The sequence below is a fragment of the Mixophyes fleayi genome, chromosome 7 (genome assembly GCF_038048845.1).
Source record: "Mixophyes fleayi isolate aMixFle1 chromosome 7, aMixFle1.hap1, whole genome shotgun sequence".
In the NCBI taxonomy this organism is placed as follows: Eukaryota; Metazoa; Chordata; class Amphibia; order Anura; family Limnodynastidae; genus Mixophyes; species Mixophyes fleayi.
In genome coordinates, this window is record NC_134408.1 from 113,037,605 (window position 1) to 113,109,693 (window position 72,089).

Here is a 72,089-nt window from a genome sequence, read left to right on the forward strand (position 1 = left end):
ATCCTTTGTACCATGTGCTCTCTCCTTTAATCTTTAGTTCTCTCTCCTGTTCTGTCTTTTCTCCAGCACTCTATTCTCTTACAGCTCTATAGTAATAGATAATTCTTTCCCCATGTTTCCCCCTCATTGTTCTTTCTCCTTCCCCCACCAATTTTCTCTTTTTTTCTGTCATTCCTCTTCTTTGTTTTTTTCTTTCCCTATATCTTTGACTGCGAGTGATTGGCCACACTTGTGTATTAGCAGGGTGGTACAGAGAGGAGCAAGCGTTACTGCTCAGGTCAATCTCAGCATTTACAGCTACATGATGGGAAACCAATCATTAGTTCCTGTAGATGCGCATCAGCCAATAAGATCAGGTACACAATGAAACCCTGATTTCATTGGCCACTGCCAGTTTGTTAATGATTGCATCTATCACTGTTTTGGTCTAACCGCAGCTGCTGTTATTGGACTAAGTAGTTGCAGCTAGTTCCTGTGCAAGGGTGTGATTAAGGCCAGCCGCTCAGCCCAACCCTCCCCAAGACTGGTGGAAAATAAGTATTTTTTAGGAATCAGGGGAATAAAGACATTAGGTAGTCCACTGAAGCCACTGGCCTACCAGGAAACGTCCCGGTAGGTTCTATGGCCAATCCGCCTCTGGACCGGATTTCAGAAATGTAAACCTCCATATAGGGAAAGGATCCCGAAACAACTCCTTTATCAGAACAGTTTTTAAACATCTCTTGTGACTGCAATTCCTCAGGTAGCCAGTCTCCCTAATTATTATTTGCCAATTGGAGACTAAGGGGTAGATTTACTAAAACTTCTAAAATTGAAAAGTGGAGGTGTTCCCAATAGCAACCAATCAAATTCTAGCTATCATTTTCTAGCATGAACTATATGATTTTTAGTAACTTTACCATTAAAAGTCAATGAAGGGAAAATAAGTCAGGCTACTTAAAAGTGATGGGTCTTTATAGATCAATTACAGATTGTCATACTTGGATGGACAAGTACATACTTTTATGGAACAACTTGTCAGAGGTGAGAGGAAGTTGTGAGATCACAAATGGAAACCATTCTGAAGAGTAGAAAAACCCTACTAAATCTGTATTATTTGTGTCAGTCCTCTGATGAAACCACTTGTAGGCATTGTGGAGAATCGCATAACTTGAATTTTATTCAAGACTATAGACTACATATGATTTTTCAAAGTGCTCTGTATTGTATATAAGTTTTGGTAACTATAAGACCCAGGTCTGTTTACAATTAGGAGTTGTGGGAGAAGGATGATGTTATAGTCACTGTGACTTTGCTCATTTCTGTCTCACGAATATATAGTTTCCTTCCATTGGGAAGTTTGATTTGAAGGTGGATAATGATATAATGCTTTCACAGATTAGCATGCTGATGCAATTTACTGACTGATGCTCCATAATTACTATGTAGAGCTCTAAGTTGTCTGCTGAGGGTTCTGCATAGCTTGGATCATTATACCATCTGGGACTACTTTTTGCCAAGCAAGAGGGATCTTTTTCCTGAACTCACTATTCCTTTTCTTTATCTCATGTATCTTACATGTGAAATTGTTATGGTTCTGTGTAATAGTGTCTGATTCTTTATTACACCTATAGTATAAAACAGCAAGTCAATATTTCTTGGAATCTTAATGAGTTTTATCATTTGTTCAGCATATGATCCTTTGTGTATTGCTTTAATGCAGATTTGTATAATAAAGTGTTTACAGAGATATTTGTGGTTGATCTGTTTAGGTCACACTCCTAGCACTCCTTTGTTTTCTCTCTTGCGCTATTTTGGATGTTTTGTATTAGCTTGCTATTCTTGTCACTACTTTTGGACCATACAGAGAAGAACCTTATGGACTGAGGTGGATTTTGTGGAAATGTCCTGTTATAGCAAAGATAGCACAGTTTTTCTGAAGGTCTTCTAGCTAATAATAAGTCAACACCTCAGGATGTAACAGTAGCTTAAAAGCCCAGTTAGAGGACACAATCATATATGTGTTTTTAAACAACAAAACCTAAGGTCATAAATCTAGGAAACTCAAAACAGAAACCGTAGGGTCAGTGCACCAAGAATAGTAACTCAAACTTGAACTTAAAAAAATTACTCAAACCAGAACATTGCACTTAGTGATTTTAAAAGAAGTAAGAGAAAAGTTGGCACTGAAACACTGACTTCTATAAAGAATGAATTGAACCATATTTGTCAAGAGGTGGTTAATTAAGCACTCTGGAATACAGCGAAGGTCCTATTCATATCAGTGGAAGATGAAAATAAAAAAAATATTTGTGGCTCTGGAATTTAGCAACAGCCCACCAACACAGAGGTCCACAGCTCAACACCCTCTGGGTCCTTACAGAGTGCTCTCCTGCCTGGCATTATGATGCAGTGGGCAGCAGGCCTAACACTACACACTGGCCATCTCCCCCCCAGCTTTTCTCACATAGACAGTAGAAGAGCTGGAGTTTTTGCACCGGATCATGCGATGTGGCGGTTCCCAGTCACTGATAGGCACTGATAAGGTCTCTGCAGTCTATCAGTGATTGGGATCTGCCACATTACATGATCCGCTGCAAGAAAGAGGCATAAAGTGGCGACAGGGGCACCCCATGGGTGTCAAGCGGGCCCATAAGTCATGGTGACAGGCAGGGCTACTCTGAATTATGGGGCCAGTGTGCACAGTCCACCCTGCACCCATGGTAGATATGCAACAGCTTGCTCTCTATCTTTAATTATGAAACAGGGCTGTGGTACATAAAGGGGATTAGGCCTGAGCAAAATTTTTATTCTTATTTTTTAATGACCAACATAAGACATAACTATGGTCTAAAGCATGGTCTGCAGGACAGAGGGCTCAGCTGCTACTACTGGATTTGTGTGCTCTGGTGTCAGTTTCTGACACTTGTCAGGAACAGGCAATATTGATTCCAGTCAACTGGACTTTAATTATGAGAATTATATTCTACATACAAGGCATAAGAGTGATCCCCAGGGGCAGGCTGAGCTGGGGGGCAGGAGGCATCTGCCCCGGGCCGGTCCCATAGTGGGCTACCATGGGCTGGGTCACTGGGCCACCTGCATTTCTTTTTCCGTTACAATATTCTTAATAGGCTGCTGAGTCGAGTCTTGCCCCCCAGGCTAAAAATTGTCAGCACTCCCCTGGTGATCCCAACATTATTATTTCTATTTTACAGCTGCATTATCTAAACATTTATGCGTGAATAAGCAGTAAGTCTGGCTTTAACACTCTTACAAAAAAATCTCATAATCTTCTGATTTCTAAACACTTTTTAGTCATAGGATCGCCCAAATTTGGAGTCTTGCTGATAGTTTCTTCCCAGGATCCTCTCTGGTTTATTGGTTATTTCATTTGTACTGTATAGCAACAACAAGAGGCTTGAATGAAAGTCAAGGTTATACTTTTAATCATCAAGAAAACACTCTCTCTCCTCACAATAAAATCTGAAAAGAACAGACAATTTACAAAGGAATATTCATTGTTTCCTGTTTTGTAAATGGAAGATTGACAATGCAAAATACAGTTTTTATGATTTCACACTTTTAAAGCAACATCCTGATTGCAGGAGGCAAAACACTGTGAATAATACGCTATATGTGGGTTAATATTTGCAGCTGGTTTGTACTGTAATTCCTGGACAAGAATTAATCTGTATTTCCTGGTGAATGGAAATAATTAAGACCAATAGGATCCATTGGGATATATTAATGCAGATGTTTCCAACAGTGAAACACATAGCACCTGCATGGGCCCAGGATCTAGAGGGACAAGCGTCTCACATATTACACTAAGGAGAGGGTGGAGATCAGTGTTATTTTGGATCTGAGAAGCTGCACATAGAACAATGCAGAACATAACACTTCCTTGCTTAAAACAAACATTACTATAACAAAATCTCAATGGAAATGAAAAAAGACAGAAACAGTTTTGTGTGTTTCATAACATTCCTCAAGACTCAAAGTTAGTATTTAAAGAAAATAATGGCTAGGGTAAAGCTGCACCAGTTTAACCACTCATGCTATCTTAAATAAATATGAATACCAACATACAAATATGTATACCGAGTTATGCAGCAGCACAATTCCGAAACCAACACCTATTTGCAGTGCTAAAATCAATTTATAAAAGGTATACATTTATTGTATGCTCACCTATTACATTTGTGAGCAAGGACAAGATTTTGCCATTTGCTTTCTAGTAACGATTTCTGAGAAAACTTTTGCACTGTTACTGCGTTGAGGGAGATCAGTACTTTATCTCTGGCTTCTGGTGGGAACTTTGACATATAGTATTGTAATAACTGTTTTTTCCATCCACAATATGGCTGCCTGGTGATTGTTGGACTGTTTTATTTCACATAAATCCATGCTATGTACATTTTGGATATGTGTGAAAGAAAATCTGAATCATACTTTATTAGTATGACTAGTGCTACAGTGTTGTTTCCTAATATAAAGTGTAACCAGGACCTGGGTAATAATTTTGATGTGGCAGGATCATTCCATACTGAGTTCTAGATGACACATTTCATATTATAGAAGATATTTAATCTACAGGATGAGCATTGGCGCCACACTGTGGTTACTAACCAAACTCGCCCACACTCACGAGCCTTTCCCATACACATTTTCAAAATCATTCACCCACATCAGTACTGTAAGAAGGCAACAGGCCAAAAAAAAACTGTATCCTATAAAATGATTCATCAGCTCCTCACAAAGAAATTATTGCTTCAGGGAAACGATCTCCTTAACCCTTAATAAAGCCTACTACTAAATTACCCCACAAAATGTTCACTTTCCAATCCTATCATCAATTTATGTGTATATATATATATATATATATATATATATATATATATATATATATATATATATATATATTTATAAGAGATGTTCATTGACCCCTGTGGTTTTGGTTTTGTTTGGATCTGGATTAATTTCGTGTTTTGGTTTTGGATCTGGATTTTTTTACAAAAATAGCTAAATCACATAATTTTTCTTGTTTCTTGTTTATTATTAACCACAATAACACTGATTTCAAGTCATTTGCAGTCAATTTTGACCACCTCACAGGTCACAATATTATTTTCATACACTTCCAAACAAAGACTGCAGCAGTTCTTGCCAGTGATAAGAAGAAGGCCATTGTCATGCCTGGGCATAAGACAAAAAAATCCACCTCTTATGTGTGGAACTATTTTTACCCAAATTCTGACAACAATTGTCTAGCCATTTGTAGCATTGCAAAGTCACAGTCAGTAGAGGTAGGGACCTTAATCATCTAGGATCCTCATCCATGTTACATCATTTGAAGCGAGTTCATGGAAAGCTCCATGGAAAATCAGAAACTTATGCTAAAAAAATAACAACAAGCAGCCCAGCATTGGCTACCTCCCTTCTCTCATCTAGATACCAGCATCTGCATTCTACACCCCCATCACCTTCATCATCAATATCCTCACGAGTGATCAGAATTAGTCCTGCATCTAAGTTGCTAATGCGAGACGACTCCTCCCCTAACCAGGACTCCTCAGAAGAATCCTTGAGCATTAGACCTACTGCTGCTGCTCCTGTTGCTGGGGTGGATATTCAACCCAGAAGCAGACCAAGAAGAAGACTACTAGTAGTTTACAACAATTGACTGTTAAACAATCCTTTGCAAGTATGAAAGCTGTCACCCAGTCGCAAAGTGGATCATTGATGCCATGGTGACTATGCTAGTATTAGATCTGCATCCAAAATTAACTATTAATGCAGCTGGTGTTAGACAATTACTCGAGGTCTTGTGTCCCCGTTACCAAATTCCATCACGACACCATTTTACTAGAAAAGCTATTCCTCACCTCTACCAGAAGGATCGTAAAAATGTAATTATTGGGCTACAAAATGCCATTCTACCCACTGTACACTTAACCACAGATATGGGGACAAGTGGAACTGGGCAAACTAAAGATTATATGACTGACAGCCCACTGGGTTGGTGATTCGCCTTCACCAGCAGGAACAGCAGCAGCATGTACCCAAGTACGTCACATTTTTCAGATGCAGGCTACTCTGTGTATCACCGGCTTCACTAAGAGGCACCACAGTGCTCCACAGTGCCGTACAGTAGGGAAGACAAGGACATACATAAAACAGGATCAGACAAGGCAGACAAAATGAATGGAGACATGAAAACAAAGGGTATGGAGGACCCTGCTCATTAGAGAGCTTACATTCTAAAGGAAATAGGGCACAGCTGAAACAAGAGGAGCGAGTGTGGCTAAGAGTGGAGATTGGGATGGTTGTGAGGGTGCGTTAGTGTGAATAGTGTTATTGAGGATAAGGTCACCTCTAAAAAAGAGATGGGTTTTCAAAGAGCATCTAAAGATTTGAAGGCTGTGGGAAAGTCTGATTGAGCGTGATAGGGAATTCCATAAGTGGGGAGCAGCATGGGAGAAGTCTTGAAGGTGGGAGTGAGAGGTGGTTTTCAGAGACGAGACAAGGCCCAGGTCAGAGCTAATACTGCTGACAACCTGTTTGAAAAACTAAGGTATGTCATTGCAAAATGGCTTATCCTGCTTGGACTCTCCTAAGGATATGTGATTTCTGATAATGCCACCAATATTGTTAGAGCATTACAGCGGGGGGGAATTCCATCACATTTCCAGTTTTGTTCACACAATCAACTTGGTGGTACAGAACTTTTAAAAAAATGACAATGACATGCAGGAGATGCTGTATGTGTTCCAAAATATTTAGGGTCATTTTCGTGATTCTGAAAGCATGTAGGAGAATACAGCAGCTGCAAGAAGAATATAATTTGAGGGGAATGTACTTTAGTCCAGCAAAGTAGTCACCTGTGAAGAGAGTGCAGACACTGTTAGCTTGAGTCAAGTGATTCCCCTAATTAGACTTTTTGAGAAGCAGCTAGATAAATTGAAGGAGGAAATGAAACAAAGCAAATCTGCTATCTATATTAGAATTGTAGATTAAGAACTGAATTTGCTTCGCTAGGATCCAAGAGTTATCAATATCTTGAAATCGGATCACTACATTTTGCCAACTGTGCTTGATCCTAGGTTTAAGAGCTATGTCTTCTCTTTCTTTCCAACTGAACTAGATCTCAAGAGATGCAATTTGCTCCAGGTCAGCAGGCCAACAGCTCAAGTGGTACATGACACAATGACGTCTACTCCTTCAGTTTCTCTGGCAACTGCTTCTAGGACAAAACTGAGCTTTCCCAAGACACCCAGTGGTGATGCAGATGAGTCAACACAACATTTTGACATTTGGTCTGGTCTAAAAGAATTGCCCAAAAATCGTGACAGCTCTGCCATAAAAAGAACTACAAATTCCATGAGTAAGGCCAATACTCTCAATTACATCATATGTCAAGTACACAGACTTCTGTGATGGTGGATTCCAGCGGTGGTGAATTAGTATTGTTTGAGGATGATGTACACACTTATGAGGGTGAATATGATGACAGTGCAGATTGCAGGTGCTGAAATGTAGCTGAGAGAAGGGAGCTACCTGATGCTCGTATGCTTGATAATATTTTGGGTAGAATTGCATCTTGGCAATTTTATGTTTTTCTACAGTAAACTTTCACCTTTATTAGAGAGGTTTTTTTTTCTTTAAAAAGGTACAAGCTTTTTATTTACATTTTTGTTTCCCTGACTTAAAACCACTATGCACTTGAACATAGGCTTTAGCACATGAGGTAGTGGGATTAGTATAATCATGACTGAGACTGAAGAGTGACAAGAACAATGCCACCCCTCCTGTTTCTGAGTGAGCTATGGTACAGTAAAATGTAACTGCAGATTTAGACCAAGCCTGCCAGCCATTTTATTTCTATTTCAGCAATGACAATTAGCAATGGAGAAATTTTACTGCAAATTCAGAAGACCAAGCCTGCCAGCCTTAGTATTTGTATTTCAGCAATGACAATTAGCAATGGAGCTCTTCTGAATGTCACTGTAGAGTTTGAAGAACACTCCTACCCCTCCTCTTTCTATTATACCTATGATGCTGCCCAACTGCTCTACAGACTACCAAGAACTGTGGTACTCCTTCTGTGTCCCTCTGTGAAATGGCGCTCAATCCCCATGGAGGGCAGTACTTATAGAATCCAAAAATCACGAGATCCGATGACGTAACAATGACATTTTGCCTCGTTTTCAATTCAAGGCGCGCAAAAGTACCAAGCTGGCTTGGCTCGGTACTCGGATCTGCTAAGTTTGGGTGTGTTCGGTTCTCGGGGACCGAGCCTGACCATCTCGAATATATATATATATATATATATATATATATATATATATATATATATATACACACATATACATATATATATATATATATATATATATATATATATATATACCAAAATACACCCAAAACGGTAGCGGTAGTCAAGGGAGCCCACGATATCGGCTAATAACTGAATAACTTTTTACTTAACCTCACAGTACAACTGAGAAATTAAATTGAGATGGAATTTGATATTGTGTACACCTGACCTCCACTAATTGTCTAAAACCTGATGCATTGATGGGGGATATTGTATGCACATCCAATGCTAACATATCTGTCATGGCATTAGTGATCTGCTGTGCAACAGGATGCTGACTGTCGTACTTGTTTCCTCTTCCAAACACTTGCTTCACAGACAATTGTGTAAAATATTTAGCCCCCCCCCCTCAGCAGCACCAGCTGTAGTGTGCAGGGATGTGTCTTGGAATCATGGATTGTATTAGGGGATTCATTTGGATTTTAATAATTGGATGCTGGACTACGTACTAATAATGAGAAAGCTCATGATGAAGGTGTTGAAACCGGTGAGGATTGCAACTGTCTATCCATTCAGCTGGTAGCTGATGCTGGGCTGCTTGCTACTGTACACAATTTGCCACACGACTTGAATGAACTCACTGCAAATGACGTGACAGGACAGAGGTACATAGATGATCAACGTCCCTACCTCTACTTATTTTGGCCTGACAAAGGCTACAGATGCCTTCACAAATGGGTTTGGATAAAAATATTTCCATGCAGAAGAGGTGCTTTTTTTCATCTTATTCCCTGGCATGATAATGCGCTTATCATGGGCATCTGCTGGTATTAACACTAGTGGGTGCTTTACTTCAACACAATCATCATCCTTCTCCTCATTATCTCATCCATTTCCAACACATTCATTTTCAGATCCACAATTATCTCCCTCATCCTCTTGCACATTTGCAACTTCCAAAGTAGCAACCTCAATTTATGTGTGTAAATCATCATCATCAATATAAATACTACTGCTTCACATCCTCACATTTCCAAATGGTTGAGGACATTTCAAAGGAGCTCTATAATGACAATGTCGGAATCTGAAACCCGAGATTCACATATGACACTCATGGATACCCTTAGACTTTCCTCATGATTCTGTGAGTTCCCAAGTTGTTCTTCTGCCTCTGTTAAGATTAACCTGTGGTTAATCTGCAGGCACTGATTTGGCTGTTTTGGAGGTGAGAGTGACTGACCTACACTCTGAGTGACAAGGTGGTGTATGGGAAGTTACAGCAGATGCATCACCGTGTTGGGCACTCTGTTTTGCAATAAGCATTCTACTATATCTACCAGTACCACCAGTAGTAGGACTCCTACTAGAAAGAAGTGGGCATAGTCTGAACCTTGTCTTGCCACTGCGGGTGGTATATAGAATGTTAGCTATTTTTCTTTATGTGGACAAAACACTACATTCATCAGAAACTTCACTCTTAATACTGCTCCTTACATCAAGATCTGATGTTTTATTTGAGAATGTGTTTGCATTTGGAGGAAGATTTCTCCAACCTTCTTCCAACATTGCCTTTTTTACCAGTAGAGGTAGTAAGGGTAAAAATACTACTACTGCCAGTACTGGTACTGGGATGCTCCTGATCTGTATGGTGATCCATGGTTGTCAAGAGGAGTAATGCTACTTGAACAGATTGGAGCTACTTGTAGCTGTCTACCACCACACCAGGGAACACACAATGAGATAACGAAAGGAGGGTATGTTAGTAAAATAAATCTTACAATTCGTATGAGTCTGAAACTGCTCCACAAAATACTTCTAATTTTGAAAATTTGTTCTTTCTTAAACAAACAAATTTTATATATATATTTTGGGGGGTGGGAGTTTTGCTGCTAATAGACAAAGAAAAGTAGTAATAACTAGAGAAATGGCGGGCTCGGTTCCCCGAGAACCGAACCCGCCCGAACGTCACCTATCTGAGCACCGAGCCGAGCAGACTCGGTACTCTGCCGCCAATTCGGAATCGAAATCGAGGCAAAACGTCATTGTGACGTCGTCAGAGCTCGGTTCTCGTGATATTTGAAATCCATAAATACCCGCCTCCACAGCAATCCATCGCCATTTGACAGAGGGAGAGAGAAGGGTTAGGTTGCAGGCAGCATTAAAGCAGGGAAAGAGCATTTATTCTATACATTATTCTTGCAATTATTCTTGAAATTCTTCTAGCAATTCTTCTAGCAATTGTTATAGCAGGAAGAGAGGAGGATAGAGGAGGCATTTTTGCAAACATTACTGTTTGGGGTGTCATATTCCCTCCTACAGAAACTATTTTCTGGCTGCAGAAAGTCTTATCTAGCAGCACTATCTATTTAATATTTTGCACTACAAGTGCTTTGGGGTGTCTCATAATCCCCAGTGTGAAACAACAATTTTTCTGGTGCTGAAAGTATTATCTAGCAGCACTATCTATTTAATATTTTACACTACAAGTGCTTTTGACTCATTAAAATGGATTAAAAGCAGTCCACATATGAGCAGGATCAGCAAGCAGGTGCTGGCACCAGTCCGAATGGTAGTCTTCCCAGTATGTCATCTGGTAAAGCCTATGTAAAAGTACATAGTCTTTGTAAATCAGGGAAAAAAACACACCCCAAAAGAGGTGTAACTGATGAAAAGTTAACTGGCGATAAAAAAAAAATTGCCAACATGCCATTCTACACACGCAGTGGCAAAGAAGAATGAGGCCTTCGCCTCTCTGAGTTAGCCCGGCATCCCACTTATTAAGGCTGGATGACTCCTGCACTATTATTGATTCCTCTGAAGAAAGCGTTAGTCCCACTGCTGCTGCTGTTGCTGCTGCTGGGGGGTCATCCCAGAGGCAGGTTAAGAAAATGAGCAGTCCTACATTTCAGCAATTAACTGTGAAACAATCATTTGCGAGGGGAAGCAAATATGACAGCAGTCACCCAGTCGCCAAGCGAATCACAGACGCCATGGCTGCAATGTTAGTGTTAGATCTGCATCCAATCTCCACAATAAACGCAGCTGGTTTTTCACAGTTAATTGAGGTTTTGTGTCCGCGTTACAGAATTCCATCGCGTCACCATTTCTCCCGTAAAGCAATTCCACAACTATACCAAAAAGTGTGTAAAAATGTAGAGATTGCGCTAAAAAATGCCATTCTGCCCACTGTCCACTTAACCACAGATATGTGGACAAGTGGAAGTGGCCAAACCAAAGACAATATGACTGTGACAACCCACTGGGTTGGTCATTCACCTTCACCAGCAGGAACAGCAGCAACATGTACACCACTACGTAACATTTGTCACAGGCAGGCCACTCTTTGTATCACCGGCTTCACTAGCAGGCATACAACTGACAATTTGTTACGCAAACTAAGAGATGTGATTGATACATGGCTTATACCACTTGGACTCTCTCCAGGATATGTCATTTCTGATAACGCCAACAATATAGTGCGAGCATTACAGCTGGGTGATTTCCAACACATTCCCTGCTTTGCTCACACCATCAACTTGGTGGTGCAGAGCTTCCTATGAAATAACCATGAGGTGCAGGAGATGCTTTCGGTGGCACGTAAAATTTCAGGCCATTTCAGGCATTCTGCCACAGCATGTAGGAGTTTGCAGCAGCTCCAAGAGCAGTTTAACTTGCCCTGCCACCAACTTAAGCAAGAGGTGGTAACTAGGTGGAATTCCACCATTTACATGCTTTAGAGCCGGCCTGTCCAACCTGCGGCCCTCCAGGTGTTGTGAAACTACAAGCCCCAGCATGCTTTGCCGGTAGACAACCAGTTGATAGCTGGAAGGGCATGCTGGGACTTGTAGTTTCACAACACCTGGAGGGCCGCAGGTTGGACAGGCCTGCTTTAGAGGATGGAGGAACAGCGCAAAGCCATCCAAGCATATTGCACGAGCCATGACATTGGGAAAGGAGGGGGAATGTATTTCACTCTTGCACAGTGGGGAATCCTTTCAGTGCTGTGCAAGGTGCTGAACCATTTGAAGTTGTGACGTGTGAGGTGAGTGCAGACTCTTCTAGTTTGAGCCAAGTCATTCCTTTAATTAGACTATTGGAAAAGCAGCTTGAGAAACTGAAGGAGGAGCTGAAAGCAAGCAATTCAGCAAAGTATGTTGGCCTTGTCGATCAAGTACTTAATTTGCTTCACAGTGATCTTCGAGTTCTTAAGATCTTGAACTCGGATTAGTACGTTTTGGCCACAGTGCTTGATTCAAGGTTTAAGACCTACATTGAGTCTTTGCTTCAAAATGAACGAGATGTGAACTTTTGCAAGGAGCTATTGCTCAGCAAGTTGTCGGCTGAACTGGGCCTTGGCTTGCCGACGTGTCCTCCTTCAGTTTCTCAAGCAGCTGCTGCTTGTAAAAAATTACATTTTCAAAAAAGAAGCAGGGAAGACGCAGAGGGCAGACCAGAACAGTTTAACATCAGGGCTGGTTTGAAGGATTTTTCTAAAAAAGGTGTGACCTTGCCCATAACTCCATCCAATATGAGTATTAACATGCAAAGGATGGTGGAGGATTATTTTCAAGAGGTAATTTATATGGAAATGTCAGACAGTCCCTTTCCTTACTGGGAAGAAAAGCAAGCAATTTGTAAACCCATGTACAAACTTGCTTTGCAATACTTAAGCTGCCCACCCTCCAGTGTGTACTCTGAACGAGTGTTCAGCACAGCAGGGAACTTAGTCAGTGATCACCGTAGAAGGTTACTTCCCAAAAATGTAGAGAAAATTATGTTTATAAAAATGAACTACATCTTCCACGAGGAAGGCCTTCACCATCCAAGACATCCTAGCGCTGACTGTTCTCTAATGGCGGATTCAAGTGGCGATGAATTGATAGTCTGTGATGATGACGTACACACTGATGAGGGTGAGGATGAAGCTAATTTCTCCTTAAGGGTAGGGTGTCATACACAGAGTGACCCCAAACTGTCTTTGTCCATTTCTCTTAATATTGTACAGTCTATAACGGCTGAATTTTTTGGCATTTTATACAAGTGGAGGGGGGCCTAGAGAGACAGAAACCAAACTGTCTTTGTCCATTTCAATTAATATTGTAGAGTCTATAACGGCTGAATTTTTTGGTATTTTATAGAAGTGGAGGGGGGCCTAGAGAGACAGAAACCAAACTGGCTTTCTCCATTTCAATTAATATCATACTTGCCAACTCCTAGTGAAGTGGGCAGAATTAGGTCACAAACACCGCGATTCCTGGTGAATCGCGGCATTTGGCCCCGCCCCCCACTGTCAAATGACGCGGTTTGCGTCATGCCGTCACGGGGGCGGGTCCAAAATGATGCGGATTTTGGAAGCCCTCCCCCGCAGCCTCCCGGATACCAACATTGTAAAGTTGGTAAGTATGATTAATATTGTACAGTCTATAAAGGCTGAATTTTTTGGTATTTTATACAACTGGAGGGGGGCCTAGAGAGACAGAAACCAAACTGCCTTTGTCCATTTCTTTACATATTTAAGTATAACTGTAGGGTGTAATATACATCCAAAGACGATGGCTGTATTGCCAATATTGATAGATAGAGAGGAAGACAATCTGGTTTGTGTGTCGAATTAATGAAGGCCTACCAGGAATTAAACTGTTTTTTGGATAATTTATTAGCTTTACAATTACATTACTTATCCAAGAAACAGGTGGAGCACTAAATTTGGTTATTTTATGCCCAAAAACATTGATTTTCCAACAAAATAGCAAAACAAAACCAAACAAAACCAAAACCAAAGCCAAAACACGCAATGACGGTTTGGCAAAACCAAAACACGACGGTAATCCAGATCCAAAACCAAAACCAAAACACAGGGATCAGTGAGCATCTCTAGATTTTATACACATCTGGCAACGGGTCTGATTGAAACACTTCAATTCAATAATAAACAGGTGTGTCCAAATACTTTTGTCTATATAGTGTATATATTACTGTGATACCACAAAACCTGAGTACCCAGAGGTATATCTATATGTAAATATATATGTGTACTCATGGCTATGTTCATGTACCTTCCTCTTTAGATGTGGTTACATGTGTTACTTGTTATAAGTGTTTATAAAGATTTAAAAAAAAAAAAAAAGATTTCTGAGGGAGAAGTGACAATTGGGAGTGGTTGGTGGTTGCCGGGGGTGACAGTGGGGAGTGGTTGGTGGTTGCCGGGGGTGACAGAGTGAGAGGAGTGTGATACTCAGGACCGCTGAGAGAGATCCCTGTGTCTGGATAGACTGAGAGATAAAAATAGGGACAGATATATAAGCAGATTAAAAGTGAAGAAAGTATAAGAGGAGAAGAAGTGAGCAAAAGAGAGGCGTGAGTAAAAGGAAAGTGCTGAAAATAAATAAGCAGTATAGAGATCTGTGAATACACAACAGAGACTGAGCTATGTACTGAGGACAGAGTGAGAGGAGAGAGACAAGTTGTAGTTGTACAATAACAGTTATACAGACACAGATCAGTAGAACTCCCACTGTTACATCACTGACACTGACAACATCAGCAGTTACTTAGACATATGTTACTGATCCCCATATACCTGAACTGCTTACTATAAAGAATCAGTTTTTCAGACAAAATACAGAAATAGTGTTTTTCCAAAATCTTCTTAATAAAGTGACTATTTATAAAGTACAACGGGATAAAAAAAGAAATTTATGGGCCCCAAACTGTTATTGAAATATTTGATGTAGGTCCTAAAGCTGTATTGAGAAATTAAGTTATGTATTAATGTTAGGTATATATGTGTGTGAAGATTAATAATTTAATTCCAATAAGATATCAGTGTTATTAGTATGGCAAATTTCAAGGTTTCTCAATTGTAAATAGTTTTAAAGTGATAAGATATTGTTTAAACATAATTGTGTACTTCTAAAATAAATATCAGAAAAATTCTTAATAAGCAAAGGAAATTAGTTCAGAATTCACTTGTGTCATTTTAAATCTATGTGGATAAATCTCCTTACCTCTCTGGTGAATAGATAATCTGAAGTGTTGAAACCAGAAAGAGAACTATCTAATACTGGTAAGGTGCAATTTTAATGGTTATTTTTTTCTGAGGAGAGCGCTGCAGCTTCCTTGCGCACTGTCTGTTCTAAAATGGCAGATGAGAACAGGGGGGGAGAGCCAGGGCCGCTGAGAGGGGGGGGGGAGCGGGTACTAATTACCTGGGCCTGGGCATGTAAGGGGGCCCGGCCCAGGCCCTAGCGCCGACGATTTTTTTATTTTATTTTTTAAACTACATTTTTTATTTTTTTATTTTTTTGCGGCGGGGGGGGGGGGGGGGGGCGCTCGGCCGTTGGTGGGGGGAGCAGGGTAGTTAAAAAAAAACAACATACTCACGTGATCGCGGCGCCGGCGTCCCTCCTCTCTGCTGCTCTGTGCTCCATTGCTCCGGACTGTTTGAATGCTGCGTGTGACATCATCATGTCACGCCCAGCATTTAGTCAGTCTGGAGCAATGGAGCACAGAGCAGCAGAGATGACCATGAAAGAAGAGAAAAGAAAAGGTAAGTGAAGGGAGGAAAGCGGAAGGGGGGGCAGCTTGACACAGAGGGGTTAAAAAAATGGGGGGGCAGCTTGACACAGAGGGGTTAAAGAAAAGAGGGACAAAAGCAGCATGGCACAGAGGGGTTAAAGAGAAGAGGGACAAGAGCAGCATGGCACAGGGGGTTAAAGAAGGGAAGGAGAAACGCAGAGGCACAGGGGGTTAAAGAAAGGAGGGACAGAGGCAGCATGGCACAGGGGGTTAAAGAAAGGGGGACAGAGGCAGCATGGCACGGGGGGTTAAAGAAAGGAGGGACAAAAGCATCATGGCACAGGGGGTTAAAGAAAGGGGGACAAAGGCAGCATGGCACAGGGGATTAAAGAAAGGGGGACAGAGGCAGCATGGCACAGGGGGTTAAATAAAGGAGGGACAAGAGCAGCATGGCACAGGGGGTTAAAAAAAGGAGGGACAAGCAGCATGGCACGAGGGTTAAAGAAAGGGGGACAAAGGCAGCATGGCACAGGGGGTTAAAGAAAGGGGGACAAAGGCAGCATGGCACAGGGGGTTAAAGAAAAGAGGGACAAAAGCAGCATGGCACAGGGTTAAAGAAAGGGGGACAGAGTCAGCATGGCACAGGGGGTTAAAGAAAAGAGGGACAAAAGCAGCATGGCACAGGGGTTTAAAGAAAAGAGGGACAAAGACAGCATGGCACAGGGGGATAAAGAAAGGGGCAAAGGCAGCATGCAGGGCGCAGTGTGATCAGAAGGGGGCATAGCGTGGTGATGATAAAGGGGCACAGTAATGTGAGTGTGATGGCAATGTAGTGTGTGTGAGGTAGATGGTGGCTAATTAATGGTTGCTATTTTGTTTGCGGGATAATGGGAATACTATTTTAATGTTGGGGCTGGAGGAAGGCCTAATTATTAATTATGGATGCTATTGATTTAACGGTGGGGCTGGCTGTAAATTTCTAAACGTAGCCATTTTTTTTTCCAAATAGGTTCTCCAACATTCCAGGATCCGGACAAGCCGCAACTAAAGAAACCAGCAGCCACATGTGGTAAAAGTGAGAAGAACAGGTAGGACAGAGCAGCATAGTGTGTGAAAGGTTGTGATTCTAGTAGGGACAATGGCAATGTTTGGTGAGTGTTTGGTGAGCCCAGTAGGCGCAGGCCAAGACTGAACTCTATCTGTACACACTGCATTCTTCCTATACTACACAAGGGTGCTAGATGTCCTGAAAGTCAGGAGTGCTTGTACAAATGTCACGGTCCAGTGAATTCAGGACCTAGTGATTTTGATGTGCTAGCCACGCCCCAATGGCGCATAGCCACGCCCCAAATCGTGTGACCACACCCCTGAAAAATTTTGTGCCACCAACTATAAGGGGGGGCCCCATGAATTTGTTGTACTGGGGCCCCGAATTCCTCTTGGCAGCATTGGGAAGAGCTATGGGAGTGCTAAATCACAAATTCTGCAACGACTCGTTTTGAGATACGAATTTAGCACAAAGTTTTGAGCCATGTTCCGAGTCTACTCGGATCCCAAAAACTTAGGTCCCTCCGATTTCTCCAAATCCAAACCACTCATTCTAATGATTATATCGATTTATTCATACACTAATATATGAGGTTACTGACATAGAGCCCAGTTATAATCCAGTTCAATGATATCAAGAGCAGCAGGTAAAGAGTATGATAATGGTTTCAAAACTGTAACAATGATATTGATCTCGGCTTATTTATCAGTGACAGTGTAAGTTTTACATTTATAGTGCATACAGCAACTGGAGAACTTAATGTTGCCTCTTATACATAGCATCATATTTGTCTTGGTTTATATACTGTGGTTTAAACCCTTATCTCCATGCATGCACAGACTAGCACTTATACCATCCCAGTATAAATCATTGTGTGCATGTGCTGACTGTGTAATAAAGGGATGTTGTCATAATTACCTGAGCTGCATATCTCCAACTAACAGGACAATACCTGGCAGTACCACAGAGGTGTTTAACATGGGAGGTGGAGTTTGGTCTAAAAGAAAGACTTATCAGAATCTGGATGAGACTCTCGATATTGATCAGGATCATTGTGATCGGGATTCTGCACAGCTCGATATTGGGAGGTACGGAGATGTGATGGTTCTAAATTGTCGCTGTTGAGTAATTATTCTATCCTAATTTTGTCAGTTCATAACATTTAAGTGTGAATGTTGCTGCTTTACCTTCACGGTTTTGTTTTCTGCTAAACTTTCTTTTCATTTTCTAAATAGCACTACAGTAATAGCTGTCAAAATCAAATTGGTTCCTTTTTCCTGTTGCCTTTTTTCCTTTCCAGGTAAAATATTTTTCGGTGGCAGGTAGCTGGCACCAACTGGCCCTTAAGTTAAAAGAATCTCTATTGTGCCCCTATAACATGTTTCAAACAAATGAAGTGACAGAAAAGTTTCTTCCTTGCCTGACTATCCAATACGCTGTCTACACTACAGCCTCAATTTTTTTGTGCAAAAGTGTGACAAGGAGAGGCAAAATCTGAAAAGTTGTTCCCCAAAGTTAAAAGAAAACATGGAAGAAAAATGTAGGAAGATTTTAACCCTGATCTATTCCCATGGTAAAGGCTGAAGACATTGAGTCATCCTTGGGAGGGTGTTTGAGGATAAGCGAGTAGGAGAGACAAGAACAAATAGCGATCGTTCATGGCCCTTTTCTGCTATACAGTTCTGATTATAATGAAAATTAAATGAAGGACCAAGATTACCTTGACCTATCCAAGTGGAGATGAGTTTCGAAAACATTAGAGATGGTCACTGACCCCTGTGTTTTGGTTTTGGTAAAACCGCCCTTGCTTGTTTTGGTTTTGTTTGGTTTTGTTTTGCAATTTGTTAAAAAATACAATTTTTTTTAGTCTAAAATAACCTAATTTAGTGCTCCACCTGTTTCTTGGATAAGTGAGTTAATTCTACAGCTAATAAATGCCAATGAGCGCTGACCCCCCCCCCCCCCCTCCCCGGGATGTGTGCTTTTATCAGACACACACCAATCCAGGGTGCCAGACAATGCACTAAAAAGATCGATCGAAATTCCTAGCAAAACAGGCAGTTTGGTGTCTATCTGTATATTACACCCTACACTTATAGTTAAATCGAAAAAAAAGCAGCCTGCAAACACTGTACGATCAATAGAAATGCCCAAAGCATCTTTTCTGTTTGGCTGTAGTGTACACCCAAACCTCCTTAGTGCAAATTATGAAAAATACAGTTTAATCCCTGGTAGGCCGTCCTTAATTCTAACACTTGCCTGCAAATTATACAGACAAGCCTGCTTGTCTTCCTCTCCATCTTTGACTATTGACAATGTAGCCATCGTCTTTGGGTGTATCTGACACCCTCCACTTATAGTTAAATAGAAAAAAAGCCAGCCTGCATAGACTGTACAATAAAATAGAAATGGACAAAGGCAGTTTGGTGTCTGTCTGTGTATGATACCCTACACTTATAGTGAAATTGACAAAACAGCAGCCTTTAAAGACTGTACGTTAAATAGAAATGCCCCAAGTCCCTTTTCTCTTTGGGGGTGGATTACACTCTACACTTATAGTGAAAGTTTTAAAAAGATGTTGTCGTCATCATCTTCAGCATCATCCTCACCCTTATGAGTGTGTACATCATCATCACAGACTATTAATTCATCTCTGCTTGAATCCACCATTAGAGAACTGCCAGAACTTGGATGTCTTTGATGGTAAAGGCCTTCCTCGTGGAAGATGTAGTTTATTTTGATGGACATCATCATTTCCACATTTTTTGGAAGTAACCTCCTACGTCGATCACTTTCAGGGTACACACTGGAGGGTGGGCAGCTTAGGTATTGCAAAGCAAGTTTGTACATGGGTTTCCAAATGGCTTGTTTTTCTTCCCAGTAAGGAAAGGGACTGTCTGACATTCCCATATCAATTACCTCTTGAAAATAATCCTCCACCATCCTTTGCATGTTAATAGTCGGATTGGTGGAGTTATGGGCAAGGTCACACATTTTTTTGTAAAATCTTTCAAACCAGCCCAGATGTCAAACTGTTGTGGTCTGCCACCTCCGCCATCCCAGCTTTGCTTTGGAAAGTTTAATTTTTTCCGAGCAGCAGCTGCCTGAGAAACTGAAGGGGGAGACGTCGTCAAGCCAAGGCCCAGTTCAGCGGACAACTTGCTGACCAATAGCTCCTTGCAAAGGTTCACATTTCGCTCATTTTGAAGCAAAGAATTACTGTAAACCTTGGATCAAACACAGTCGCCAAAACGTAGTGATCTGAGTTCAAGATTTTAATTACTCTTGGATCATTGTGAAGCGAATTAAGTACTTGATCTACAAGGCCAACATACTTTGCAGAATTGCTTTCTTTCATCCCCTCCTTCAGTTTCTCAAGCTGCTTTTTTCAATAGTTGAATTAAAGGAATCAAGTTAGCAGAGTCTGAACTCACTTCACACGTCACAACTTCAAATGGTTTCAGCACCTTGCACAGCACAGAAAGGATTCCCCACTGTGCAAGAGTGAAATACATTCCCCCTCCTTTCCCAATGTCATGGCTTGTGCAATACGCTTGGATGGCTTTGCGCTGTTCCTCCATCCTCTGAAGCATGTACAGGGTGGAATTCCACCTTGTTAACACCTCTTGCTTAAGTTGGTGGCAGTGCAAGTTAAATTTTTCTTGAAGCTGCTGCAATCTCCTACATGCTGTGGCAGATTTCTTGGCCTTCTTATGGGAGGAATATTCACCCCCAGCAGCAGCAGCAGTGGGACTAACGCTTAAACATTCTTCAGAGGAATCAATTATAGTGCAAGAGTCATCCAGCCTTACTAACTGGGATGCAGGGCTAACTCCGATCGCTACTGAGGATATTGATGAGGACGGTGTTGTTGGTGTAGATTGCAGTCGTGGGTTGTAGGTGACAGAAGGGACCTAGCTGATGATGGAGTGCTTGTTACTTTTTTGCCATAACTTTCAGCTTTTCCCAAAACCTTGCCATGATATCTCGTTAAATATAGTAACACGGATGAGGTTCCAAGATGGTTGAGGTCCCTACCTCGACTGACTGTGGCTTGACATACACTACAAATGGCTATACAACTTTTGTCAGGATATGGGTAGAAATAATTCCACACATAAAAAGTGGCTTTTTTGGCCGTATGCCCAGGCATGACAATGGCCTTTTTCTTGTCACATGCCAGAACTGCTGCCACTGGTGCAGGACTTACACAAACAACCTCATCAACATCCTCATTAGCGCCCTCGTCGCTTACACAAATCTCCACCTCCATCCTCTTCTAATGCAAAAGTGGCATCCTCAATTGGTGTATCACCGGCTACACTCGGGCTGTTCATGCACACATCAGCAGTAATGTAGAAAAGGGCACTTATTTATGGGTACACTATCAGAATGGTCACGATTACACATACCACTCGTGGATGGACTCTCCTCAGGGAATGGTATAATTTCTGATTCTGAGCATACATTTTCCTCTAATGCCTTACTGTTTTCTTGCAGCTCGGCTTTCACATGTAACAGTAGTTGTGCTCAACTTTTGGTCTCCAAATTACTTTGTCTTGCTTGGTCACGAGTGACCTTACAAGAAGAAGGCTCAGTAACATTTTTAGATCTCGCACTAATAGAGAAAGGCGAAGGCCTCATTCTTTCTTTGCCACTGTGTGTGTAGAATGGCATGTTGGCAAAAAATTTTTTATCGGCAGTTAACTTTTCATCAGTTACACCTCTTTCTCTTCAACACAGTAAAAGGTTTTTTACTGTGTGTTTTTTTTCCCTGACTTAAAAAGTCTATGTACTTTTACATAGGCTTTATCAGGTGACGTACAGGGAAGACTACCATCAGGACTGGTGCCAGCAGCTGCTTGCTGATCCTGCTCATATGTGGACTGCTGTGAATCATTTTAATGAGACCCAAAGCACTTGTGATGCAAATTAAGAAATATATACTGCTGGTATAAAGTAATTTCAACACCTGAAAATGGATTTTTTAGAACTGGGGAGTATCTGACACCCCAAACACTTGTAGTGCAAATTCAGAAATATATACTCCTGGTATATAGTAATATCGACACCAGAAAATGGATTTTATAGAACTGGGGAATATCTGACACCCCAAGCACTTGTAGTGCAAATTCAGAAAGATATACTGCTGGTATATAGTAATTTCAGCACCAAAAAAATAGTTTTTTTCAAAGAGGGGAATATCTGACACCCCCAAGCACTTGTAGTGCAAATTCAGAAATATACACTGTTGGTATATAGTAATTTCAACACTAGAAAATGGATTTTATAGAACTGGGGAAAATCTGACACCCCAAACACTTGTAGTGCAAATTCAGAAAGATATACTGCTGGTATATAGTACTTTCAACACTAGGAAATGGATTTTATAGAACTGGGAAATATCTGACACCCCAAACATTTCTGGTGCAATTTTAGAAATATATACTGCTGGTATATAGTAATTTCAACACCAGAAATGGATTTTATAGAACTGGGGAATATCTGACACCCCAAATACTTGTAGAGCAAATTCAGAAAGATATACTGCTGGTATATAGTAATTTCAGCACCAGAAAAAATGTTTTTTTCAAAGAGAGGAATATCTAACACCCCAAGCAGTTTGTCACGGTTGGCTACAGGAAATTGATCCCTAGGCTCTGCTGAACATGGCTAAGCCCACCCATGGGCGCGGAGTCTAACAGACAGGTGGTTTTCACCAGGAAACCCCGCAAGGAGGTATGGTCTCAGCTGCACCAAGTCTGCAGGTCGCGGTCCTGTGAGTGAGTGTACAGCAGAACAATGTGGGGGAGCCAGGTGAAGTGGATGAAGACGATGGAGTCCACAGATGAGTGGTATAAATACAGGCACAACAATAATATAGGCTGAAGGTCAGCAGCCAATGAGTCACTAGGAGAATAGGTGCTCTGTGGTATACAACGAGAGGACAGAGGCTGTCACTATGAAGTACTCTGGAGATGGTAATGGAAGTACTGGAGCAGCAATAGTTCAACACAGCCAGAGGCTGAAGGCTGACTGGAGTGGTGGAGGTAACTCGTAGTAACAGCTGATGAGTCCCAGATGAAATAGCAGCTCTGAACGGTAGTGATGAGAGAACTGGAGCTTTCACAATAGAGTACACTGGAGATGGTAATAGAGGTACTGGAACAGCGATAGTTCAACACGGCTGCAGACTGAGAGCAAACTGGAGTTATGGAGGTAACTCGTAGTAACAGCTGATGAGTCACAGATGTAATAGCGACTCTGAGTGATAGTGATGTGAGAACTGAAGCTGTCACGATGAAGTACACTGGAGATGGTAATAGAGGTACTGGAGCAGCGATAGTTCAACATGGCCAGAGACTGATAGCAGACTGGAGTAGCTGAGGTAACCCGTGGTAACAGCTGATGAGTCACAGATGTAGTAGCGGCTCTAAATGCTTGTGATGAGAGAACTGAAGCTTTCACGATGATGTACACTGAAGATGGTAATAAAGGTACTGGAGCAGCGATAGTTCAACACGGCCAGAGACTGAGAGAAGACTGGAGTAACAGAGGTAACCCAGGGTAACAGCTGATGAGTCACAGATGTTATAGCGGCTCTGAGTGGTAGCGATGTGAGAACTGAAGCTGTTGCGATGAAGGAGATGGTAGTAGCAGTGCTGGAGCAGCAATAGTTCAACACAGCAGGAGACTAAGAGCAGACTGCAACACAGGCAAACTACAAGGAGAACAGGAACCAGAACCACATACTGCAGGAATTGAGCTTGAAGAACAGGCATCAGACAGGTGAATCCAGGAGGTTTAAATAGTGATCCAGAAGTGCTTAGCCAATGAAAAAGAGGGAGGAGGTCCTGAAGTGCAATAGGCATGCACCTGCACAGATCTGAATAAAGCTGAATGAATGAACTGGAGAATGTCTGATGCTGGAACATGGCAGTTTCTAGATGAATGGACTGCAGGTAACGAGACAGGTACTATCTGTGGAAATAGAGCGTTACAGTAGCCCCCCCCCTTTAAAAGTGGCCACTGGACGCTTAGATGAAGTCTTCCGTGGAAACTGAGCATGGAATCTTCGGAGCAAAGCTGGAGCATGGATGTCAGAAGCATTGACCCAAGAGCGTTCTTCTGGACTAAAGCCCTTCCAATCTATCAGATACTTGGTGGTTCCCCTGGAGATCTTGGAATCCAGGATCTGTGTGATCTCAAACTCCTGTTGCTGAGAAAATTTGGGTACTGTGGAGGTGGATACTGGAACGGAGAACCTGTTGATAAAGAGGGGTTTCAGAAGAGAAATATGGAAGGAGTTGGAAATATGAAGGGAATCGGGCAGCTGAAGCTTGTAGGACACTGGATTGATGACCCAAAGTATTTTATAGGGTCCAATGAAGCGAGGAGCAAACTCGAATATTCCGAGTTGATAGCCAGACCTTGTCTCCCACCTTGAGTGCTGGAACCGCTCGTCCACAAATGTCTTAAAACGAGAGGAAGACTTTTTAAGATTTGCAACCACCTTAGTCCATATGATGGAAAAGTCACGAATGGTATCCTCAACAGCCGAAGCATGGGTGGGTGGGAGAGAAGAAAATTTGGGAAACAGAGGATGAAGCCCAGTAACCGTAAAGAATGGTGAAGAAGCAGAAGACTCATGGAAGAGATTGTTATGTGCAAACTCAGCCCATGGCAGGAGGTCAACCCAATTGTCCTGGGAGGCGTAAGAGAATAACCTGATGAATGTTTCCAGATCCTGATTCACCCTTTCAGTTTGGCCATTGGATTGTGGGTGATAGGCCAAGGAAAAGTTGAGTTGTATACCGAGGGATTTACAGAGGGCATGCCAGAACTTAGAGGTGAATTGAACCCCTCTGTCAGATACAATTTCCATGGGACAACCGTGCAGACGAAAGATTTCTTTTATGAAGTGTTGAGCGAGGACTGATGAAGATGGCAGACCTGTGAGAGGAACAAAGTGGGCCATCTTAGAGAAGCTGTCCACAATGACCCAGATGGTATTGCATCCTTTACTGTGTGGAAGGTCAGTAACGAATTCCATACTGATATGAGTCCAGGGCTTGGTGGGTATGGACAAGGGTTGTAATGGACCCATAGGACTCGCACAAGGACTTTTGTGTTGGACACATACGTTACAAGCAGCTACAAAAACTTTGACGTCTGATCGAATAGTAGGCTACCAATAGGAGCGGGATATCAACTCATAGGTCTTGAGAAACCCAGCGTGTCCTGAGAATTTGGAGGCATGACACCAGCGGAGTAATTTTTTCCGAAGAGAAGCAGGAACAAATGTTTTCTCAGGAGGACGAGAATTGGTCGTAGTGAGTCCTACAAAACATTTAGTATCCAAGATGGGACGACTGAGAGGTAGATCAGAATTCAGGTGAGAGTTGAAGGCCCTGGAAAGTGCATCTGCTCTCTTGTTAATATGACCTGGCTTGAAGGTCACACATAGGTTAAAACGAGAGAAGAACAGTGACCAACGGGCCTGGCGAGGGTTGAGGCACTGAGCCGACTGTAGGTATAAGAAATTTTTATGGTCAGAAAATATGGTAACCACATGCTGAGTCCCTTCCAAAAGATAACACCACTCTGACAGAGCCAACTTCATGGCCAACAGCTCCCTGTCTCCAATCGTGTAATTCCGTTCTGCGGGTAGAAACTTGCGAGAGCAAAAATGCACAAGGAAGAAGTTTGTTAGGAGGATACTTCTGGGCGAGTACTGCTCCTACTCCAATAGCAGAGGTGTCCACTTCTAGAAAAAATGGTTGCGAGAGATTGGGTTTTCTAAGGATGGATGCAGAAGAGAAGGTCCGTTTCAGAAATGTGAACGCCTCCAAGGCTTCCTCCGTCCAATCCTTGGTATTGGCCCCTTTTTTCGTGAGGGCTGTGATGGGGGCAACAATGGTGGAATACCCCTGGATGAATTGTCTGTAGTAGTTTGAGAACCCTAAGAAGCGTTGCACCGCTTTGAGGGTGTTGGGACGTGGCCAAACCAAGATTGCATGAACTTTCTCAGGGTCCATCTGTAGCCCAGAACCGGAGATGATATACCCTAGAAATGGCATGGAGGAAGCTTCAAAGGAGCACTTCTCTAACTTACAATACAGTTGGTTCTTCCGGAGCCTAGACAGAACCTCAATGACATTTTGGTGATGTGAATGAACATCCTGGGAGAAGATGAGGATGTTGTCCAGGTAGACGACCACAGATGAATAGAGCAGGTCTCTGAAGATCTCCTTAATGAAACTTTGGAAGACAGCTGGAGCATTATAAAGTCCGAAGGGCATAACAAAGTACTCGTAATGACCATCACGGGTATTAAATGCTGTCTTCCATTCATCTCTGGAGCGTATGCGGATCAGGTTGTAGGCCCCTCGTAGGTCTAGTATCGAGAAGACTTTGGCCCCCTTGATGTGGTTAAACAACTCGGTGATGGATATAGGATATCGTTTTTTTTACCTTGACCGCATTGAAATCTCGGTAATCAATACAGGGGCGGAGAGACCTGTCCTTTTTTTTGACAAAAAAGAAGCCCCGCTCCGGCTGGAGAGACTGATGGCCTGATGAAGCCAATCTGTAGATTTTCTTTGACATATACTGACATGGCCGAGGTTTCAGGCTGGGAAAGTGGAAAGACTCTTCCTTTGGGAGGATCCTTCCCCAGAAGCAATTCTATTGGACAATCCCAAGGGCGATGGGGGGCAAAAGCTCAGCTTGGACCTTATTGAATACATCCGCAAAGTTTTGATACTGAGGAGGTAATCCTGGGAGAAACATTTTGGTAGCGGAAGATAGAATCTTAACTGGCTTGACTTGAGCTAGGCAGTTGGACCGACAATGAGATCCCCAGGCCAGAATTTCAGAGGTATTCCAATCCAAACTAGGAGAATGTATACGAAGCCAGGGCACACCTAAGATAATGGGAGTGGTAGAGTGCGGCAAAACAAAGAATTCGAAATGCAGAACCCCAATACGGAGAGTAAGTGGTTTAGTTTGGTAGCGAACCATACTTCCCAGGAGTTGAGACCCATCAATGGCAGTGATGGTAACAGGTACCTCTAAGGGTAACACAGGAATAGAACACTGAGATACTAGAGACCAGGAAATAAAATTCCCTGCAGCACCCGAATCCACTTTATTACAAAGAGAGATTATCGCATCCAGAGTGGTAGGAAGTTCTTGGGGTGCCAGTACGTCCTTAATTTTGTCCGATAGCCCTTGCCAGAATACTGCTACCAAGGCGTTATTATTCCAGGACAGTTCTGAGGAAAGGGTACGAAATTCAATGACATACTGGGCAACTGTGTTAGCACCTTGATGAAGCCTGAGAATGCTGGCAGATTCTGAAGAAACTCGCCCGGGCTCGTCAAAGATCCGCCGGAAAGTAGCTAAGAAGACTAAGTAGTTGCTGAGTAAAGGATCCTCTCGCTCCCATAGGGGAGAGACCCATGCCAAGGCCTGACCGGACAACAAGGAGATAATGTAAGCTATTATAGACCTATCGGAAGGAAAATTTTGGGGCTGTAGTTCAAACTGTATGGAGCATTGGTTAATGAAACCACGACAGAGTTTGGGGTCCCCATCAAATTTTGCCGGTGTAGGTAGTCTTAGAAAAGAGGATGGACTCTGCAGAGTAGAGCGCTGGTCTTGAGGAGAGACAGCAACAGATAGCTGAGCAGCCTGTAGAATGTCCAGGCAACCGGTCAGAGTCTGGAAACATTGTAACAGTTGCCGTTGGATGTTATTCTGTTGCTCGATGCGTGAAACTAGATGCTGTAGCAAGTCTCTTGCTGAAGGCTCCACCGGGGGATCAAACATTTGGCCTGTTCTTATTGTCACGGTTGGCAACAGGAAATTAATCCCTAGGCTCTGCTGAACATGGCTAAGCCCACCCACGGGCGCGGAGTCTAACAGACAGGTGGATTTCACCAGGAACCCCCGCAAGGAGGTATGGTCTTAGCTGCACCAAGTCTGCAGGTCGCGGTCCCGTGAGTGAGTGTACAGCAGAACGATGTGGGGGAGCCAGGTGAAGTGGATGAAGACGATGGAGTCCACAGATGAGTGGTATAAATACAGGCACAACAATAATATAATCTGAAGGTCAGCAGCCAATGAGTCACTAGGAGAATAGGTGCTCTGTGGTATGATGAAATAGCAGCTCTGAACGGTAGTGATGAGAGAACTGGAGCTGTCACAATAGAGTACACTGGAGATGGTAATAGAGGTACTGGAACAGCGATAGTTCAACACGGCTGCAGACTGAGAGCAAACTGGAGTTATGGAGGTAACTCGTAGTAACAGCTGATGAGTCACAGATGTAATAGCGGCTCTGAGTGGTAGTGATGTGAGAACTGAAGCTGTCACGATGAAGTACACTGGAGATGGTAATAGAGGTACTGGAGCAGCGTGTCACGGGCACTAGAAGTTCTGCCCAGGATTCACCAGTTGATGATGCTTACCAGAGGGGCGGGGTTTACACAGCGGTCCTCTGGGCAGTAGGGTGAATAGTAGGAACGTATATAACAGCAGATGGAGAGAGAATGCCAATGGAATAGGTGATAGTCAGTGACTTGCAGCTATACTGGTAGGAGAGTCAGCGACTTGCAGCTATGCTGGTAGGAGAGTCAGCGACTTGCAGCTATAGTGGAAAGGCAGGTTTCAACCAAGGAGAGCAGAGTGGACGTGAACAGGTGAAGGAAGGTAACGGGAGAGTCAGTGGTCTGCGGATAGCAAGTTGTACCACTGCTGTGATGGGAAGACTTGTTCAGGTGCAGGTAGGTAGCGGGAGAGTCAGTGGTCTGCGTATAGCAAGTTGTACCACTGCTGTGAAGTAAAGACTTGTCCAGGTGCAGGTAGGTAGCGGTAGAGTCAGAAGTCTGCGTATAGCAAGTTGTACCACTGCTGTGAAGGAAATACTTGTCCAGGTGCAGGTAGGTAGCGGGAGAGTCAGTGGTCTGCGTATAGCAAGTTGTACCACTGCTGTGATGAAAAGACTTGTGCAGGTAGGTAGCGGGAGAGTCAGTGGTCTGCGTATAGCAAGTTGTACCACTGCTAGGAGGTGAGGACTTGTCCAGGTGCGGATAAGTGGAGGAATGATAAGAGTCTATAACTGTATGAATACAATGGGAGCGCAGAGGAGCTTGTTCCAAACAGATATGCAGCGTCACAGCTAATAGTCTATAGCGGGTATGGATACCGCTGCTGAGTAGAGAAGCTTGTCCAAAGCGGATATGCAGGATAACAGCTGATAGTCAATAACAAGTATGCATGCCGCTGCTGAGTAGAGAAGCTTGTCCAACGAGGATATACAGGCACAGCAGGAGAGCTGGGAGGCTGTAGCGGGTATGGGAACCGCAGGTGAACAGAGCAGGTAATCCAGCAGGAAGCTGAAGACACAAGCAGGACACAGGAGTCAGTAGCGGGTATGGGAACCGCAGGTGAACAGAGCAGGTAATCCAGCAGGAAGCTGAAGACACAAGCAGGACACAGGAGTCAGTAGCGGGTATGGGAACCGCCGATGAGCAGAGCAGGTAATCCAGCAGGAAGCTGAAGACACAAGCAGGACACAGGAGTCAGTAGCGGGTATGGGAATCGCTGATGAGCAGAGCAGGTAATCCAGCAGGAAACTGAAGATACGAGCAGGACACAGGAGACACCTTCAGAGACTCACAGGGAATGAGACTCAAGATCAGGCAACGATACAATGGCCACAGGTGCCGTAAATAGGGAGAGGTGATTGATCCACCAATTAGATTAAAAGCAAGGTCATAAGAGTTCATGGATCCTGCGCATGCGCAGTCCATCAAGATGACGGACGGCCGCGGCTCAGGACAGGCGCCGGCAGGAAGGATAGAGAACCACGCACCAGCGCAGAGGCACTAACGGTCCGGTGAGTGACACAGCGATAGTTCAACATGGCCAGAGACTGAGAGCAGGCTGGAGTAGCGGAGGTAACCCGTGGTAACAGCTGATGAGTCACACATGTAGTAGCAGCTCTGAGTGGTAGTGATGAGAGAACTGAAGCTGTCACGATGAAATATACTGGAGATGGTAGTAGCAGTGCTGCAGCAGCAATAGTTCAACACAGCAGGAGACTGAGAGCAGACTGGAACACTGGCAAACCACAAGGAGAACAGGAACCAGAACCACAGGCTGCAGGAATTGAGCTTGAAGAACAGGCATCAGACAGGTGAATCCGGGAGGTTTTAATAGTGATCCAGAAGTGCTTAGCCAATGAAAAAGAGGGAGGAGGTCCTGAAGTGCAATAGGCATGCACCTGCACAGATCTGAATAAAGCTGAATGAATGAACTGGAGAATGTCTGATGCTGGAACATGGCAGTTTCTAGATGAATGGACTGCAGGTAATGAGACAAGTACTATCTGTGGAATTGGAGCGTTACAGTAGCCCCCCCCCTTTAAAAGTGGCCACTGGATGCTTAGACAAAGTCTTCCATGGAAACTGAGCATGGAATCTTCGGAGCAAAGCTGGAGCATGGATGTCAGAAGCATTGACCCAAGAGCATTCTTCTGGACTAAAGCCCTTCCAATCTATCAGATACTTGGTGGTTCCCCTGGAGATCTTGGAATCCAGGATCTGTGTGATCTCAAACTCCTGTTGTTGAGAAAATTTGGGTACTGTGGAGGTGGATACTGGAACGGAGAACCTGTTGATAAAGAGAGGTTTCAGAAGAGAAATATGGAAGGAGTTGGAAATATGAAGGGAATCGGGCAGCTGAAGCTTGTAGGACACTGGGTTGATGACCCAAAGTATTTTATAGGGTCCAATGAAGCGAGGAGCAAACTCGAATATTCCGAGTTGATAGCCAGACCTTGTCTCCCACCTTGAGTGCTGGAACCGCTCGGTGCCTCTTGTCCACAAATGTCTTATAATGAGAGGAAGACTTTTTAAGATTTGCAACCACCTTAGTCCATATGATGGAAAAGTCACGAATGGTATCCTCAACAGCCGAAGCATGGGTGGATGGGAGAGAAGAAAATTTGGGAAACAGAGGATGAAGCCCAGTAACCGTAAAGAATGGTGAAAAAGCAGAAGACTCATGGAAGAGATTGTTATGTGCAAACTCAGCCCATGGCAGGAGGTCAACCCAATTGTCCTGGGAGGCGTAAGAGAATAACCTGATGAATGTTTCCAGATCCTGATTCACCCTTTCAGTTTGGCCATTGGATTGTGGGTGATAGGCCAAGGAAAAGTTGAGTTGTATACCGAGGGATTTACAGAGGGCATGCCAGAACTTAGAGGTGAATTGAACCCCTCTGTCAGATACAATTTCCATGGGACAACCGTGCAGACGAAAGATTTCTTTTATGAAGTGTTGAGCGAGGACTGATGAAGATGGCAGACCTGTGAGAGGAACAAAGTGGGCCATCTTAGAGAAGCTGTCCACAATGACCCAGATGGTATTGCATCCTTTACTGTGTGGAAGGTCAGTAACGAATTCCATACTGATATGAGTCCAGGGCTTGGTGGGTATGGACAAGGGTTGTAATGGACCCATAGGACTCGCACGAGGTGTTGGGCACATACGTTACAAGCAGCTACAAAATCTTTGACGTCTGATCGAATAGTAGGCCACCATTAGGGACGGGATATTAACTCATAGGTCTTGAGAAACCCAGCGTGTCCGGAGAATTTGGAGGCATGACACCAGCGGAGTAATTTTTTCCGAAGAGAAGCAGGAACAAATGTTTTCTCAGGTGGACGAAAATTGGTCGTAGTGAGTCCTACAAAACATTTAGTATCCAAGATAGGATGACTGAGAGGTAGATCAGAATTCAGGTGAGAGTTGAAGGCCCTGGAAAGTGCATCTGCTCTCTTGTTAATATGACCTGGCTTGAAGGTCACACAGAGGTTAAAACGAAAGAAGAACAGGGACCAACGGGCCTGGCGAGGGTTGAGGCACTGAGCCGACTGTAGGTATAAGAAATTTTTATGGTCAGAAAATATGGTAACCACATGCTGAGTCCCTTCCAAAAGATAACGCCACTCTGACAGAGCCAACTTCATGGCCAACAGCTCCCTGTCTCCAATCGTGTAATTCCGTTCTGAATAGAGCAGGTGTCTGAAGATCTCGTTAATGAAACTTTGGAAGACAGCTGGAGCATTATAAAGTCCGAAGGGCATAACTAAGTACTCGTAATGACCATCACGGTGTCACGGGCACTATGAGTCTTGCCTAGGAATTCACCAGATGACTGGGCTTACCAGAGTGGTGAAGTTAACACAACGGTCCCCTGGTAGCAGGGTGACTAGCGGAACATTTATCACAGCAGATGGAGAGAGGATGCCAATAAAGAATAGGAAAGTCAGTGACTTGCAGCAATCTTGGTCAATGAGTCAGCGACTAGCTGATATAATGGAAAGGAAGATTTGCACACGGAGATCAGGATGGACGTGAGCAGATGCGGGGAGGTAGTAGGGAAGTCAGTGGTCTGCGTACAGCAAGTTGTACCACTGCTATGGTGAGAAGACTTGTCCAGGTGCAGGTAGGTAGCGGGGAAGTCAGTGGTCTGCGTACAGCAAGTTGTACCACTGCTTATGGTGAGAAGACTTGTCCAGGTGCAAGTAGGCAGCGGGGAAGTCAGTGGTCTGCGTACAGCAAGTTGTACCACTGCTTATGGTGAGAAGACTTGTCCAGGTGCAGGTAGATAACGGGGAAGTCAGTGGTCTGCGTACAGCAAGTTGTACCACTGCTTAATAAGTGAGGATGTGTACAGGTGTCGATGAGTGGAGGCATACAAAGGATAATAGGATGCAGACACTGGGAGCACAGAGGAACTTGATCCCAATAGATATGCAGCGTATCCAGCAAAGTCTATAACGGTATGTGGTGCTGCTTGGTAGAGACTTGCTCAGCACAGATATGCAGGCCAATAAAGGATAGTCAATCACAATTATGCAAATAACGACTGAGTAGTACGGTTAATTCCAAACAGATATGCAGCGTAACAATAACAGTCTATAGCAGGTATGGATACTGCTGCTGAGAGTGGAAACTTGTCCTAGCGGATATGCAGAGTAAACGTAGAAAGTCAATAACAGATAGGCATACCGCTATCCAGAAGAACAGTCTGTCCACAGGAAGATGCAGGGACTGCAGAGACGCTGAACGGCAGAGACGGGTGTAGGAACCACAGGTGAGTAGATCCGGTAATCAGAGTCCAGCTTAGGACACAGGCAGGAAACAGGAGATTGCAGCAGGTATGGAAACCAGCGATGAGTAGCACAGGGAATCCACAGGAACGGAAGACACTAGTAGTACACAGGAGGCAGTAGCGGGTATGGAGACCAGCGATGAGTAGAACAGGAATCAGCAGGAAACTGAAGACACTAGTAGAACACAGGAGACACCTTCAGAGACTCACAGGGAATAAGACTCAAGATCAGGCAATGAGGTAATGAGCACAGGTACCTTAAATAGGGAGAGTTGCCTGATCAACCAATTAGATTAAAAGCAACAGTCACAAGAGTTCTTGGGTGCTGCGCATGCGCAGTCCATTAGGATGGCGGACGGCCGCGGTTCAAGATAGGTGCCGGCAGGAAAGCTAGGGAGCCACGCACCAGCGTAGAGGCACTCACGGTCCGGTGAGTGACACACGGGTATTAAATGCTGTCTTCCATTCATCTCTGGAGCATATGTGGATCAGGTTGTAGGCCCCTCGTAGGTCTAGTTTCGAGAAGACTTTGGCCCCCTTGATGTGGTCAAACAACTCGGTGATGAGAGGTATAGGATACCGATTTTCTTTTACCTTGACTGCATTGAGACCTCGGTAATCAATACAAGGGCGGAGAGACCTGTCCTTTTCTTTGACAAAAAAGAAGCCCCGCTCCGGCTGGAGAGACTGATGGCCTGATGAAGCCAATCTGTAGATTTTCTTTGACATATACTGACATGGCCGAGGTTTCAGGCTGGGAAAGTGGAAAGACTCTTCCTTTGGGAGGATCCTTCCCCAGAAGAAATTCTATTGGACAATCCCAAGGGCGGTGGGGGGCAAAAGCTCATCTTGGACCTTATCGAATACATCCGCGAAGTCTTGATACTGAGGAGGTAATCCTGGGAGAAACGTTTTGGTAGCGGAAGAAAGAATCTTAACTGGCTTGACTTGAGCTAGGCAGTTGGACCGACAATGAGATCCCCAGGCCAGAATTTCAGAGGTATTCCAATCCAAACTAGGAGAATGTATACGAAGCCAGGGCAGACCTAAGATAATGGGAGTGGTAGAGTGTGGCAAAACAAAGAATTCGAAATGCAGAACCCCAATACGGAGAGTAAGTGGTTTAGTTTGGTAGCGAACCATACTTCCCGGGAGTTGAGACCCATCAATGGCAGTGATGGTAACAGGTACCTCTAAGTGTAACACAGGAATAGAACACTGAGATACTAGAGACCAGGAAATAAAATTCCCTGCAGCACCCAAATCCACTTTATTACAAAGAGAGATTATCGCATCCAGAGTGGTAGGAAGGTCTTGGGGTGCCAGTACGTCCTTAATTTTGTCCGATAGCCCTTGCCAGAATACTGCTACCAAGGCGTTATTATTCCAGGACAGTTCTGAGGAAAGGGTACGAAATTCAATGACATACTGGGCAACTGTGTTAGCACCTTGATGAAGCCTGAGAATGCTGGCAGAGGCTGAAGAAACTTTCCCGGGCTCATCGAAGATCTGCCGGAAAGTAGCTAAGAAGACTAAGTAGTTGCTGAGTAAAGGATCCTCTCACTCCCATAGGGAAGAGACCCATGCCAAGGCCTGACCGGACAACAAGGAGATAATGTAAGCTATTATAGACCTATCGGAAGGAAAATTTTGGGGCTGTAGTTCAAACTGTATGGAGCATTGGTTAATGAAACCACGACAGAGTTTGGGGTCCCCATCAAATTTTGCCGATGTAGGTAGTCTCAGAGAAGAGGATGGACTCTGCAGAGTAGAGCGCTGGTCTTGAGGGGAGACAGCAACAGATGGCTGAGCAGCCTGTAGAATGTCCAGGCGACCGGTCAGAGTCTGGAAACATTGTAACAGTTGTCATTGGATGCTATCCTGTTGCTCGATGCGTGAAACTAGATGCTGTAGCAAGTGTCTTGCTGAAGGCTCCACCGGGGGATCAAACATTTGGCCTGTTCTTATTGTCACGGTTGGCAAAAGGGAAATTAATCCCTAGGCTCTGCTGAACATGGCTAAGCCCACCCACGGGCGCGGAGTCTAACAGACAGGTGGTTTTCACCAGGAACCCCTGCAAGGAGGTATGGTCTTAGCTGCACCAAGTCTGCAGGTCGCGGTCCCGTGAGTGAGTGTACAGCAGAACGATGTGGGGGAGCCAGGTGAAGTGGATGAAGACGATGGAGTCCACAGATGAGTGGTATAAATACAGGCACAACAATAATATAGGCCAGTGATGGCTAACCTGTGACACTCCAGGTTTTGCGAAACTACAAGTCCCAGCATGCTCTGCCAGCTATCGGCTAGTTATCTACTGGCAAAGCATGCTGGGGCTTGTAGTTTCGCAACACCTGGAGTGTCACAGGTTAGCCATCACTGATATAGGCTGAAGGTTAGCAGCCAATGAGTCACTAGGAGAATAGGTGCTCTGTGGTATACAACGAGAGGACAGAGGTTGTCACTATGAAGTACTCTGGAGATGGTAATGGAAGTACTGGAGCAGCAATAGTTCAACACAGCCAGAGGCTGAAGGCTGACTAGAGTGGTGGAGGTAACTCGTAGTAACAGCTGATGAGTCCCAGATGAAATAGCAGCTCTAAACGGTAGTGATGAGAGAACTGGAGCTGTCACAATAGAGTACACTGGAGATGGTAATAGAGGTACTGGAACAGCGATAGTTCAACATGGCCAGAGACTGATAGAAGACTGGAGTAGCAGAGGTAACCCGTGGTACCAGCTGATGAGTCACAGGTGTAGTAGTGGCTCTGAGTGGTAGCGATGTGAGAACTGAAGCTGTTGCGATGAAGTACACTGGAGATGGTAGTAGCAGTGCTGGAGCAGCAATAGTTCAACACAGCAGGAGACTGAGAGCAGACTGGAACACAGGCAAACCACAAGGAGAACAGGAACCAGAACCACAGGCTGCAGGAAGTGAGCTTGAAGAACAGGCATCAGAAGGATGAATCCAGGAGGTTTAAATAGTGCTCCAGAAGTGTTTAGCCAATGAAAAAGAGGGAGGAGGTCCTGAAGTGCAATAGGCATGCACCTGCACAGATCTGAATATAGCTGAATGAATGAACTGGAGAATGTCTGATGCTGGAACATGGCAGTTTCCAGATGAATGGACTGCAGTTAACGAGACAGGTACTATCTGTGGTACCAGAGTGTTACACACTTGTAGTGCAAATTCAGAAAGATATACTGCTGGTATATAGTAATTTCAGCACCAGAAAATATGGTTTTTTTCAAAGAGGGGAATATCTGACACCCCAAGCACTTGTAGTGCAAATTCAGAAATATATACTGCTGGTATATAGTAATTTCAACACCAGAAAATGGATTTTTTTTTTAGAACTGGGGAATATCTGATACCCCAAAGCACTTGTAGTGCAAATTCAGAAATATATAGTGCTGCTAGATAATTTCAGCACCAGAAATATTGTTTTTTTTCAAACAAGGGAAATATCTGACACCCCAAGCGCTTGTAGAGCAAATTATTAGTTATTATTATTAATTTTTATTTATAGGGCGCCACTAGGTGTCCGAAGTGCCGTACAGGGACAAACTAAATTACAATACGAGCACAGTACAGTAAACAATAAGCACAGTAACTCCGTGAGCTCAAAGCACAGCTAGGGGCGGGGGAGGGAAGAGACGGAGCCCAAGAGGGAGAGCACGGATGATAGGGAGACCCCCAGAGGGGAGAGGAGGGAGCGAGAGGGGACAGGGGGAAGATTGTCCTTGAGGAGGAGGGCAAGGTAGCTGGAGAGCAGAGTTAAAAGTGGTGAAGACAGGAGGAGAGGTGACCCTGCTTAAAGGAGCGTACAATCTAAGGGGTGGGGTAGACAAACAGAGAGACACAGGGGAGAGAGGGAGAGAAGGAGGAACGGAGTATAAGGAAAGGGAAGGGAAATGAAGGGGAAGAGGCAGAAGAAAAGGTAGGAAATTAAGTGGGAGACTGGAAGGTTTTAAGAAAAAGGTGGGTTTTTAAAGCCGTTTGAAACTGCACAGATTAGGGGAAGTTCTGATGGAGGGACGGAGCTTGTTCCAGTGGAGGGGGGCAGCGCGGGCAAAGTCTTGGATACGCGCATGGGAGGAGGTCATCAGGGGGGGAGAGAGGCCACGGTCATTGGCAGATCGGAGAGGGTGGTATGGAGCGTGAATAGAGAGGAGAGTAGAGATATAGGGTGCAGTGGAGTTGTCGAGGGCCTTGTATGTAAGAGTTAGGAGCTTGAAGAGGATTCTGTAGGGGAAGGGGAGCCAGTGAAGGGATTGGTAGAGGCGGGAGACGTCGAGAGAGGAAGATAAGCCTAGCGGCTGCGTTAAGTACAGATCGAAGGGGAGCAAGATGAGATTGGGGGAGGCCAGTGAGGAGGAGGTTACAGTTGTCCAAGTGGGAGATGATCAGAGAGTATATATAGAATATATTGAGAAATATATAGTGCTGGTATATAGTCATTTCAACACCAGAAAATGGCTTTTTAAAAACTGGGGAATATCTGACACCCCAAACACTTGTAGTGCAAATTCAGAAAGATAAACTGCTGCTATATAGTAATTTCAACATCAGAAAATGGATTTTATAGAACTGGGGAACATCTGACACCCCAAGCACTTGAAGTGCAAATTCAGAAAAATATAGTGCTGATATCTTATAATTTCAGCACCAGAAAATAGATTTTTTGGAACAGGGCAATATGTCACACCCCAAGCACTTGTAGTGCAAATTCCAAAATATATACTGCTGGTATATTACTATTTCTTCAGGCCAAAATTTGTTTCTTGAGGAGAGGGGGGGGCACTGCCATGTATATCTATAGGGAGGGAGAGGGGGGCACTGCCATGCCTATGTATAGGGAGGGAGAGGAGGGGGCTGCCATGTATATCTATAGGGAGGGAGGGGGGGATAGCTACAGAGTAGAGGTAAGGAAAATAGCTGCAGGGGGGATAGATGCAGAGTGGGAGGTAAGGAAAATGGCTGCAGGGGGGGGTTGAAGAAAATGGCTACAGCAGGGGTTAAGGAAAATGGCTGCGGGGGGGTTGGTTAAGGAAAATGGCTGCAGGGGGTATTTAAGAAATAGAGCAGCTTTGGGGGGCATAATCTCATGATTGTGTGGTGGTCACATGGATGCTCTCTGTGGTCTCAGCAATCACTAGAATACTAAATATTAGTGAGATGGGGCTGGTAGAGGTTTGTATTTGATTGACCACAAATATTCAGATGTTGCTTATATATGCCTGTACAATGGGGTACTTTTAGCTGGCCATAATGGAGTGTTTTGTTTTAACTAAAGGGTCTAATCATTCAGGGTTTGTTAACATTTTGCATTATAATAAATTTTTGCATTTTCAAAACAGGACGCCAACTTTCCAGAAGCCAGCGAGAGGATAACAAAGCTGCAAGAGAGAAGAGCAAGAACAGGTAAGAGACAATGGCACAATCTGTCTAAATTTGAATGCTGGAGAATACACATGAACATTCATATTCAGGAGTGTTCCTATACACCTATATATACGGGAAAGGGGGGGCTGCGGCCGTATTAGCCTAGGGTGGCCAGAACCCTTAATCAGGCCCTGTCTGTAGGTGTTTTTCTTTTTTTCCCTGATTTAAATTAATTGAGACATTACTTTCTGCACAAAAAAAAACTGAAGGAAAAAAGCCCTTTTGTGACCAGACCCTTAATGAGGACATTTCTAAAAATAACAAAATAACAGAGAGCATGCAATGCTTCACCCAGCTGTGCACAAATGCAAAATGTTATTTGCGCGCACAGGCTCATGTTAACTCCCAGATTGCGAGCAAAAATTTGTGAATTAAGCACATTTCACTTGGTAAAATAATAACTAATTGATTGGCCTCAGAAGTGGCAGCTGAGACATTGTCCATCATGGTGAAGTCTCTCCACTTGAACCCCCTTCCTCTGCTATGTATGGATCCCTGATCAATCTTAAGGAGATTGAGTCCATACCAGAGCATGCTTTTCATATGGTTGATTCACAGCGCAGAGGAAGGCACTGGGAAAGGACCCCTTGCAATCAGGTAAAGATTTGGGTAGTCTTTCCTATAAAGCTCTTCTCAAAATTGGAATTGTCTATTAAATTTACCAGATTCCCAGCAGCACTGGAAGGTAACTGTGTTTCAGAGTGTGACAGTACAATTTCAACAAAGTATGCAAGTAGGAGCAATTAGATTCTAGTTTCTGGTAAACACATTATTTAAAAAATAATAAGCAATTTAAATCATTGGCCTGATCAGTGTAGTTAATATGTTGGGTTATTTCCCTACAGATTAAGCGCACACAGGACTCCAGTCCATTTACTGTACGAGTACGCAACGCGGAGAGGCCTTTCCCCTGTGTACATGTTGGAGGCGGTTGAGGGACCATCGCATCAACCGCTCTTTAAATACAGTGTGACGATTGCTAATCTCACTTGCACAGGTATGAGATAACCACATCTAATGTAAACTAATGTGCAATAAACCAAATATGTCCTTAGCTTACAAGATAACAACTGTAAAAAAGATGGTTTAAGAAATGGCAGAATTTGCCCATAAATTTTGGAAAACAATGCAGCTGTTTGATAAATCAATTTATATAGTGTGATATGGGTAACACTCCCTTACTTTACTTGTGATCATTTTATAATTAAATGGGGAGCACAATATGAGCCCATGATTTGTTTTTATTGGTTCTAACCCTTTGTATAGCTTCTGTCACCAGTGACCTGGCTCTCTCTATCAGCTGCAATTTCCTAGGGTGAGAGTGGAATTTTTAATTCAAATGGGAAAAAAAAAATTACTATATTTTATCAAGCGTCATACATCTCACATTGGTTTAAAGAGGAGAATGCCATTTATACTTTTTCTGGCACATAGATGGATAAACCAAGAACTCATCCACCATAGGGAATACATATTAATTGAGGGAATTTTGATTGTTAGATTATGAACATTTTTTCGGCAATCCATTGTAACTTTTTATTTAATTTAAATGCAATGCTAGGGGCAATATACTCTGGTGGTTCTATGTTTACGTCCACTAAAGTTGTGTTTTCACATGAATATACCTAAAACTATATTATTATTGGTTTGTAAGGCACCGCATTGCTCCTCAGTGCTGAACAGTTGTGAAATATGGACATGGATAAAACAGAGACATATAACATGGACAAACTAAACACAGAAGTGAAAATAAATTATTTTTGCTAATCTGATAGGGATTAAATAAGAACTATGAAGTCTAAATAATTTAAATTGTTAAAACCTGGTGCAGATTGTGGCTTGTTGTGGTGACAGCAAGTCACCCAGCCATTGCCCATCACCCAATGCACCAATTATTCTCTCACATTTATCTTTGGTGCTTGTAAATCATTTGTGTCTACCGCACTTCCTGGATATGTAAATATGTAAATATCAGTTTCCCACAAATTGAGGATTTACAATTACTGGCACTTTAAGTTCCTGCAGAATATGGATAGCATGTATTAGTAGCAGATGCTAGGAGACTGGCAGACACCTCCATCCAGCAGAAAGGACTCTGACATCCAACCATTTGTCCCCACCTTTGCCATTGGTGCAGCATATAGTAAAAGTCCCAACTAATAAAACCTTCCCGCAACCAAATCTATGCATGTATGTGAATAATTTAATTCCTATAACCTGTACCATTTCATCTTTACAGGTGAAGGGCCCAAAAAAACAACTGCAAAACATCGAGCTGCAGAGGCTCTTTTAAATACCATATCGTCGGAAAAAAGTCATGGAAAAGTGTAGGTTTTTCCTTTTTCTAATCATATGTGCAGAAATACCCGTTCTGTATCTAATCATTATATATGCAGAGGAATACATTACAATTAAAGCAATATGTGATGGTCCTGATCCAGAGATGAATGCAAAATGAACGCAAGTTACATTTATAAAATAGTATGCAGCTATGGCATATCTCCACTTGTATTCAGAGCTGAATGTATATTAGGATGTGTTCACCTCTGCATACAGGTGGAGAATCTCCACAGTTATGTTCAGTGTAAACAGAGCGCACTTCATCGTATGCAGAGACAGACATACAGGTGGAAGCCAGAATTGGGAGCAAATGATCCAGTTTACAACCAGTATATTTGGTGTTGCATACTTATATTGTTCTTTCTTAGTTCATTGACAAGCATGTACGGTAAAGTCATGTTAGAAGGATATATACTATTACATATCTTACACTATGCAAACACATGCACATAGCTGTATATGTATAACTATGTATCTCTCTCACTCTCAGTCAGGCAAGTAAGGAGTGGATGTTAAATTATGTTTTTGTGTTTGACAGGTTGCAAGACTCCAAGAGGGAGCTGCACAGCCTTGCCAAGGGGACCAGTGGTGAGCCCAGCACCTCTTCAGACATTACACCTACTGAAAGAGCAGACATGGCTGATCAAAAAGAACGACGCCACCTAGAAATTGTAAATGTTTTGCAAGATATAAAACTGCATCAGCAATGCCTGGAAGATAAAATGGAAAGATTTATTGTGGCAATGGAGGGGATAAACACAGCCCTCACCGCATTGGTTCCAGAGGAAAAAGGAATTTCCAAACAATGACTGATTAATATAATACAAACTCATCTTAATAAAAAAAATTTTATTAAAACTTGATTCTTGTTTTTTGCTGTTAAGTGTACTGTGGAAAGCTGACTTTGATTCAAACAATGACATCTATAATATGATATTAGTACTTTTAGTCATAGAGGTCCATTAATCCTATAAAAACTTGTCATGTTAATATTAATGAATAAAGAGCACTTACAGCTAAAATACTGCCGGACCACATTCTCCCGGAACCTGGCTTAATCTGGCGACTCTGAGGGTTGTGGGGCGACATAATCATAAGTAGTTTATACTACTAAAAGTATTGGAAAAATGAAAATGCTTACTACGGGAAATTCTTCCAAATCTTTTATAATTGTCCCGATCATTGTGCAATATTCTAATATTGGGAAAAAATTCAAAGGAAAAAAACACTCACCATAATTATTAAGAAAAAGTGAGCATACACAGTGTCATATACCTAGCACAACATGGTTTATTAAAATCAGCAATAATAAACAATGGCGGACATTTGCATTGCTAGCAAGCTACACGCATGCGTGATTTATATACACCACATAAATAGCCTTTGCATACCTTAGTGAGCAATCTCCTTGTCAAAGTGTCACAAAGAATCGTTTGTACTATCATCATCATAATCACCATTTATTTATTTAGCGCCACCGATTCCGCAGCGCTTTACAGAGAACTCGCTCACAACAGTCCCTGCCCCATTGGAGCTTACAGTCTAAATCCCCTAACACACACACACACACAGACTAGGTTCAATTTTGATAGCAGCCAATTAACCTACCAGTATGTTTTTGGAGTGTGGGAGGAAACCGGAGCACCCGGAGGAAACCCACGCAAACACGGGGAGAACATACAAACTGCTCACAGATAAGGCCATGGTCGGGAATTGAACTCATGACCCCAGCGATGTGAGGCAGAAGTGCTAACCACTAAGCCACCGTGCTGCATCTCATACAGTTGCAATTGACGAATGTAGAAGGTCAAACTTTTATTACATAATCATCAGTAGTTTAAACACTACAGATTCTGTGCAACTTACATGGTGAAAACAACTGCTGAATTATACCCCGGGTAACTTAATGTGGGATGTGCAAATGCCCATGGCGCAACACCACCCGCTACCTCCCCGTCACCTAGGAATACATAAGTGCGGTGCTGGCACAGAGCAGCACTGTTAGCACCTGGCTCCCGACAGTGTCGTGACATCACAGTGCTGTCAGCTGAGCGGAGCCATGAGGGACCAGGAAGTCAAAAAAGAAACAAGAAGCAAAGAGGCGGTCAAGAAGAGAAAAGAAGAAGAGAAGGTAATATTTCTTTAGAGAAAAAATGGGGGAGAGACGGCTACAGAAAATGGGTGGGGGTGGGGGGCTACAGAAAATGGGGGGAGCGAGGTGGCAATAGAAAATGGGGGGAAGAGGAAGCTACAAAAAGTGGGGGGAGGCTACAAAAAAAGGGCGAGAAGAGGTGGCTACAGACAATGGGGGGGAGATGAGCCCACGGAAAATAGGGGGGGGGGTGAGCCTACGGAAAATAGGGGGGGAGAAGGCAACAGAAAGTGGGGGAAGGGGATGTTACAGAAAACGGGAAGAGGAGTGGAGGCCACAATAAACGAGGAAGGGGAGTTGGGGCTACAGAAAACCAGGAAAGGGAAAGGAGGCTACAGAAAATGGGGAAGGGAAGTGGGTGGCTACAGAAAAGGGGGAAGGGGAGTGTGGGCTACAGAAAATGTGGAAGGGGAGTGGGGGCTACAGAAAACGTGGAAGGGGAGTGAAGGCTACAGAAAACGGGAAAGGGAAGTGAGGGCTACAGAAAACAGGGAAGGGGAGTGGGGGCTACAGAAAACAGGGAAGGGGAGTGGGGGCTACAGAAAACGATGGGGGGAGAGTGGAGACTAATGCAAAAAAGGGGGGAGAAGTGGGTACAAAAAATGTAGTGAGTTAATTTTAGGCGGGCGGCTCGATCGACTATGACGCAATACCTGCCCGCTACTTCCCCAGCCCTCAGGAATATATAAATGCAGTGCTGCCATCCTAGCTGGCAATCTAACATACCCACAGGACAATTTACACAAATCCAAAGAAACTGCTAAGGCATAAACAACTATGTGAAACAGGGCCAGGAACTACAGAAACAGAGAGAGGAGCTCTCCTTATTTATAAATCTAAAGAACAGAAGGAAAAACACACTGAGAATGTTTATTTGATCACAACATAGTCAACAGCAGCAAGTAAGATTATTAAACTTGTGAAAAAACACTGGCACATGCTACTAAGATTCCAGTTTATGGACAAAATTACCACCCCAACCAAAAATAGTATTCAAAAAAGCTCCCAATTTAGGTTCTAAATTTATCCGCAGTCATATCCCTATCAGACAAAATGACAACACGTGGTTAGGCAACATGACAAAACAGCAGACAAGATTCTACTGTTGTGGTGATTGTATCAATTGTAAAAACTTGAAATATACAATATGAAAGCAATTCAGATTTTAATCCAACTTACCTAAAAATCCATTTCCTATACAACAATTATTAAAATACAACAATTACAATGCCCATGTCAACTGCAGTATGTAGGTTGCACAATAATCAGCGAACATGTGCGCAATATCAAGAATTAATAGTTTCACAACATTTTAGTCAGGTACATAATGGTGATCCTAAGGGCTTAAAGTTCCAAGTTATTAGACAAATAGATAATAATTGGAGGGGGAGGGGGGGGACTCTTTATATAGGATCAACCAAGAGGAAGCAAGCTGGATTTACAACCTGAAAAGACACACACACCACAGGGCCTTAAGGTAGACTGTGATATGAAACCAGTTTTGGGAAAACATTAACGTCCCCATATCCATCGCCATCAGTTAGATACTTGAAAATATGCTTTTTGACATGTATGATAATAATTAGAATATGATTATAATAAGAAATCCAGGAATTTAAGATAACCAAATGATCATATATTTAACATATTTACCTATGAAATAGAGTTGTTAGGAATATGTAATATCTCAAACAGATTTTTGTCACAAGGTTACAACTGCCAGACTATAATTAATAATTAATATTATTTATTATTATTGGGAGTACTAAGTTCTTTATTAGGTAATCAGTGTCGGAATGGGGCATGAAGGGCCCACCAGGGGACTGCAACGCTAGGGGCCCACCAGAGGGGGTGTGGCCAGCCATCATAGAGGCGAGACCATACACTAGAGGGGGAGTGGTCAGTCCACGAAGGACAGCTAGCACCATAGTGTAGTTTATAAAGAATGCAGTGTGTATATAAAGAGTACCTAGTCTTGACCTGCCCCTTAAATTAGGCAGAACAGTCACCAAAAATCGGTATTGTCCCACTAGTCCAGGCTTGGCTAACCTGTGGCACTCCAGGTGTTGTGAAACTACAAGCCCCTGCATGCTTTGCCAATTGTCACGGTGGCTTACAGGAAATTGATCCCTAGGCTCTGCTGAACATGGCTAGGCCCACCCACGTGCGCGGAGTCTAACAGACAGGTGATTTTCACCAGGAACCCCCGCAAGGAGGTATGGTCTTAGCTGCACCAAATCTGCAGGTCGCTGTCCCGTGAGTGAGTGTACAGCAGAATGATGTGGGGGAGCCAGGTGAAGTGGATGGAGACGATGGAGTCCACAGATGAATGGTATAAATACAGGCAACAATAATATAGGCAGAAGGTCAACAGCCAATGAGTCACTAGGAGAATAGGTGCTCTGCGGTATACAACGAGAGGACAGAGACTGTCACTATGAACTACTCTGGAGATGGTAATGGAAGTACTGGAGCAGCAATAGTTCAAAACAGCCATAGGTTGAAGGCTGACTGGAGTGGTGGAGGTAACTCGTAGTAGCAGCTGATGAGTCCCAGATGAAATAGCAGCTCTGAACGGTAGTGATGAGAGAAATGGAGCTGTCACAATAGAGTACACTGGAGACGGTAATAGAGGTACTGGAACAGCGATAGTTCAACACGGCCGAAGGCTGAGAGCAAACTGGAGTAGTGGAGGTAACTTGTAGTAACAGCTGATGAGTCACAGATGTAGTAGCGGCTCTGAGTGGTAGCGATGAGAGAACTGAAGCTGTCATGATTATGTACACTGGAGATGGTAATAGAGGTACTGGAGCAGCTATAGTTCAACACGGCCAGAGAGTGAGAGCAGACTGGAGTAGCGGAGGTAACTCCTGGTAACAGCTGAAAAGTCACAGGTGTAATAGCGGCTCTGAGTGGTAGCGATGAGAGAATCGAAGCTGTCACGATGAAGTACACTGGAGATGGTAAGAGAGGTAATGGAGCAGCGATGGTTCAGCACAGGCCACGAACTGAGAGCACACTGGAACACAGGCAAACCACAAGGACAACAGGAACCAGAACCACAGGCTGCAGGAAGTGAGCTTGAAGAACAGGCTTCAGACATGTGAATCCAGGAGGTTTAAATAGTGCTCCAGAAGTGCTTAGCCAATGAAAAAGAGGGAGGAGGTCCTGAAGTGCAATAGGCTTGCACCTGCACAGATCTGAATATAGCTGAATGAATGAACTGAAGAATGTCTGATGCTGGGACATGACAGCTTCCAGATGAATGGAACGCAGGTAACAAGACAGGTACTATCTGCAGGACCGGAGCGTTACAATATCCCCCCGCCTTTAAAAGTGGCCACTGGACGCTTAGACGAAGTCTTCCATGGAAACTGAGCATGGAATCTTTGGAGCAAAGCCAAAGCTGGATCATGGATGTCAGAAGCGTTGACCCAAGAGCGTTCTTCTGGACCAAAGCCCTTCCAATCTACCAGATAGTTGGTGGTTCCTCTGGAGAATTGGAATCCAGGATCTGTGTGATCTCAAACTCCTGTTGCTGAGAAAATTTGGGTACTGTGGTGGTGGATACTGGAACGGAGAACCTGTTGATAATGAGGGGTTTGAGAAGAGAAATATGGAAGGAGTTGGAAATATAAAGGGAAGCGGGCAGCTGAAGCTTATAGGACACTGGGTTGATGACCCGAAGTATTTTATAGGGTCCAATGAAGCGAGGAGCAAACTTCATGGAGGGAAGCTTGAGGCGAATGATCCGAGGTGACAGCCAGACCTTGTCTCCCACCTTGAGTGCTGGAACCGCTTGGCGCCTCTTGTCCGCAAATGTCTTATAACAAGAAGAAGACTTTTTAAGATTTGCAACCACTATAGTCCATATGGTGGAAAAGTCACGAATGGTATCCTCAACAGCCGGAACATGGGTGTGTGGGAGAGGAGAAAATTTGGGAAACAGAGGATGAAGCCCAGTAACCGTAAAGAATGGTGAGAAAGCAGAAGAGACTCATGGAAGAGATTGTTATGTGCAAACTCGGCCCATGGCAGGAGGTCAACCCAATTGTCCTGGGAGGTGGAAGAGAATAACCTGATGAATGTTTCCAGATCCTGGATCACCCTTTCAGTTTGGCCGTTGGATTGTGGGTGAAAAGCTGAGGAAAAGTTGAGTTGTATACCGAGGGATTTACAGAGGGCATGCCAGAACTTAGAGGTGAATTGAACCCCTCTGTCAGATACAATTTCCATGGGACAACCGTGCAGACGAAAGATTTCTTTTATGAAGTGTTGAGCGAGGACTGATGAAGATGGCAGACCTGTGAGAGGAACAAAGTGGGCCATCTTAGAGAAGCTGTCCACAATGACCCAGATGGTATTGCATCCCTTACTGTGTGGAAGGTCAGTAACGAAGTCGATACTGATATGAGTTCAGGGCATGGTGGGTATGGACAAGGGTTGTAATGGACCCATAGGACTCGCACGAGGACTTTTATGGTGGGCACATACGTTACAAGCGGCTATAAAATCTTTGATGTCTGGTCGAATAGTGGGCCACCAATTGGAGCGGGATATCAACTCATAGGTCTTGAGAAACCCTGCGTGTCTGGAGAATCTGGAGGCATGACACCAGCGGAGTAATTTTTTTCGAAGAGAAGCAGGAACAAATGTTTTCCCAGGAGGAGGAGAATTGGTCATAGTGAGTCCTACCAAACATTTAGGATCCAAGATGGGACGACTGAGAGGTAGATCAGAGTTCAGGTCAGAGTTGAAGTCCCTGGAAAGTGCATCTGCTCTCTTGCTAAGATGACCTGGTTTGAAGGTCACACAGAGGTTAAAACGAGAGAAGAACAGTGACCAACGAGCCTGGGGAGGGTTAAGGCACTGAGCAGACTGTAGATATAAGAAATTTTTATGGTCGGTAAATATGGAAAACCACATGCTGCACCCCCTCCAGAAGATAACGCCACTCTGACAGAGCCAACTTCATGGCCAACAGCTCCCTGTCTCCAATCGTGTAATTCTGTTCTGCGGGTAGAAACTTGCTGGAGAAAAGGCACAAGGAAGAAGTTTGTTAGGAGGATACTTCTGGGCGAGTACTGCTCCTACTCCAATAGCAGAGGTGTCCACTTCTAGAAAAAATGGTTGCGAGAGATTGGGTTGTCTGAGAATGGGTGCAGAAGAGAAGGCCCGTTTCAGAAATGTGAATGCTTCCAAGGCTTCCTCCGTCCAATCCTTGCTATTAGCCCCTTTTTTCATGAGGGCTGTGATGGGGACAACAATGGTGGAATACCCCTGGATAAATTGTCTGTAGTATTTAGAGAACCCCAAGAAGCATTGCACTGTTTTATGGGTGGCGGGACGTGGCCAATCCAAGATTGCTCAAACCTTCTCAGGGTCCATCTGTAGCCCAGAACCAAAGATGATATACCCTAGAAATGGCATGGAAGAATAACTTAGAATACAGTTGGTTCTTCCGGAGCCTAGACAGAACCTCAATGACATGTTGGTGATGTGAATGAACATCCTGGGAGAAGATGAGGATATCGTCCAGGTAGACGACCACAGATGAATAGAGCAGGTCTCTGAAGATCTCGTTAATGAAACTTTGGAAGACAGCTGGAGCATTACAAAGTCCGAAGGGCATAACTAAGTACTCTCAATGACCATCACGGGTATTAAATGCTGTCTTCCATTCATCTCCGGAGTGTATGCGTGGAGTAGAGGCTTGTCCAGATTGCAGGTGCGATACAAGGTAGCATGAAGAGGTCTGCAGCTGACAGGTATTTACCACTGGCGTGGAGTAGAGACTTGTCCAGATTGCAGGTACGATACTAGGTAGCTTGGAGAAATATGCGGCTGACCGGTATTTACTACTAGCGTGGAGTAAAGACTTGTCCAGATTGCAGGTGCGATACAAGGTAGCGTGGAGAGGTCTGCGGCTGACAGGTATTTACCACTGGCGTGGAGTAGAGATTGCAGGTGCGATACAAGGTAGGGTGGAGAGGTCTGCGGCTGACAGGTATTTACCACTGGCGGGAGTAAAGACTTGTCCAGATTGCAGGTGCGATACAAGGTAGCGTGGAGAGGTCTGCGGCTGACAGGTATTTACCACTGGCGTGGAGTAGAGACTTGTCTAGATTGCAGGTGCGATACAAGGTAGCGTGGAGAGGTCTGTGGCTGACAGGTATTTCCAGAGTGCACAGGAGGATTCCACGGCGGCCAGGTAACACGATTCAGGAGCAAAGCACTCCTTGGTTACCTCAGAGGAATGAGGACCAAGAACAGGCAATGGTAGTAGGGAGAGTCTTAAATAGTGAGAGGTAATTAGTCATCCAATAGGGAGAGAGCAGAGGTTTTACCACTCTTCCGATCCGCACATGCGCAGATGCATGGCTAAGATGGTGGATGGCCACGGCGCTGCACAGGCACCTGCAGAGCAGAGAGAGCCCTAGATCTCGAGCCAGAGGGACCAGCGGACCAGTGAGTGACAGAGAGTCTGAATTTGAGTGGCATCCTGGTGTTCGAAACGACCCACCAAATGTTGCAACAAGTCTTTGGCTGATGGTTCTTGATCAGGATCCATTCCTAATGGTCAGATCATACTGTCACGACTGCCAGATAATGGCAATGGTCCTGATTGCTGCTAGAATGACAGCTTACCCCCAGAGAGGTGCGGAGTCTAACGGTGGAAAGGTGTTCACCAGGGATTCCCGCAAGGGAATATGGCCTTGGCTGCTCTCCACCGCAGGTCACAGTCCTCTAGGGGGCGCAGAGCAGAGAATGTGCAGAACCACCAAGTAGTTTTTAGAGATTCATGGCAGAGAGCTGGGGCACTGAGGTCCACACAGGTGTATAACTCTGGAACAGAACCGATGATGAGTGATGCTCTGCTGTGAGTCTACATGTCTTGACTGTGAGGGAAGCTGAACCAATATGGCGGTGAAGTGATGAGCTGCAGAGATAACTGCTGAGAAGCGATGAGCTGACCAGGTACTACTGGGAAGCAGCACAGGCATTGCTGAGTAGAGATGAGCTGCACAGGTAATTGCTGGGAAGCAGTAAGCAGCACAGGTATTGCTGAGTAGAGATGAGCTGCACAGGTGCTGCTGAGTAGTGATGAGCTGCACAGGTAGTTGCTGAGATTCGGTGAGCAGTTCAGGTTTTGCTGAGTAGTGGTTAGCTGCACAGGTGTTGCTGAGTAGTGATGAGCTTCACAGGTAGTTGCTGAGAAGCAGTGAACAGCACAGGAATTCTGAGCTGAACAGTTAATGCTGAGATTCAGTGAGCAGCTCAGGTATTGATGAGTAGAGATGAGCTGCACAGGTAGTTGCTGAGAAGCAGTGAGCAGCACAGGAATTCTGAGTAGCAACAAGATGCACCATCCACAATGTCAGGAACAACAGGAGTCAGAGGAAATGCTTTCTATCAGGTAGAGAGACCTGATGATCTGACACCCATTAAAGGGAGGAGGGCCTTTATATAGGGACCTGGCTGCAGATGATCCAATCACTGCGGAGCAGAGGTTTTGAAGGTTCCCAGCTAAACGCATGTGCAGACCACTAGGCAAGATGGCATTCAATGACAGAGGAACGCCAGGCTGAACAGCAGATAGTGGTAACCAAGGGAAACCAAATCACACAGTGAACCACACAGAGCGAAACTGGTGAGATGCGTGATAGCATATGATGTGACAGTAAAACAGATCAATACACGTATATATATCCCAGTCTGGGAGAAGTTTCGGTGGGACTGCTCTTGGTGTGACAAAAGGTGCTTGTCTGAGTGAAGAGGCCAGGCAGCAAGTTGAGCGATTGTTGTATGTGGTCCAGAGACAGGTGTCTCCTGACACAACAGTGTCCCCAAAGATGTAAGTGGACAGGTCAGAGTACTTCACCAACATGTCATGACCATTCCCCTCTCCAGATTCAAGCCCTGTGGAGCCTGTGGTAGAGCCAGGTGTAGCTCCTGAAGTGGTGCCCGATGATTGCTGGGTGCCCTCACCCACTGAATAACCCACCACTTTCTAGGTGTAAACTAATGCACTGCGGAAGGGGTTACAAGTGCAACAAAATAATCTATATATAAACCTAGTCTTTTTACTGAATGGCAGCATATTACTTACTGTGTTATTTTTTTTCCCCTCCTTTGGTGGAATTTCCCACCTAACAATAATTTCATATAATGTAATCTCTTGCCTTAATTTATAGTATCTAATACCAGCTGAAGTATTGGTTGGTAAAATGTAGACTGTTATGTACCAAGATATGGATCCTACTTATGAACAGCTGTAGCTTTTGGATCCAGTAATGGGAGTGACAACTAACTCCTTTCCTTTGATATTTGCTGTCACAACCGCCATACTGAGAGTTTTGATGTATGTGTTTTTTAAATTATAAAATAAAGATACAGACAGGAGCTTGTTGGATTTTTTTATGTGTTTTTTTGTTTGTTTTTCACCCATCTGACCTAGTCTAATATGCTATAATGTTTAAGGCAAAAAGTGATTCTTATACATTTTTTTTTTTTAATAGTATCGAGTATTTTGCTTTTTACCTGTGGCACTTTTATACATGAGCTGGTGCATTATATACCTAATACATTCTACTCTCAACACTGCTAATAAGACAATTCTACTGTATTCTGCAATTTCATTTAATGTAAACATAAGCAACACACCAAGAGCTGTATACACTGTAAAGTTTAGAAGAAAAACATAGTTGTACTAATAAGATCGCTGTTATGGGACATTTTTGGAGACATTGGACTCTATGCTAGATAAGGGCATGCATGTATGAATGCTATCCAAATGAAGGAATATAACATTTAGAGGCAAGGAATAGATGGGTAATAAATGAGACCATCCCTATCCTGTCAATAATGAGATCAAGCCACAATAAAATGATGTGGTTTCTCTAGGTTACAAATATCAAAAATTCAGCGCACGGGACACTTTATCACTAAAGCTGGATCTATGCACACATAAATACCAATAAAACACACATATGTTCCAATGTTTATGTTTCTTTGGTATATTGTTGTAAGGCGTTAGGCACTCAGCAGTAGAAATGAAGAATGATTTCTTACCCTACTCTTTCCCTGAGTGTGCGTTACTTGGTTCTCCTGCTTGTTCCCGAATGTTCTGCCTGTGAATTAGGTCAATTTGTAAAAAGCACTAAATAAATGAAAGCTAGAATCTGATTGGTTGCTATAGGCAACATCTCCACTTTTCGAAACCCGCAGTTTACTAAATCTAGCCCACAATGTTGACTAAGTTTTCAGCAATGAGGAATCCTGAGGAGAGTCTGTCAGAGTTTTTCCAACAGATTGACAACCGTATATATTTCTTTGTGAAACCAGCAATACAAAGCGTATCCTGCCTGTGAATGACCTGGTATTGAGTGCTAGCTCTACTATGCAGAAAGGATGAGGAGGAGGATGGTGAAGCTACCACCACTGCTGCTGCTGGCAATGGACCTCCCCATTTGGCTGTCATGGTCATATAGTCTTTGTTTTGACAGGACCACTTGTCTACATATCTGTAGTTAAATGGAGTCAGTACAATGGCATTTTCTAGGTGCCACGGTGTCAGATGTTAGAATAGACCTCGAACCCTGCTCAGGTAATGACTAACCTCCAAGAGGTGTGGAGTCTAACAGAGAGAGAGAGGTATTCACCAGGGATACCTGCAAGGGGATATGGGCTTGGCTGCTCTCTAACCACAGGTCGCGGTCCTCTAGGAGGCACAGAGCATGGAACGACAACCCAGACAAAGATAAGAAGAGAAGCTGAGCTGGAGCACTGGAGCACCGGAAGGTAAGTACATGGATAGATCTGAGGAACAAAATGGAATGGCAGAAGAGCACTGGATTGCGGAGATCCCAATAGGTAACAGAGCACAGGATTGATGGAGATGCGCAGTGTTCTGTGGAACAGGCCACAATCAGGGTTGAAAGGTCGATGACCTAAACTAGACGGTGAAGTGATGAGCTGCAGATTACAGGAGCGCTGAGAGCCCGGTGGGTAGAATAGCCTGGAAACAGGATCGATGGTTATACGCAATGCTCTGCAGATTAGCCACAGGTCTAGATCATTGAACAGGTAACACGAGTACAACGGAGAGCTGAAAGCTGAAGGTAACAGAAGCGTTGAGGTCCTGAGGGGCAGTAAAGCCTGGAAGCAGGATCGATGATGAAGCACAATGTTTTGCAGGTTAGCCACAGGTCTTGATTGTGAACGAGTGCAAACAATACAAATAAAATATGACAGGAGTCAGAAAGAACAACGTCCTCACAGGAGGTGAGACTTGAAAATTTGACGGAAGATAGGAGGAAGTGCCTTAAATAGTGAACTGAGCTACGGTGAGCCAATGTGAATCCAGGAGAAGTTTGAAAGTGGCAGGCTTGCACATGTGCAGCAACTGCCAGCCAAATGGCATTAGAAAGAAATGCCAAGCAAGCCAAACGTTAGCGATAGTCAAGATAACCCACAATATTGGCTAGGGATTGAATAACCTTTTGCTTAACCTCATAGTACAGCTCTGAAATTGATGGAGAAGTTAAATCGAGATGGAATTTGATAGCGCGGACACTTGACCTCAGCCAATTGTCTAAAACCTGATGCATTGATGGCGAAAATTCTATGCACATCCAATGCCAACATAGCTGTCATGGCATTAGTGATTTGGTGAGCAACAGGATGCTGACTGTCATACTTTTTTCCTCTTCCAAACGCTTTCTTCACAGACAATTGGGTAAAATGCTTAGTCATCTTGCTCCCCTTCTGTATAAATTCACCCCCCCCAGCAGCAGCAGCAGCAGCAGCAGCTGTAGCGTGCTAGGATGTGTCTTGGAATCATGGATTGCATTAGGGGATTCATTTGGAATTTGATAATTGGATGCTGGATTACATACTAATAACCGGTGAGGATTGCAACTGCCTATCCATTCAGCTGGTAGCCGATGTTGGGCTGCTTGCTACTGTACACAATTTGCGACACAACTTGAATGAACTTACTGCAAATGACGTAACAGGGTAGAGGTACCTAGATGATCAACGTCCCTACCTCTACTTATTTTGGCCTGACAAAGGCTACAGATGCCTTGACAAATGGGTTTGGATAAAAATTTTCCATACAGAAGAGGTGCTTTTTTTTGTCTTATTCCCTGGCATGATAATGTGCTTATCATGGGCATCTGCTGGTATTAACACTAGTGAGTGCCTTACTTCAACACAATCATCATCCTCCTGTTAGGCTGACGGTCTGATCACCAACCCACAGAACTAGATGGCGGAGGTCTTCACCTATAGCAGCCGCCTTTCCCTTAGAGCGTGATGTGCTTACCGGTACTCAAATACCCCCAGGACTTAACTCCAGGTGTAGTGTGGGTTGGTAATACAGGCCGTAGCGGCAGGCCAGGACACTGGATAGAAAGCAGCGGAAAGTCAGATGGTAGCCGAGGTCAAGGGTCTCAGGCAAGCAGGACAAGTCAATAAAAACGCCAAAGGTTGGGATCACAGGAAAGCAGGACAAGTCAATAAACAGGCCAAAGGTCGGGGTCACAGGCAAGGTAGCAGAGTCCTAGGTACAGGCCAAAAGGGTCAGGGTCACGAGCAAACAGGCAAAAGTCCAAGGTCTAGGCAGAGGTCATACACAGGGAATCAAACAGAGTATCCACAGGACAGGCACAATCAAACAGGAGCAGTTCAGCAGGACTGTGTCAGAAGGACCCTTACCAATCAGGTAAAGATTTGGGTAGTCTTTCCTATAAAGCTCTTCTCAAAACTGGAATTGTACTTTAAACTTACCAGCTTCCCTGCAGCACTGAAAGGTAACTGTTTTACAGAGTGTGACAGTACAATTTCAACAAAGTATGCAATAGGAGAGATTAGAATGCAGTGTCTGCTAAATACATTGTCATTATTTAAAAAATATTAAACAATTTAAATAGTTAATCTGAGCAGTATAGTTAACTGGTTCAGCGCACACTGGACTCCATTCAATCTGCCATATGAGCATGGAGTAAGGAGCGGCCTAACCCCTGTGTACACGCTGGAGAGGGTTGAGGTTCAAACACACCAACCTCTCCACATACCGTGTGACAATTGGTAACATGTAATGCACAGGTATGAGATAATATGAGATAATCACGTCTAATGTAAACTAATGAGCAATAAGTCAAATCTGTCCTTAGTTTACAAGATCACATCTGTAAAATAGATGCTTTAAAATATGGCAGGATTTGTGCAGAAAGTTTGGAAAACAATTCAGCTGTTTGAAAAACCTCTAAACTTATTTTAACCATTAAAAAATATCTTTAGTATCACATTCAATACCAATTCACAATAGACAGATATTACTAAACCAATGCCAAGAAAAACAAAAAAAAGAAAGAAAAAGAGGTGCTTTTTTTCCTATCTTATATTATTGACCACCAACCCTTCTTCCTTAATGGAACAGTCTGTGATATCAACAGAGAGCTGCAGCTCTCACCCACAGCCTTCTGTGACACTTGCTCGAATTACTGGTTTGTGTATATCAATTTACCTTTCAGGCAGCAGCTGATATTATTCACAAGCCCCTGGGATTTCAAACGTTTGCACAAATATTTCATACTTGCCTACCTTTGGCAAGTAATATCCGGGAGAGGGGCGTGTCTAGAGGGCGTAAAATATGCCGTTTTGATGCGGCGGCGGGGCCAAAATGACGTGATTCACCACGAATTGCGTCATTTTAGCCCCGCAATTGCGGGATGGGGGAGATTTGCCAGCTCTCCTGGGAGTCCGTAAGACTGACCTGAATTTCAGGAGTCTCCCGGACATTCCAGGAGAGTTGGCAAGTATGAGATAGTTATACAGATTTTCTTGCACAGGTAACTTGTTCAAATGACCAACTTGTATGTGATAGTTTGTCCTCTGGGTGGCAGCTGATTATACTCACAAAACCCTGTGGTTTTAGAGGCTACAACAGATGATATTGCAGTTTTGCTGGTTTATATAGAGATCCAATATTCCAATCTTATAATACAACAGTCACAAACTTCTCCTCTTTGGTACCAGATAATTGATGTTTCTTGCAATCAATCAGGAAAGCATAATTTTCTTCTTGGAAATAAAAATAGGTCCCAAACTCTTACATGTTTCAAGGGTGAGACAGTATAATTCAAATGGGAAAAAGTTTTAAATATATCAACGTCTTACACCTCACATTGCTTTTAAGAGGAGAATACTACTATTTATACATTTATGTCAAATAGATGGATAAACCCAGAACCCATCCACCACAGGGAATACATATTAATTCAGGGAATTTTGATTGTTAGAATATGAATATTTTTTCGGCCATTCAATGTAGTTTTTTATCTGATTTAAATAGAGATAAATATGCAGAACTATTAGCAATATACTATGATTGTTCTATGCTTATCTCCACTAAATTAGTATTTTCTAGAGATGGACGGGTTCGGTTCCCCGAGAACCGAACTCGCCCGAACTTCACCTATCCGAGTACCGAGCCGAGCAGACTCGGTACTCTGGCGCCAATTTGGAATCAAAATCGAGGCAAAACGTCATTGTGACGTTGTCGGATCTCGGAGCTCGGTTCTCGCGATATTTGAAATCCATAAATACCCGCCTCCACAGCAATCCATCGCCATTTGACAGAGGGAGAGAGAAGGGTTAGGTCGCAGCGTTAGAGCAGGGAGAGAGCAATTATTCTTGCAATTTTTCTAGCAATTGTTATAGCAGGAAGAGAGGAGGACAGAGGAGGCATTTTTGCAAACATTACCAATTGTTTGGGGTGTCATATTCCCTCCTCCAGAAACTATTTTCTGGCTGCAGAAAGTATTATCTAGCAGCACTATTTATTTAATATTTTGCACTACAAGTGCTTTGGGGTGTCCCATATTCCCCAGTGTGAAACAATAATTTTTCTGGTGCTGAAAGTATTATCTAGCAGCACTATCTATTTAATATTTTGCACTACAAGTGTTTAAGGTCTCATTAAAATGGATTCACAGCAGTCCACATATGAGCATGATCAGCAAGCATCTGCTTGCACCAGTCCTGATGTTAGTCTTCCCTATACATCATCTGGTAAAGCCTATGTAAAAGTACATAGTCTTTTTAAGTCAGGAGAAAAACACACGAAAAAAAAACATTTAACGTGTTGAAAAGAAAAAGAGCTGTAACTGATGAAAAGTTAACTTCCGAGAAAAAAAAAATGCCAGCATGCCATTCTAGATAGGCAGTGACAAAGAAAGAATGAGGCCTTCGCCTTTCTCTATTAGTGCCAGATCGAAAAATGTTAATAAGTCTTCTTCTTGTACGGTCACTTGTGACCAAGCAACACCAACTAATTTGAATTCCAAAAGTGGAGCACAATTCCTGTTACGTGTGAAAGCCGAGCTGCAAGAAAACAGTAAGGCATTAGAGGAAAATGTATGCTCTGAATCAGAAATGACACCAATCCCTGTGTAGAGTCCATCCACCAGTGGTATGTGTAATCATAACCATTCTGATAGTGTACCCATAAAGAAGGGTCCTTTCAGCACTTCTGCTGATGTGTGCCTGAGCAGCCCGAGTGTAGCCGGTGATACACCAATTGAGGATGCCACTTTGGAATTAGAAGAGGATAAGGGGGAGATTTGTGTAGGCGACGAGGGCGCTAATGAGGATGTTGATGAGGATGAGGTTGTTTGTGTAAGTCCTGCACCAGTGGCAGCAGTTCTGGCACGTGACAAGATGCTTGGGCATAAAACATAAAAATTCACTTCTTATGTGTGAAATTATTTCCTCATCCATGTTACGCCATTTGACGAGAGTTCATGGCAAGGTGTTGGGAAAAGCTGAGAGTTCTTCCAAAAAAATTACAAGCACTCCATCATCAGCTAGGACCCTTCTGTCAAATACATCCCGGCGGCTACAAAATATACCCACAACACCATCCTCATCAATATCCTTAGTAGCGATCGTAGTTAGCCCTGCATCTCAATTAGTAAGGCTGGATGACTCGTGCACTGTAATTGATTGCTCTGAAGAATGTTTAAGCGTTAGTCCCACTGCTGCTGCTGGGGGTGAATCTTCCTCCCATAAAAAGGCCAAGAAAAAGAGCACTACTACATTACAACAATTAACTGTGAAACAATCTTTTGCTAGAGGAAGCAAATATGACAGCAGTCACCCAGTCGCCAAGCGGATCACAGACGCCTTGGCTACTATACTAGTGTTAGATCTGCGTCCAATATCCACAATAAACGCAGCTGGCTTTTCACAGTTAATTGATGATTTGTGTCCTCGTTACAAAATTCCATTGCAACACTATTCCGCAACTATACCAAAAAGTTTGTAAAAATGTAGTGATTGGGCTCAAAAATGCCATTCTGCCCACTGTACACTTAACCACAGATATGTGGACAAGTGGAAGTGTGCAAACCAAAGACTATATGACTGTGACAGCCCACTGGGTTGGTCATTCGCCTTCACCATTAGGAACAGCAGCAGCATGTACACCACTACGTAACATTTGTCACAGGCAGGCCACTCTTTGTATCACTGGCTTCACTAACAGGCATACAGCTGATCATTTTTTACGAAAACTAAGAGATGTGATTGATACATGGCTTACACCACTTGGACTCTCCCCAGGATATGTCATTTCTGATAAGGCCAACAATATAGTGCGAGCATTACAGCTGGGTGAATTCCATCACATTCCGTGTTTTGCTCACACAATAAACTTGGTGGTGCAGAGCTTCCTAAGAAATAACCGTCAGGTGCAGGAGATGCTTTCGGTGGCCCGTAAAATTTCGTGATATTTCAGGCATTCTGCCACAGCATGTAGGAGATTGCAGCAGCTCCAAAAACAGTTGAACTTGCCCTGCCACCAACTTAAGCAAGATGTGTTAACAAGGTGGAATTCCACCCTGTATATGCTTCAGAGAATGGAGGAACAGCGCAAATCCATCCAAGCGTATTGCACAAGCCATGACATTGGGAAAGGAGGGGGAATGTATTTAACTCTTGCACAGTGGGGAATCCTTTCTATGTTGTGCAAGATGCTGTAACCATTTGAAGTTGTGACGTGTGAAGTGAGTGCAGACTCTGCTAGCTTGAGCCAAGTCATTACCTTAATTAGACTATTGGAAAAGCAGTTCGAGAAACTGAAGGAGGAGATGAAAGCAAGCAATTCCAAATAGTATATTGGCCTTGTAGATCAAGTACTTAATCCACTTTGCAATGATCCAAGAGTTATTAAAATCATGAACTCGGATCACTACGTTTTGGCGACTGTGCTTTATCCAAGGCTTAAGACCTACATTGATTCATTGCATCAAAATGAGCGAGATGTGAACCTTTGCAAGGAGCTATTGGTCAGCAAGTTGTCCGCTGAACTGGGCCTTGGCTTGATGACGTCTCCTCCTTCAGTTTCTCAGGCAGCTGCTGCTCGGAAAAAATTTAATTTTCCAAAGCGAAGCAGGGATGACGCAGGGGGCAGACCACAACAGTTTAACATCTGGGCTGGTTTGAAAGATTGTTCAAAAAAATGTGTGACCTTGCCCATAACTACATCCAATCCGAGTATTAACATGCAAAGGATGGTGGAGGATTTTTTTCAAGAGGTAATTGATATGGATAAAACTTGAAAGATATCATCAGTGTCAGACAATGGTTTGCTCTTATCTTTCGTACTTCATGCTTAAATTGGCCTTTGTTAATTCATTGACAGGTGTATATGGTAATGTCATAATAGAAGAATGCATGTCATTACATACCTTACTCTATGGAAACACATACACATATCTGTATATGTATAACTATGGCTCTCTCATTTGGAATCTGACAAGCAAGGGTGGGTATTAAATGATGTTTGTGTTTGAGAGGTGCAGTCTTCAAACAGTGTTTCAAGAGTAAACTCAAGCAGAAGCACAGTGATGGTACAGGGAATGGTGGTGAGCCCAGGGCCTCTCTCCAACTTCCACCTCATGAAAGGATGGCTATGGCTTACTCTACTGATGCTCAACAACACAATGCAGAAATTTAAACCATCTTAAAGGATATACAAAGCTACCAGAAAGACATAAGAGGCAAAATGGAGCAAATGGTTTTGGCAGTGGAGGTGTTGAGCGCAGCCCTCGCCACTATTTTAAAACGCCATATTCCCAATGCTTCCAATCCTGGTCCTGCATGTGACACCAGGCAGGCTGAGCTGCAGGAGGCACAACCTTCAACACCTGGATCTCTTCATTTGAGCCTGTGAACCTGCATTGGCTCTAGAGGAAAAAGGAATTCCCAAACAATGACTGATTAATATAATACAAACTCATCTTAATAAAAAAAAAAAATTAAAACATGATTCTTGTGTCTTGCTCTAAATTGTTCTGTGGGAAGTGGACATTGATTCAAACACTGACAAGCTTAACACAATATTAGTACTTTTGGTCATCAAGGTCCATTAATCCAATAGAAACTTAGACATTTCTTGGCATGTATAATATTAATGAATAAAGAGAACTTATAGCTATAAAGCTGCTGACCGGATACTTCCAGGTCCTGGCAAAATCTGGTGGCTCTACAGGTTCCGGGTGACGTCATCCTCCTGGCCAGCAACCTCGACCTCCTTCCCTAAAGGTACGACACTCCTGATAGTGATGTAATAATACATGGTCCATATAATAATAATAAAGTCGCACACAACATCCTGCACATACATAAGGACTCTTAAAGACAGGTAAAGGCAATGGACTCAAGCGTTAAGAAGCCTGAATGTCCATTCTGTGAACAACCTGGTGGAGGTATCAGCAGTATTCTATGCAAGTTTGTACTTTATGGTGGGTATATGAGCAGTTAAGGGCAGAACAGATAAGCACTGACCCCTAAAACATAAATATATGGCACCAGAAATCTTCAAGGTCCAATGTACAGCAACATACACTATATGGACAAAAGTATTCGGACGCTTCATCATTACACCGACAGGGAATGTAATGGTATTATATTCAAAAACATATAACTTGCTTTGTGCACTGGGGCACAGTCATGTTGGAATAGAAAAGGGCCTGCCCCAAAGTGTTGCCACAAAGTTGGAAGCATAGCATTCTCCAAAATGACTTGGTATGCCCAAGCATTAAGATTGCCCTTCACTGGAGATAAGGAGCCTAGCCCAAACCCTGAAAAACAGCCCCATCCCATTATCCCTCCTCCATCAAACTTAACAGTTGGCATAATGCAGGCAGGCAGGTAACGTTCTCCCGGCATCCTCCAAACCCAGACTCGCCTATCTGACTGCTAAACAGAGAAGCGTGATTCATCACTCCACAGAACATGTTTCCACTGCTCCACAGTCCAGTGTCGGTGTGGTTTACACCACTTCATCCAACACTTCGCATTGGTCTTGGTGATGTGAGGCTTGCATGCAGCTGCTCGGCCATGGAAACCCATTACATTAAGCTCCCGCCGCACAGTTCTTGTGCTTACATTAATGCCAGTGGAAGTTCTGAACTATTCAGCTATGGAATCAGCAAAGCGTTGGTGACTTTTAAGCACCATGCGCCTTAGCAGTCGTTGACCCCACTCTGTGATCTTATGTTGTCTTCCGTTTCGTGGCTGAGTTGCTGTTGTTCCTAAATGCTTTCACTTTCTAATAATATCACTTACACTTGACTGTGGAATATCCAACAGGGATAAAATTTCACAAACCGTCTTATTGCAAAGGTGTCATCCTATCACAGTACCACACTTGAAGTCACTGAGTGCTTCAGAACGACCCATTTTGTATCACAAATGTTTGCAAATGGAGACAACATAGCTAGGTGCTTGATTTTATACACATCTGGCAACGGGTCTGATTGAAACACCTCAATTCAATAATAAACAGTTGTGTCCAAATACTTTTGTCTATATAGTGTATATATTAATGTGATACCCCAAAACCTGAGTACCCTGAGGTGTATCTATATGTTAATATATGCAGGGCCCTATTAACAACATTATGGGCCCCCGGGCAAAGCAGTGCACCGGGGCCCCTATATATATATATATACACGTAAAAAAAGTGATATATATATATATATATATATATATATATATATATATATATATATATATGTGTGTGTGTAAAAAAAAGTTATATATATATACATATATATATATATATATCACTTTTTTTTTACACATACATACTGGTCAGCCATCAGCGTCCCTTGAAATAATTAAAAAAAAAAACCCTTAACTTACCTTATTCTCCGATGCAATCCTCTTCACTCTTCTTCCTGCAGCGCGAAAAAACAACTGTTTTTTTTAGCGCTGCCTCTGACGGGCCACCTGGCTCACAGGGCCCCCGGGTACCTGCCCATTGTGCCCAATGGAAGAGACAGCCCTGAATATATGTGTGTACTCATGGCTATGTTCATGTACCTTCCTCTTTAGATGTGGTTACATGTTTTACTTGTTATAAGTGTTTATAAAGATTAAAAAAAAAAAAAAAAGATTTCTTGATGGAGAAGTGACAGTTGGGAGTGGTTGGTGGATGCTAGGGGTGACAGGGAGAGAGGAGTGTGATACCCAGGACCGCTGAGAGAGATCCCTGTGTCTGGATAGACTGAGAGAGAAAAAATAGGGACAGATATATAAGCAGATTAAAAGTGAAGAAAGTATAAGAGGAGAAGTGAGTAAAAAGGAAAGTGCTAAAAATAAATAAGCAGTATAGAGATCTGTGAATACACAACAGAGACTGAGCTATGTACTGAGGACAGTGTGAGAGGAGAGAGACAAGTTGTAGTTGTACAATAACAGTTATACAGACACAGATCAGTATAACTCCACCATTACATCACTGACACTGACAACATCAGCAGTTACTTAGACATGTTACTGATCCCTATATACCTGAACTGCTTACTATAAAGAATCAGTTTTTCAGACAAAATACAGAAATAGTGTTTTTCCAAAATCTTCTTAATAAAGTGACTATTTATAAAGTACAACGGGATAAAAAAAAGAAATGTATGGGCCCCAACCACGTGCACCACTTCTACAAATAGTTATTGAAATATTTGATGTAGGTCTTAAAGCTGTATTGAGAAATTAAGTTATGTATTAATGTTTGGCAATTATATATATATATATATATATATATATGTGTGTGTGTGTGTGTGTGTGTGTGTGTGTGTGATTAATAATTTATTCTGGCAGAAACATCTATAGACATAGAATTCCAGTAAGATATCAGTGTTATTGGTATGGCGATTTTAAAGGTTTCTCAATTGTAAATAGTTTTAAAGTGATAAGATATTGTTTAAAGATAATTGTGTACTTCTAAAATAAATATCAGAAAAATTCTTAATAATAAAAATTAATTAGTTCAGAATTCACTTGTGTCATTTTAAATCTATGTGGATAAATCTCCTTACCTCTCTGGTGCATAGATAATCTGAAGTGTTGAAACCAGAAAGAGAACTATCTAATACTGGTAATGTGCAATCTTAATGTATTACTCTAAATGACACCACACGGGGTATTACATTAATAACAACCAGTACACACTACTCTGACAGATTGAAATGAAAACATTAGTGCACACAGCAACTGGAGAGCTAAATGTTGCCTCTTATACATAGCATCATATTTGCCTTGGTTTATATACTGTGGTTTAAACCCTTATCCCATGCATGCACAGCCTAGCACTTATACCATCCCAGTATAAATCATTGTGTGCATGTGCTGACTGTGTAATAAAGGGATGTTGTCATAATTACCTGAGCGGCATATCTCCAACTAACAGGACAATACCTGGCAGTACCACAGAGGTGTTTAACATGGGAGGCGGCGTTTGGTCTAAAAAAAAGACTTATCAGATTCTGGATGAGACTCTCGATATTGATGAGGATCATTCTGATCAGGATTCTGCACAGCTCGATATTGGGAGGTATGGAGATGTGATGATTCTAAACCAACTGTTGCTGTTGAGTAATTTTTCTCTCCTAATTTTGGCAGTACATAACATTTAAGTGTGAACGTTGCTGCTTTACCTTCCCTGTTTCGTTTTCTGCTAAACTTTCTTTTTATTTTCTAAATAGCACTACAGTAATAGCTGTCAAAATCAAATTGGTTCCTTTATCCTGTTGCCTTTTTTCCTTTCCAGGTAAAATATTTTTCCGTGGAGGTGGCTGGCACCAACTGTGCCCCTATAACAGGTTTCAAACAAAGATTTAACCCTGATCTATTCCCATGGTAAAGGCTGAAGACATTGAGTCATCCTTGGGAGGGTGTTTAAGGATAAGCGAGTAGGAGAGACAAGAACAAATAGCGCTCGTTCATGGCCCTGTTCTGCTATACAGTTCTGATTTTAATGAAAATTAAATGAAGGACCAAGATTACTTTGACCTATTTAAAAATCCAAGTGGAGCTGAGTTTCAAAAACATTAGAGATGGTCACTGACCCCCGTGTTTTGGTTTTGGGAAAACCGCCCTGCATGTTTTGGTTTTGTTTGGTTTTGTTGTGCAATTTGTTAAAAATTATAGATGCTCACTGACCCCGTGTTTTGGTTTTGGTTTTGGATCTGGATTACCTGTGTGTTGGTTTTGCCAAAACCGTCCTTGCGTGTTTTGGTTTTGGTTTTGTTTGGATTTGTTTTGCAATTTGTTAAAAAAGACATTTTTTTTGGTTTAAAATAACCTAATTTAGTGTTCCACCTGTTTCTTGGATAAGTGAGTTAATTCTACAGCTAATAAATGGCAACGAGCACTACCGCCCCCCTTCACCCCGGGATGTGTGCTTTTATCAGACACACACCAATCCAGGGTGCCAGACAATGCACTAAAAAGATTGATCGAAATTCCTAGCAAAAAAGGCAGTTTGGTGTCTATCTGTATATTACACCCTACACTTATAGGTAAATAAAAAAAAAAAGCAGCCTGCAAACACTGTACGATCAACAGAAATGCCCAAAGCATCTTTTCTGTTTGGCTGTAGTGTACACCCAAACCTTCTTAGTGCAAATTATAAAAAAAATACAGTTTAAGCCCTGGTAGGCCATCCTTAATTCTAACACTTGCCTGCAAATTCTGTCTTCCTCTCCATCTTTGCCTATTGACAATGTAGCCATCGTCTTTGGGTGTATATTGTACCCTACACTTATAGTTAAATAGAAAAAAAGCCAGCCTGCATAGACTGTACAATAAAATAGAAATGGACAAAGGCAGTTTGGTGTCTGTCTGTGTATGACACCCTACACTTATAGTGAAATTGACAAAGCAGCAGCCTTTAAAGACTGTACATTAAATAGAAATGCCCCAAGTCCCTTTTCTCTTTGGGGGTAGATTACACCCTACACTTATAGTGAAAGTTTTAAAAAGATGTTGTCGTCATCATCTTCAGCATCATCCTCACCCTCATCAGTGTGTACATCATCATCACAGACTATTAATTCATCTCCGCTTGAATCTGCCATTAGAGAACTGTCAGTATTTGGATGTCTTTGATGGTAAAGGCCTTCCTCATGGAAGATGTAGTTCATTTTGATGAACATCATCTTTTCCACATTTTTCGGAAGTAACCTACGTCGATTCCTGACAAGGTTCCCGGCTGTGCTGAATACTCTTTTAGAGTACACTGGAGGGTGGGCAGCTTACATATTGCAAAGCAAGTTTGTACATTGGTTTCCAAATGGCTTGTTTTTCTTCCCAAACCAGCCCAGATGTCAAACTGTTGTGGTCTGCCCCCTGCGTCATCCCTGTTTCACTTTGGAAAGTGCAATTATTTCCGAGCAGCAGCTGCCTGAGAAACTGAAGGAGGAGACGTCATCAAGCCAAGGCCCAGTTCAGCGGACAACTTGCTGACCAATAGCTCCTTGCAAAGGTTCACATCTCGCTCATTTTGAAGCAAAGAATCAATGTTTTAAACCTTGGATCAAGCACAGTCGCCAAAACGTAGTGATCCGAGTTCAAGATTTTAATTTCACTTGGATCATTGCGAAGCGAATTAAGTACTTGATCTACAAGGCCAACATACTTTGCAGAATTGCTTTCTTTCATCTCCTCCTTCAGTTTCTCAAGCTGCTTTTCCAATAGTCGAATTAAGGGAATGACTTGGCTCAGACTAGCAGAGTCTGAACTCACTTCACACGTCACAACTTGCGCTGTTCCTCCATCCTTTGAAGCATGTACGGGGTGGAATTCCACCTTGTTGACACCTCTTGCTTAAGTTGGTGGCAGGGCAAGTTAAATTGTTCTTGGAGCTGCTGCAATCTCCTACATGCTGTGGCAGAATGCTGGAAATGTTCCGAAATTTTACGGGCCACCGAAAGCATCTCCTGCACCTCACAGTGATTTCTTAGGAAGCTCTGCAGCACCAAGTTTATTGTGTGAGCAAAACACGGAATGTGATGGATTTCACCCACCTGTAATGCTCGCACAATATTGTTGGCTTTATCAAAAATGACATATCCTGGCGAGAGTTCAAGTGGTATAAGCCATGTATCAATGACATCTCTTAGTTTTCGTAAAAAATTATCAGCTGTATGCCTGTTAGTGAAGCCGGTGATACAAAGAGTGGCCTGCCTGTGACAAATGTTACATAGTGGTGTTCATGCTGCTGCTGTTCCTGCTGGTGAAGGCGAATGACCAACCCAGTGGGCTGTCAAAGTCACATAGTCTTTGGTTTGCCCACTTCCACTTCTCCACATATTTGTGGTTAAGTGTACAGTGGTCAGAATGGCATTTTTGAGCCCAATTACTACATTTTTACAAAATTTTTGGTGTATAGTTGCGGAATAGCTTTACGGGAAAAATAGTGTTGCGATGGAATTTTGTAACGTGGACACAAAACATCACTTAACTGAAAAACCAGCTGCGTTTATATTGGATATTGGACGCAGATCTAACACTAACATAGTAGCCATGGCGTCTGTGATTCGCTTGGCGACTGGGTGACTGCTGTCATGTTTTCTTCCCCTAGCAAATGTTTGTTTCACAATTAATTGTTGAAATGTAGTAGTGCTCTTTTTCTTGGCCTTCTTATGAGAGGAAGATTCACCCGCAACAGCAGCAGCAGTGGGACTAACGCTTAAACATTCTTCAGAGGAATCAATTATAGCGCAAGAGTCAGCCAGCCTTACTAAATGGGATGCAGGGCTAACTCCGATCGCTACTGAGGATAATGATGAGGACGGTGTTGTGGGTGTAGATTGCAGGCGTCGGGATGAAGGTGACACAAGGTTCCTAGCTGATGATGGAGTGCTATTTTTTTGCCATAACTTTCAGCTATTCCCAAAACCTTGCCATGAACTCTCGTCAAATGGCGTAACATGGATGATGTTCCAAGATGGTTAAGGCCCCTCCCTCGACTGACTGTGGCTTGACATACACTACAAATGGCTATTCAACTGTTGTCAGGATTTGGGTAGAAATAATTCCACACATAAGTGGCTTTTTTGGTTTTATGCCAAGGCATGACAATGGCCTTTTTCTTGTCACATGCCAGAACTGCTGCCACTGGTGCAGTACTTACACAAACAACCTCATCCTTATTAGCGCCCTCGTCGCCTACACAAATCTCCACCTCATCCACTTGTAATTCAAAAGTGGCATCCTCAATCACCGGCTACACGCGGGCTGCTCAGGCACACAGCAGCAGAAATGCTGAAAGAGCCCTTCTTTATGGGTACACTATCAGAATTGTCACGATTACACATACCACTCGTGGATGGACTCTCCTCACGGATTGGTGTCATTTCTGATTCAGAGCATACATTTTCCTTTAATGCCTTACTGTTTTCTTGCAGCTCGGCTTTCACACGTAATAGTAGTTGTGCACCACTTTTGGACTCCAAATTACTTGGTCTTGCTTGGTCACGACTGACCTTACAAGAAGAAGGCTCAGTAACATTTTAAGATCTCGCACTAATATAGAAAGGCGAAGGCCTCATTCTTTCTTTGCCACTGCGTGTGTAGAATGGCATGTTGGCAATTTTTTTTTTCTCTGCAGTTAACTTTTTATCGGTTTTTCTCTTCAACACGGTAACATTTCTTGGGGGGTGTGTTTTTTTCCCTGATTTAAAAAGACTTTGTACTTTTACATAGGCTTTACCAGATGATGTACAGGGAAGACTACCATCAGGACTGGTGCCAGCAGCTGCCTGCTGATCCTGCTCATATGTGGACTGCTGTGAATCCATTTTAATGAGACCCAAAGCACTTGTAGTGCAAATTCAGAAAGATATACTGCTGGTGTATAGTAATTTCAACACCAGAAAATGGATTTTATAGAACTGGGGAATATCTGAGACCCCAAACACTTGTAATGCAAATTCAGAAATATATACTGCTGGTATATTACTATTTATGCAGGCAGAAAATAGTTTCTTGAGGAGGGAATATGACACCCCAAACAGTTGGTAATGTTTGCAAAAATGCCTCCTCTATCCTCCGCTCTTCCTGCTGTAATAAGTGCTCTCTCCCTGCTCTAATGCTGCAACCTAACCCTTCTCTCTCCCTCTGTCAAATAGAGTTGGATTGCTGTGGAGGCATATTGATGGATATTTATGCATTTGAAACATTGCGAGAACCGAGCTCCGACGACGTCACAATGACGTTTTGCCTCGATTTGAAATCCGAATAGGCTCGGTACTCAGATACCTAAGGTTCAGCCCATCTCTAGAAAACATGCAAATGTAAACATTAATGGAGGGCGAGAGAAGACGGATTTTAAATTTTTGTTTTTGCCTACTGCTTATTAGCCTGGCGTGGAAGGTGAGGGGGAGCAACAAGCTTATTAGCCTAGGGCAGCTGAACCATTAATTCGGACCTGTTTATTGCACTTTGAGATAATAAAATCATTCACAAATATCTCTGTATTGTCCTGTAAAATGGATTTGCTTGTGGACCTTATACACTGAAGGACCTGGACACAAGCATTGTGCCTTTGCTTTATATTATTTCTGCTTGTCTGTAGGTGTTTTTCATTTTTCCCCTGATTCATATTAATTGAAACATTACTTTCTGCACTTCAAAACAAAAAAAAACTGATGGAAAAAAGCCCTTTTTTGACCAGACCCTTAATGAGGACATTTCTAAAAATAACAAATACTCTGGGGGAGAGCATGCAATGCTTCACCCAGCTCTGCACAAATGCAGAGTATTATTTGCGTACACTGGCTCATGTCAGCTCCCAGATTGCGAGCAAAAATTTGTGAATTATTGGCCTCAGAAGTGGCAGCTGAGACATTGTCCATCATGGTGGAGTCTTTCCACTGGAACCCCCTTCCTCTGCTATGTATGGATCCCTGATCAATCCTGAGGAGATTGGGTCTATACCAGAGCATGCTTTTCATATGGTTGATTCACAGCGCAGAGGAAGGGACTGGGAAAGGACCCCTAGTTATCAGGTAAAGATTTGGGTAGTCTTTCCTATAAAGCTCTTCTCAAAAATGGAATTGTCTATTAAACTTACCAGATTCCCAGCAGCACTGAAAGGCAGGGCCTGATCAACCACTAGGCTGACCAGGCTGGGGGGCGCTGCACTATGGGTATTTTTTTTTTTTTTTTTTTTTTTAAATATTTATTTTTTTTTCTTCATTCATTTTTTTTTTTGGGGTGGGGGAGGGGGGGTCGCCGCTGGGGATCGCCGCGGGGGGGGGGGGATCGCCGCGGGGGGTGGAGGGCTCGACGATCAAAAGCATAGGTGGTCAGTGGTTAGCAACACACAGCCAATCGCCAGGCTGCCTGTTGCTGTGCAGCAGACAGGAAGCAGGACGTCTTCACTTCCTATCTGCTGATCTGAGGAGAGGAGCGACGCTGGCACAACTACAGGTAAGTGAAGGGGGGAACTGCCCTGCATATCTATAGGGAGGGGGGGAACTACCCTGCATATCTATAGGGAGGGGGGGCCTACCCTGCATATCTATAGGGAGGGAGAGGGGGGACTGTCATGCATATGTATAGGGAGGGAGAGGGGGACTGTCATACAAATCTATAGGGTGGGAGGAGGGGGGCTGCCATGAAAATCTATAGGGAGGTAGAGAGGTTGATATGTATGAAGGAGGGCAGAGGAGGGGGGCTGATATATGTGACTGGGGGAGTTTTGATGTGACGGGGGGGGGATAGCTAGCTAGCAGAGTGGAGGTAAGGAGAATAGCTGCAAGGGGGATGGATGCAGGTTGGGAGGTAAAGAAAATGGCTGCAGCAGGGGTTAAGGAAAATGGCTGTCCGGGGGGTGTTGTGGTTAAGGAAAATGGCTGCAGGGGGTATTTAAAAAATAGAGCAGCTTTGGGGGGCAGAATCTCATGATTGTGTGGTGGTCACATGGGTGGTCTCAGCAATCACTAGAATACTAAATATTAGTGAGATGGGGCTGGTAGAGGTTTGTATTTGATTGACAACAAATATTCAGATATTGCTTATATATGCCTGTCCAATGGGGTACTTTTAGCTGGCCATAATGGAGTGTTTTGTTTTAACTAAAGGGCCTAATCATTCAGGGTTTGCATTATAATACATTTTTGCATTTTCAAAATTTTTCAAAAAAGGACGCCAACTTTCCAGAAGCCAGCGAGAGGATAACAAAGTTGCAAGAGAGAAGAGCAAGGACAGGTAAGAGAAAATGGCACAATCTGTCTAAATTTGAATGCTGGAGAATACACCTGAACATTCATATTCAGGAGTGTTCCTATACACCTATATATTCGGAGGGGGGGGGGGGGGGGGGGGGCGCTGTGGCCGTATTAGCCTAGGGCGGCCAGAACCCTTAATCAGGCCCTGCTGAAAGGTAACTGTGTTTCAGAGTGTGACGGTACAATTTCAACAAAGTATGCAAGTAGGAGCGATTAGATTCTAGTTTCTTGTAAACACATTATTTAAAAAACAATAAGCAATTTAAATCATTGGCCTGATCAGTGTAGTTAATATGTTGTTTTTTTTCCCTACAGATTAAGCGCACACAGGACTCCAGTCCATTTACTGTACGAGTACGCAGCGCGGAGAGGCCTTTCCCCTGTGTACATGTTGGAGATGGTTGAGGGACCATCGCATCAACCGCTCTTTAAATACAGTGTGACGATTGCTAATCTCACTTGCACAGGTATGAGATAATCACATCTAATGTAAACTAATGTGCAATAAACCAAATATGTCCTTAGCTTACAAGATAACAACTGCAAAAAAGATGGTTTAAGAAATTGCAGGATTTGTCCATAAATTTTGGAAAACAATGCAGCTGTTTGATAAATCAATTTATATAGCGTGATATGGGTAACACTCCCTTACTTTACTTGTGATCATTTTATAATTAAATGGGGAGCACTATATGAGCCCATGATTTGTTTTTATTGGTTCTAACCCTTTGTATAGCTTCTGTCGCCAGTGACCTGGCTCTCTCTATCAGCTGCAATTTCCTAGGGTGAGAGTGGAATTTTTAATTGAAATGGGTAAAAAAAAATTACTATATTTTTTCAAGCGTCATACATCTCACATTGATTTCAAGAGGAGAATACCATTTATACTTTTTCTGGCACATAGATGGATAAACCCAGAACTCATCCACCACAGGGAATACATATTAATTGAGGGAATTTTGATTGTTAGATTATGAATATTTTTTCGGCAATCCATTGTATACTCTGGTGGTTCTATGTTTACGTCCACTAAAGTTGTGTTTTCACATGAATATACCTAAAACTATATTATTATTGGTTTGTAAGGCACCACTTTGCTCCACAGTGCTGAACAGTTGTGAAATAAGGACATGGATAAAACAGAGACATATAACATGGACAAACTAAACGCAGACATGAAAATAAATTATGTTTGCTAATCTGATAGGGAATAAATAAGAACTATGAAGTCTAAATAATTTAAATTGATGAAACCTGGAACAGACTGTGGTTTGTTGTAGTGACAGCAAGTCACCCAGCCATTGCCCATCACCCAATGCACCAATTATTCTCTCCCAGTTATCTTTGGTGCTTGTAAATCATTTGTGTCTACCGCAATTCCCAGATATGTAAATATCAGTTTATGGGATCCCACAAATTGAGGATTTACAATTACTGGCACTGTAAATTCATGCAGAATATGGATAGCATGTATTAGTAGCAGATACTAGGAGACTGACAGACGCCTCCA

At 43.1% G+C, this 72,089-nt stretch overlaps 2 protein-coding genes across 5 annotated transcripts in view; both read left to right on the forward strand.

Moving 5' to 3' along the window:
- The first annotated feature begins 14,508 nt into the window (after window positions 1-14,508).
- On the forward strand, window positions 14,509-41,700 carry LOC142097996 (uncharacterized). 2 transcript variants are annotated; one of them, XM_075180383.1, is made up of 6 exons: window positions 14,509-14,639; window positions 17,810-17,953; window positions 38,413-38,476; window positions 39,343-39,494; window positions 40,737-40,824; window positions 41,376-41,700. In XM_075180383.1, the coding sequence occupies exons 2-6, from the start codon at window positions 17,890-17,892 to the stop codon at window positions 41,644-41,646; spliced, it is 639 nt and encodes a 212-aa protein (XP_075036484.1). In that variant the 5' UTR covers window positions 14,509-14,639; window positions 17,810-17,889; the 3' UTR covers window positions 41,647-41,700. The 2 variants fall into 2 exon arrangements, with proteins under 2 accessions (XP_075036484.1, XP_075036485.1); XM_075180384.1 differs by lacking the exon at window positions 38,413-38,476.
- Window positions 41,701-62,563: 20,863 nt separating this feature from the next.
- Window positions 62,564-72,089, forward strand: part of LOC142097037 (uncharacterized) — a 10,635-nt gene continuing 1,109 nt past the window's right edge. Inside the window, exons 1-3 of one of the 3 annotated variants that reach the window (XM_075178643.1) lie at window positions 62,564-63,030; window positions 63,754-63,933; window positions 70,895-71,046. In XM_075178643.1, the coding sequence (XP_075034744.1) occupies window positions 63,029-63,030; window positions 63,754-63,933; window positions 70,895-71,046 (334 nt within the window). In that variant the 5' untranslated portion in view covers window positions 62,564-63,028. Of the gene's footprint in view, window positions 63,031-63,353; window positions 63,934-70,894; window positions 71,047-72,089 lie in introns of those variants that run through there. The other 2 variants (XM_075178641.1, XM_075178642.1) reach the window with 2 other exon arrangements.

Bases quoted from the DNA above. Each gene is read 5' to 3' on its own strand.
- LOC142097996 (XM_075180383.1), top strand. From the start codon at position 17,890: ATGAGACTCTCGATATTGATCAGGATCATTGTGATCGGGATTCTGCAC. The intron at 17,954-38,412 runs GTACGGAGATGT...TTTTCAAAACAG, and splicing joins GCACAGCTCGATATTGGGAG to GACGCCAACTTTCCAGAAGC. The intron at 39,495-40,736 runs GTATGAGATAAC...TCATCTTTACAG, and splicing joins TGCTAATCTCACTTGCACAG to GTGAAGGGCCCAAAAAAACA.